Below are 72,089 nucleotides of genomic sequence, written 5' to 3'. Positions count from 1 at the left end.
CAAGATTTCCCACACAAAATATTCACTAAAGGATTTGGATTTAGATTAAGGAATCCTTGAAAAATAGCTATTTTCTACTTGTTCATTTACTAATCTTCTAATCCTCCAACAAATATTTATTGGCTGCCTGCTAGATGCTATGGGTGCAGTGATGAACAAGACACAAGCCCTAGCCCTGAGATGACAAAAAGAATAAATAAGGACAGATTCAATGACTATTCTCACAGGTAAATACTATGTGTGACATGAACAGGGCACCTCATCCAATTTCCTGGGGTCTAAGAAAGTTTCCCAGAGGAAATGGCATCTATGTGGAAATCTGGAGGACCAGCAGAAGGAATTGAGGAAAATTGGGGGAGTGAGGAGTGGGGGAGATCCAGGTAGGGAAGATGCTTCAGGTAGAAGGAACAAAATTGTCAGAGGGACCAAGACAAATTCCAGAAATCACAAGCAGTCTCTTACTGCAGAAAAAGATGTTTCTTCCTTTACGGTATACTATTTACAACCTCTTTTTAATAGACAGAATAGTTAAGATAACTTCTGTGAACTCATGCCATATTTGAACATAATTTATTTTCTTAGCTCTCAAATTTAGTGACACACTGTTTTCTTTTACTTTGTCCACCTCATGCCATGTTCTCTTTCACCCAATGACCACTGCAGTCTGGCTTCTTCACAGTCTCAGCCACCTTCTGACTATGTCATTCTCAACATGGGAAGAATAATGAGGAGGGCCAGTGCTAGCACATTGTTGCTTCAAGTTCAAACCCCAGCTGCCTACATTTCACAGGCCCACAGACTTAATTCCACTGTTCCACTATTAAGGAAGAAAAGAAGATGAGTTTTGTGATACCATTTCTAGCCCACCATATACAGTAAGAGGAAGCAACTAAACATAACTTCTAGACAACCTCTCAGAGTTCAAGCCTGACTCCCTGCTAGGACATCTATCTAGAGAGAGGCAGCCGAGGTCTCAACTGTGTAGGTAAGATCAAGGAGTATATCATTATAGCTGAAAGCTACGGAAGTTAATATTCCTATTAGCCTCCTGCCACAAATAGCGGCCTGGGCATAAGGAACAGAACAGTTGCCCAAGTTAGAAAGCCATCATCCTGAGGACTGTGCAAGTCTAGCTTCCACGGGGAGTGCAGAATCCTTGAAATAAACAGAGCCAAACAACTTTAGGAAACACTTCCAACTGTGTCTATACTAGCCTTAATTTTAGCTGGAACAAAACAAAGAAAGAAAAGAAACACATTACAGGATTCTCTGTTTTCAAGGCCCAACTTCTCCAAGAAGCTTTTCCAAATGCATGCAGATAAAATGGTTGTCATCAATATTAAATCACAGAGATTTCCTGGACTTAAAAAGAAAAAAACCTTATCTCAATCAGTCTCTTCTCTTCTCAAAATTCTCCTAAAGGAAAATTCAAGATCTCTACTAGTCTTTTGACCTTGTAAATGGGTAATAAGTATTTTTATATAGGTGAACATTTTGAGGTTTGGGATTTACAAAAGAGGGCTTACAATGGAATTTGGAAGGAGTTGATTTGTGTACCCAGTGGAGAGGAGAGTTTTGCATTCCTAGAAATTGTGCAGCATCATAATTAAAATGGCAAATTTTAAAGATAAAGAGAGAATCTTAAAGGCAGCAAGAGAATAGCAGATAATTATCTACAAAGGAGATCCCATAGGACTGTAGGCTGATTTCTCAAAAGAAACTTTGCAGGCTACATGTGACTGGCAACAAGTATTCAAACTGATAAAAAGCAAGGACCTACCACCTAGATTCCACTACCCAGCAAAGCTATCATTTAGAATGGAAGGTCAGATAAAGTGCTCCCCAGACAAGTTAATGCTAAGGGAGTTTATCATCACCAAGTTGTTATTATATGAAATGTTAAAAGGAACTATATTAGAAAAAGAAGATGAAAACTATGAACATTAAAATGACAAGAAATTCACAACTATCAACAACGGAATCTAAGAAACAAACTAAACAAACAAGCAGAACAGAAACAGAATCATAGATATGGAGATCATTTGTAGGGTTATCAGTTGGGAGGGGGAAGGGGAAGAATAAGGGAAAGGGTGCAGGGATTAAGAAGTACAAATTGATAGGGACAGAATAGACAGGGGATTGTTAAGAACAGTATAGGAAATGGAGGAGCCAAAGAAATTGTATGCATGACCCGTGGACATGAACTCAGGTTGGGGGACTGATGGAGGGAATGGGAGTACTGAGTGGAGGGGGGGCGAAGGGGGAAAATTTGGGACAACTGTAATAGCATAATAAAAATATATACTTAAAAAAGAAGCTTTGGGAATGGAAGTGCTAATATTCCGTTTTGCATAGCTTGTTTTTCTGCAGTATAAACTACCCCTCAAACTTCCAGGAAATTTGCTGCACATAAAAAAGCTAGTGGTTAATGACTGTTCCTGTAGAAACCAAGAAAAGAGAGTCCCATGGAATGGGAACACATTCCATATGTTCATATGGAATGAAACAAGAGTGGGACAATCAGGAGAGTTAAAAAGAAACCCATAAGAAGCAGAAGCTAGGAGCCAGAGAGGAGGCCATGAGACATGAGCCCTCCAGAAATTTCCATAAACCTGTGTAATGAATCTAAGTTTCCTGAGTTCTAGAATGAGATATAGAGAAGGTAATGTTAACTGGATTTTAGGAACAAATGAGCTGTCCCTCAGGTGATGTATTGACTCTGCTGAGGTCTGTGTCATGTGATTTAAAGGATACAATAAGACCACCCTAAACAAAACGTTTAATAGCTCCCCATGGCCTATGCTAGCACCTGAAATCAATACCATTGCTATTCCTTTAGGATGAAGCATTAAAATCTTCTGCTAAAATTTAACCATGCTCTCTCACCTGTTAGGATGGCTACCAGCAACAACCAACGAGCCAACCAACAAACAAAAACTGAAAAAACAAGTGTTGGGGGAGATATGAAGAAGCTGAAACCCTTTCACACTGTTGATGAGTTTGTAAAGTGGTGCAACTAATGTTGAAAACACTATGGTGGTTCCTCAAAAAATTAAAAATAGAACTTTTATGTGATCCAGCATCCTATTTCTGAGAATATATTCAAAACAACAAAAAAGCGGGATCTCAAAGAAATATTCACACAGCCATGTTCATAGTGTAATGGGATAGCTCAAAGCAAAGATTCCTGGAAAGCAAGGTACCCCAATTTGGGCAAGAGAACCCCAAATTCAGCACTGGAGACTGCTCCGCCTCTTGCCAGGAAAGGCAGGGGGTGGGGAAAGGTGCTGAGGTTGCAGTTTAAAAGCACCCTGTCTTCTTAAGGAACAGAAGGCACAGTGCTTAAGGCCCACTGCATAATGAAGGCAGCTATCAATTGTAAAGAAGCTAGCATGGGTAACCTGGACCACTAGGCAGCCCTACCTTCCCGGCAGGGCAGGACTACAGGAGGAGACTAGCAGCCTTGCAGGAGGAGGGGGAAGGCAAATATGGCCAGCAATAGCTCTCATGGGTTGGGAAGCTGGACACCCCTACTGGATTCCATAGTACATGGGGTTCCAGGAGAGAGGACTTACTAATAGAGGAAGCAGGAAGAAGCCCACCCTCTTACTTTGGTGCTAGGCTCTTGATCCTTGGCTTTTTGCTCCTGGTGCTTAGACCTGGGACTTTCACAGGTGCACTTGGATGCTCTGGGTCTCTGGTCCCTGTTCTCTGCAAGGATGGGAGCACTCATGGGACTAGGCAGATGCTGGGCCCACCAGGGGCTTAGGCTCCATATGGTTGGAAGCTCACTCCTGCAGGTAGGGTCCCAGGCTGGGACACAGGCCTGACTTGGCTCCAGCTCCTGGGATGCTGTGATCCAGTGCAGCACAGCACAAGTGTCCTGGGTGCTACGTGGAGACTGAGAGCAGAGCACCCTAGAACCTGAAGTGGAGAGCTGCTGCGAGAAGATGGCGACTCTGAAAGCCACGAGTGCACATTCCAGAGAGGATGGAGATCTAATTGCTGGCTTACGCTCCAAAAAAAGACAGTTAAGGAAATGGGGAACTTCTGGCCATGGTTTTGGTTTGTAGTCTTTTGGGGAGTGAGAAAATATCTGGGTCTCATGAGAGAGAAGGGCCGAGAGCAAGAGTTCTCTCAGCCCCCACAAACTGGGATCCTCTTAATAAAAGCTTGTTTTCCTCAACACAAATCTTTGAATCCGTATACATAAGGCAATAAGCAGTTGTACCCCACGCTGCATAGCTACAATAGCAGCAGTATTCATAATAACCAAAAGGTTGAAACAACTCAAAAATCCATCGATGGATGAATGGATGCAAAATTTGCCGTATATGTACAGTAAAATATGACAAAGCCCTACAAAAGGAGGAGATCCCATCATATGCAATAACATGGGTGAACCCTGAGCCTGTCACGTAAAGACAAAACTGAATGACTCCATTTACATGAATTGCCTCGAGTGGTCAAATTCAAAGATGCAGAAAATAGAACAGTGGTTTCCAGAGGTTGGGAGGAGAGAAAAATGGGGGGGGAGGGTGTTGCTTAATGCACACAGAGTTTCAGTTCTATGAGATGAGAAAGTGCTGGAGATCTGTTTCACAGCAACGCAAGTATACTTAGCACTACTGAATTGTACACTTAAAAATGTTTAAGATGGCAAATGTTATGATATATGTTTTTTACTACAATTTAAAACAAGGCTCCATATAACAGGTAATTTTAAACCATCCTCCTTTATACTCTACTGTGAGTTCATTTATCAATTAACTTCATTCCCTGGAGGACAAACATGTTTTGATACTGAAGAAAGAGTGACATCCAGGACCAGGGGATGTTAGGAACGTCAGGCTCAGGAATCCTGGACGTCTCCGGGCATCCGAGGAGGGTGCAGGCCCAGCAGCTACCTGGCTAATGTGGGAGTGGAAGGGGGCTTCTGGGGAGACTGAGAGAGGATGCAAGAAAAGGGAAGGGCAACAAAAATGCATGAGCAAATGCACTAAAAATGCATATACTTCTTCCTATTATCCCTAACACCCTATCCTTGGGTGACCTCAGTAACTTGCAGGCAGGAAGAACTCTTTTCAAAGGCTTTCCTGAGAGACACTAAAAATAACACAACTTGAAGGGCCCTTCTGGCAAGCACACCAAAGCTGAGTTTCCAGAAACACAGAGGCAGACCTCAAACTTACTCTGTTAGCTGCAGACACACCTCCCTGAACTTCTGTGGGCCCAGCTGGTGGTTATTTTTAGGCACATTTCTCTTTCCATGACTGACTTGGAACTGTGAAGTATGGAACAAGAACTGGGTATAGGAGCCAAGGCAAAGTCTCTATTTTCAGGAAATCATTCCAGTGGGAAAGAAACTTTGGCCGACGAGTGTTCCAGGTTTCTGTGTCTCTGTTGGGACAGAGACGGAAGGAAGTTTCTGTTGGCCTTAGGAAGGAAATCAGTCATGAATTTGAAGCTGAGGAAACCCTGACAATCTACCAGTTCCAAATGGCTTCAGCTGGGGCACCAGGAACTCTGGCCAATGAAGTGCTGCCCCAGTGCTGCCTCTGGTGGGGTGATTCCTCAGTGATGGAAACCACCCCAGTGATGGAAGCCCTGGCCTGGGCCGGCCCAGGCCACTCACCCACCCATGGGCAGGAATCCAATCTTTGAACTGCTCATCCTACTTTCCGCTCCAGACCTTGCCCACACTGCCTCAAGGGCAGCCTGGCATACCATGGAGCGCTGGCATCATCAGAAAACAACTGGCAGGGAAGCTCTGTGGGTAGAGAAAGGAAATACAGGGCTTTTCTGAGACAATTCACTCAGTGAATACAATGGCACACATATAGAGCATGAATCTCAGTCCTCTTGATCAAGTATGTAAAAAATTATGTTTTAGCCATTTTTATGGGTTTTAATGAATTTGATACCTACTCCAGTGTCATTGTTATTGGACCATGAAGGAGCTAAACCTTAGGTTGTTAAGGGGTTCCTTCCTGTGAAGGTGCAAAGCACTGGGCTTTTCCCTAACTCCATGGGGGAGAATCCATCAGATTGTCAGACAAGAGTCTATACTGGCTATGACCGAGACACTTGTTGTCCCTCCCAGGCTCTGCTGTTTCTTTGCCAAGGCAGGAAATCTCAGTTGAGTAGGAAACCACAAGAGGTAGAATCCAAACCTCCTAGAGGTGTCCTCACTGTTTGTCAACACATCCCTCCTGAGGTCTTCTCATCTCCTGGGTAGGGTGCAAGTTCTGAGGACAAGATCTCTCTCTTCCCTTCCCTCCCTCCCAGTCACCAGAAATCTCTCTTCCAGACTTATAGCCTCTCTCCCATGCCTTACCCTTTCTAGGACACCCTACAACCATTTTGGATTTTAAAACAGAGCCTTGAATTTCATTTTTTCCTGCTTTCCACCTTGATAAATTCCTGGGACTTAAAAAAAACCCACAGAGCTTAGCCAACATTAGGGGTTAGGATCTCCATTTGAAATAAGACTCAGGGAGGTTAAGGGATATGCACACTGTGTTGGAAGCAAAACCTGGACAAGAAGCCAGGTCTGCACAATGTAGGCAAGTGTTCTTTCCATGACACCACGGAATGGCAAGTCAGAGAGCTTGCAGTAAATGCTGGCTTTGGAACCAGCAGGCAAGAAACTGAAGGCTCACTTGTGTTTTATTATCAACAATGGGGAGCTGAATAAAACCAGTTAGTGGTGGGCAGAGGGCCAGCATTCACTTGATTAGATCTCCATTCTTGTGGTTCCCAGCCAGTGCCATCCAGGGAGAGCCTGAATCTGGAGGAGAGGCCGTGCTGCCAATGTCGACAGCACCTGTGTTTGCCTATTTCTACCGCCCATTTAAAGCAAACAAGCAGTGACTGGAGGAAGGCAGGAAAGAGGACTCTGAAACTGGCATTTAGTGAGGCCAAGTTTTGCTGGGCATGCGTAGTTCTCATTTCCATTGGGGATAAGACACTTGCCCCTCATCAGAAGCTCTCTTAACTGGATGTCCAATTTTGGAGACAAAAGTTAAGTAACACATTGACTTCTCAGTGTTTATTTCCTTGAAGTTAACTTTATAGACTAGGGGACAGGGCTAGTCCAAAGTTGTATCAGGAAGGAGACCCTGTTTGCTTTGCTGCTCTCTTACACAAATAACTCAGTCTAGCACATGAGTTCTACGAATATTTTTCCCAAAAAGCAACACCCCAGTAGAGCACAAATTCTATGAACTTGATAATTTTTGACAGCTCTGTTCACTATTGTGGTAGAAAATTACCCCATTTAACAAAGCAAAACAAAACAAAAAGCCAGTAATAATATGGTTTAAAATGTGCCACTAGAGAAATATTTAGTAATGTTTGTCCGGTTTGCAATGTAATACATTATTTTGGTCATGTTCAAAGTCTCGGCAATAATAAGAATGAGGAAAAATACTTTCTCCAAAGGGACCATATTTTCGCGGTGAGTTTAACCCTAATTTATGTGCATTTAGAAAACTAATAATATATCATACTTCAAAGGAGTAGAGCACCGGGGGCAGAGAGATGCCATCAGTAGGAGGTCAGGTCATTGACAGACAAGAAGCCTGTCAAAGCGCATCCTTTTGGTGAAATGAACATGGTCCGATGCAGAATTTTTCAAACATCCCCTCATGAATATTGTGAAATTGGTTTAGTGACTTTTAACAAACGAGTTTTTTCTAATGGTATAAAATGGAATAAAAATGGAATGGAATGGAAAGGAGAGGAATAGAATAAAGTGGAGTGGAGTGGAGACTGTACACACATGTTTGCATACACATGTATATGAGTATGTATAATATAAAAGGTAATTATTACTGTGAATCATGGTTTAAAATGTTTAAAAGCTATAAGTCTAAGGCACTGGTACTTGAACTCTTTTTAAAATCAGAATTTTGATTTGGAAGCCTTGTATAGGGTGGGGCAAAATTAGGTTTATAGTTGTTTATGTGGAAAATAATACAATGATTAAATAATAATAATAATATGAGAATAAACTCTGTGTTTTGCATACTCATAACCATAAAACAGATCCAAACCCATGTGCTCTGAAAGTGTTGTGATGGAAGTGGGATTCAGCCCAGCCTGCTCACTACAGTCCTTTCTTCTGAGAAACAGAACTGAAAAACCACGGGTACTGAAACTAGACTTTATCAAGACTTATATCCCCCGGTATAAGCATCAAGATTGATGCTTAGTGTTCAGGTGCAAAGGAACCAGTAATAGCATCTTCTCTCCCACCTAAATTCTGAATTAATTTCAGAGACAGCAGAGTCAAGCAAAAGAGGATCAAATATCAACATGAATTCTAATAGAAGCAAGATTGGGAACTGTAGCTTAGGTACATGTCATCAGTGAGTTTCCTAGTTTGAACTGAAGAATTAGAAAGACATGTGCAGCCTCACTGTACTGGCCTCTGGAACGTGCCGACCTTACTACACCTCCCACACAGAGGCACTGGCTTGGAGTAGACAGGCACACCCCAAAAGCCAGACAAGCTCAGGTCAGAGGAACCAGGAATGCTACATTAATTAGTGTCCCTCTACAAGGAAATATGAACAGCCCTGGCTGGTGTAGCTCAGTGGATTGAGCTCGGGCCTGTGAACCACAGGATCGCGGTTCGATTCCCAGTCAGGGCACATGCCTGGGTTGCAGGCCAGTTCCCAGCAGGGGACTCACGAGAGGCAACCATACATTGATATTTCTCTCCTTCTCTCCTTCCCTTCCCCTCTAAAGATAAATAAATTAAATATTTTTTTAAAAAGGAAATATGAACAAGTTTTAAAAAAAGGTTATCTTCATAACACTTAGCAAAATAAAATATGCTATTCCTTCATGGCACTAACTGAATTAGAATTAATGTCTGCCTCCCTGGATAAACTTCTTAAAGACAAAGACTGTCTATTCTATACACTGCTAAGCTCTCAGCAGCTAGTACACGTTAGGTGCCCATGAATGAACTACATAAACTACATGAACGAAACTAATGAAAAATAAATAAAACTAATGTGTAAATGCAGTCAATGTAATAACCGGAACACCAACACCCAATCTTCAATATCATGGTATGGGAAAAGTGAATAATATCTAAGCAATGGCGAGCAAAACTGGCAGGCCCACTTTTGAGGGTATTCAAAATATTACCTTTGCCCACCCTTGATGAGCAAAGAAAAAACTCAACCTACTCAGACGAACAGAGTGGTGAAAAGGTAGAAAATCCACTCCCTCTTAAAAGAAAAACAAGTGCAAATCTTCCTTCTTCTGGAAAGTCCCCAAAGAAGTCAATCAGGTTCTTAGAAGAGAGGCATTTTTCTCTTGGTCTCACACAAACTCTTCATGGTGAGTAAACTATAAGTCACTTCTTTCCTCTTTTTCTGTAGGAAAACAGCTTTAATTTATCAAGCCTGGCTTTTTATGTGGCTCATGCCTTTCAAATTTACACAATGATGAAGCTGTTGTCATAACCAATCCGCAAGGAGTAGCTCTTTCAGGAACAGGAATTAGGGCCATGCTTCTCCACCCCACAGAAGTTCAGGCTTCTAGGAGGCAACACGTCTCCAGCTACCGAGGAGTCTCACTAACAGCAGCTGTATGTGAGCTCCAGTCGGAACAGACAGAGACACTCAGAAGAGCCCCCAACAAAAATCTCCTTTATTCGTCTCACTAAGGAACCTGAAATTGCCTTTGCGGGAAGGCTCTGAAAACTCCTGATATGACGTGAATAGATTTTGCTGGGATGAACATGTTTGACCTTTATTTACATCATACCCCTTCTGGACTGTTAACCCACCAATAAGGATTATTGCTGCTTTGAACAGAAATTAATCTTATGTTCTCTACAAAAAAAGAGCAATGTTTTAATAAAAACAACAGGCACACTTATTTCGAATATAAACACCAGACTGCATATTAAGGTTTAAGAGCGAATTTACCTCTGGAAGTGGCGTATACATTGAAGAAAAAAGAGTTTGGATACTCAGACTTACAAATTAATTATAACATTCTTTTTCTTGAACTAGGTAGGTACACGGATTTTTATCATTATTGTTTACCCTTATACTTACTGCATTATTATCTATATTTTAATCTATTTTCAAATAAAGGAGTAGCTTGAGATCAGATGAGACAAATATAATTTACTAATCTGCATCCCGTTTTTTACTCTAATTGCTCATTCATTCCTCAGACATCTCTGGTGCCTACTGTGTTCGAGGCATGGCATTAAGTCTTGATAGTACGAGGCTGAATGAGAAATGGTTGCTGTTATCTAAGAATTGACCTCTGCTAAGAAATATATGGCTGCCCCTGAACCAATCTCATAAAATTCAGAAGACAAACTTGATTCAGTACAGCTGGATTTCCCTTGAGTCCTCTCTGCTATGTAACTGACCTGAGGAATTTTTCACAGACACAGAGTGAGGTTAAAATCATAAGCTGACAGCTCTAAATGTCAGGTCAGCCAATTTTCTAGGTTACATCTGGGGCTACAGGGCCCCCTTCTGTGCCCTGTTTTCTCTTTTTATATGTGATGAGCCAAATCCAGAATCCTAAGAAACAGCACCATAACATCAGAAAATGCCAACTAGCTCATTAAAAATTTTTTTAAAAAACACAAGACAAAACCAACTTGCTCTTTTGAAGTAGTCTTTTTAGAAATATCTTTTAAAATATACACCCATTGCACACAGCCTTGAGAAAATGAGATAGAGGCATTTTAAAATATGGGGTTGTTTAGCATGTGCATGCCAGCTCATCTCTATTAATCTGGAAAGTCTTTTCTTTTCTTTAAACTGATTTGATTCGATATGCTGAAGGCCCTCAATTCTTTTCTTGCACCTTCATTTTAGAGCCACTATGAAATTCAGCCTCAGTACACCCAGAGGTTCCAAATCATCTTCCTGCCTTGCTTATGAATAATGTGTCTTGCTTGTGCCACACCTGTGCCATACGAGTCACTTTACTTGCCATTGTTCTACAACTTTCAGACAAAGAGATGTTGGATTACATTGTGTAACATTACAAAAAGATAGGAGAGACATCTAATGTCCTGAGGGGTTTTTTTAAAAAAATTAAAATGAATTAAGTGTTGTGGCTCTATTGGCAAAAGGACTCTTACATTCAAAGAAGAAATGTCTAATAAAAATATAGCTTAAGAGACCCAGAAAAATAAAGCACAAAAGCATGGGATGTCGGGTCAGGAATATTTCTTTTAAATCCCCATTCTTCTATTTGTTAGTCGTATGACCCTGGCAGGTTCTTCATCTTTAAAATAGGGACAAAAAGTCGTACCTTTGAAAGTTACATATCATAAAAGCCCATGGATCCCTAGCAGATTAATAACATAACTCTTAGATATTTTTGTCATATGATACTGATGTAGAGGCAATGTTGAAATATTACTGGTGAATATAAATATGAAGAAAAGTGATTATTAGCTGCCAAAATTCTTATTGCTGAATTTTAAAATGCTTGAAATCAGTTTTAGCACTCCATATCTGCTATGTAAGCATCAAATTACGTCACTTAGAGAGTGCCATCTGGCAGTGATTCTTCAACTTCGGTTTATACATATGCATCAATTACCTGGGAGTTCATGAAAAATATGAGGTCCAGCATAACCCCTCTAAAGAAGCCATTTTGCCAGGACTGAGGTAGTTCAGTAATCTGTACCCTTAATAAATTTCCAGGTGGTTCTGATGACATGGTCATCAAATATATTTTGCTCAACTTCAACTTTATTCAAAATGTATTTGTGTATTTATAATGTATTTATAAGAGATTTTTAAAAAAGAAATGGCTCCAGTTAGCTATCACCTCCCAAGCTGAAAACAATCACACCCAAGACATCAATGGGAAAGGTGGAGTAAAGGACCCTGAAAAATCTGCTCCAATGAGAACATTGGAAAAATGTATCAAAACTAACTTTTTAGAATTCTGGAAATTAGCCTAAGGCTCATGACAATTTGAAGAGTATTTGTTCAACAGAAAATGGCTAAATATTAATTTAAAACAGCAAGCCTTGTATACTTTTAACTTGCCCTATTTTCATCCCGCCTTCTACAGCTTTGCAATAGTCTTGAAAGCCAACAACCCCACCACAATGGTAGCCATGAAAACCAGTTACAACTAGAACACCTGGATAGAAATCTAATCAGAAAATGGCAATCACAGCTTCTTCACCTGTGAAATATGGCCAATATGTTTCCTGCCTTAGAGAATTGTTGCAAAGGGTAGATAATAGCACAGTGCCTAAAAATGGCAAGTAAATTAAAAAAGATATATGAAAAGTTGCTGTATATTTAGTAATTTTTCATGGCAAACATGTAGAATTTTGCAAAGTAGCTTATATATTGTCATATATCCCTTTGAAGTTAAAACCTAAGATATTTTCTTATTTAAATTATTTTTTTATTTTTCAATTACAGTTAACATACAATACCACATTAGTTTCAGGTGTACACCCTAGCAATTAGACATTATATAACTTACTAAGTGATCATCCCAATAAACCCAGTATCTGTCTGATGCCATATACAGTTATTAGAATGTTATTAACTGTATCTCCAATGCTGTGCTTTACCCTCATGACTATTCTATAACTACCAATTTGTACTTCCTAATCCCTTCCCTTTTCACCCATCCCCATCTGGCAGCTGTCAAAATGTTATGTGTATGGGTCTGTTTCTACTCTGCTTGTTCATTTATTTTGTTTTTTAGATTCAATTGTTGATAGATATATGTTTACTGATAACAAGATTCCTCTGTGCTCCTGGAGATACTTATTGCAAAGGAGTGAATGAAGAAGAATTTTTGCTGCTATGATCTTGACTGCTGAGTGAGGGGAGAAGGGAACGTGTTCAGATTTCACACAGGACTGTCTCTAATAAAAAGAACAGGTACTCAAAAGAGAGTCTAATGGCTTGTAGCATTTGTAGTTACATTTGAAAATAAACATAGCAACCTAGGAGATAGGCAGGGCTGCGTTACTTATCTCCACTGCACCAGAGAGCACCACGGTCCCAGGAGGTCGAATTACTTGGCTAATACATAGATTCCACATCCCATTTTTAATCTAGTGTTCTTTTCTTACACATTTTGTTTATTCTTGATCCTTTATGTAATGATAGACAGGACAGACCTGATTTCCCTTTTACCTGAATAACCTGATGTTAACACTGCTCAGAATATCAAAGTTCTCCTTGACACGGTCCTAATAAGCCCTGAGAAAAATATTCTTCAAGGATCCAAGGTCAATACTTAAGTAGTGTACCCTGGGAGATATTAAGTCCATTAAATACGTTTTTTTCAACAGATGAGAAATCTGATTCTGTTCATGAATGAGAGGCAAAACTGGTTTGACCATGGTTATTTTTGTGGTTTTGAAAACATTTTTTCTTGACCCAGTTTTATTAGTTTTTTCTTCAGCTGTCCAGAGGAATGATAAGGATTTGAAAATGAATCAGATTGGTGTGTTTAAAAGCAGGGTAGTTAGCCCAAATTTGTAAGTAGGGCTTCCATTAGCTTATGCCCTAGACATCACCCAAACACTGATGTGTGTGTGTGTGTATATAAATACACATATATATGCAACCTGCATATACAGTTACATTACTGAAATGGTTACTAGTAGGTTTTGAGAGAGATGCTATATCAGAAAAGTGTCAGTTGCCACCACATTCTCCCTGATGGAGGTTCCTGACACTGTATTCCTCTCTCTTGTTTTTGCCCCCCACTGGGTGTATTTTGTCTATGTACAGAAACTTCATAATATATTAATTTTTTCAATTTATAAAAATAGGAACTGGGATTGGAAAATCAAATATTTCCTGTTACTATAAAAAAAAAGGTCCAAGGTCAAAATGTTAGGAAATGTCAAATATTGATTTTTATTTTTCAAAAGCTGAGTTCGGGCAAGCAATAAATTTTAAATTCTCCTTTTTAACACTGAATAAGATAATTTTCACATCATGTTATCTGAAATGTAAATCTTTACTTAAAAAGTGCAGGGCCCACTGTCCCAGTGGACACGATCTACTTGGAATATGTCAGCCTTTCTTAGATCTAATGGGACAATATTCAGATGCTACATCGTAGCTATCACAGAAACAAGAAATAATAATTTTATTTCCACTGGATGGTGATTAAATATTCCAATTATCCTAATAAACTACTCCATCAAAAAATCTGGAGTTACAAACAAGACCTGGCATTAAAATCTGCAATTGCCATTAAAGTACAATTAATACAGTATCAACACATATTTATGGATAAAGATGTTCAGATTTTCCTCAATTAATTCATTTGCAGATGTGCACCAAGGTCTGTATTCCTTTCTATATATTCAACAAATAATTATCAAGAATCTACTCTATGTCTTCTCGGCCTGGCTGGTGTAGTTCAGTGGGTTGAGCGCGGGCCTGCGAACCACAGTCAGGGCACGTGCCTGGGTTGCAGGCCAGTTCCCAGCAGGGAACTCACATGTCTGGGTTGCAGGCCAGTCCCCAGTAGGGGACTCACATTGATGTGCACTCACATAGAGGCAACCATACATTGATATTTCTCTCCTTCCCTTCCCCTCTAAAGATAAATAAATGAATAAAATATTTTTAAGAAAAGAATCTACTCTATGTCTTCTCAGTAATAAAAAGGACAAACTACTAATGCACAAAACAACATGGATGGATTTCAAAAGCATCGTGCTGAGTGGAAGAAGCCAGGCACTAAAGACTGCCCACTGTATGAGGCCATCTGCATGATGTTCTAGAAAAGCCACGCTGTAGGAACAGGGCTCAAATCGGTGGTTGCTGGAGGCTGGGGATAAAAGCGAAGTAGGGAACTGACTACAAAGGGGCATAAGGAAACTTTGGGGAGTGACGTGAGTGTTCTTTGTGTGGATCGTGGTAAAGATTACATAACTCCATACATTTGCCAAAACATACGAATGTATACACTTTAAAATGTAAATTGTGTGCAAATTATTTTTCAACTTAAAAAGAAGCAGCCATCAAATCCCTGGTTTTAGCCTCCCCCTGACACACCCATACACGCACCACATCGCAAAGGACCTACCATAGGTCAGAGGTGTGCTTAGCACTGGAAATGGGCCGTGAACACAATAAATAGAGCTCCTGATCTCAGGAGTTTGTATCTAGGGAAGGAGACAGACTTTAAAATAATAATCACAGAGCAATATATAGTTACAAATTCAAGTAAGGGCAATGAAGGGGCCAGTGAGAATAGATAACATACAGACACCTAATTTAGACCTTTGTGAATTATATGCATTTTGATTTGAAATCTTTTTTAAATGGGGAGGCTTGTCTATAGGATCACAGGCTCATCTAGAGCTCAGAGGCAACATGGGTCTTTCATTTTCCACCTGAGTCCCAGAAACTGGGAAAGGCTACAGAGAGAGACTGCAAAGCAGAGAAAAGAAAGAATCTGAGAAGTCAAGAGGGAGTCCCTTCCTGCTGAGATTCCAGGACATCTCCACCCACTCTGGAGCTCCTGGGCAAAGGAACAAACATGTGTGTGAGACTGTTACTCATGGAAAGTGCAGATTTAATTAAGATCATTTGTATGTTATTAATAAAATGTGTAATATTTATGAGCTTGATTCTTGTCTGCTGCTTGCCTCTCATACTATTTAATTAGCTGTGTAGGAGGTGCTGAATTGCCAAACCCCCTTTATTTTACAGTGATATTCTGGTACAGCTTGAGATGCATTTGAAACATAACAAAGGGAAAATCAGACTGCTTCTTTGGCCTTACTATAAAGGGAACTCTGTGGGCTCAAACCTTCACTGAAATTGCTCACTGATTTGGATTACATTCTAACCGCGATGGTTAGGATGAGAAAGAACTCGCCCCATGAGAATATTTTTAGCACTACTGAAAAATAAAATTAAATTAGTTATTAATATAGAAATGAACAAGCCCACACTTTAAAAGTCACCATATACAGTTACATATACACACTCACACCTATATGTGTCACACACACATATTTGTCAGAAGGAAAAATTAAACTTCCAATATTTATAAAATGTATTAACAATAAAATCTTTACCTCCAAGCACCTTACACACAAATTCGCCATAAAAGTAAACCACAAGAGTATAATCATAGTAATAACTAACTCTCATTTGGCCATGTGTGTTAAGTATTCTTCTATAAGCTTTATACATATTAACTTACTTTACTCTTTCAACGCCTTGTAAGATCAAATATTATTATCACCAGCCTCATTTAACAGATGGGGAAACAGAGGCTATGCAGCTGGTCAGATCAAAAAGTTAATCAAAAGTAGAGGTGGGGTTGAAACCTGCACCATTTGTCTCCAAATGTATCCACTCTGTTCTGTTAGCCTTATGACATTTCATCAAATATGTGTAGCTATGTGTATGAGCTGATTCCCGAAGATATGAAGTGCCTTTCCTTAATATGAAAACCTTTATAAATATGTAGGGTCCAGATTTCTACCATGGATTACTGTTGGTTATTTCTAGTGATAGGTAACTTTCTTCTTTATAAGAAAAAAAATGCAATTTTAATAAGCAAACAACCAAAACCTTCAAAGATATCAAACTGAATGTTTGAGCATGTTTATAATTTCAAACAGTGGACAATCAAAGTTCCCTCAACTTTCACATGGTGTTAACACTAAAAGAAGGATGGATAAGGCTAGGCACTGCGGTGGGTAATGAAAACATTAGATTTTACCATTTTATTTCATTGATCCAAAAATTTAAATAACAGACCCTGAGTTCAGCTACTCATACAATTCAGTGTGGATGTGCAGAATTTAGTCCTCTCTCCATGGTGTGCCTTTCCAGGCCACAGTTAGGCCTCATAGTGGAGTGAGTGGTTCTGGCTCCTCGGCTTACCTGAGCTCACCTTCCTGCTCTCAGTAAGACCTCTCAGTAGGCAGGACACCTTTGCCCCCACCCCTGTCCACTGGCTTTCCGACTCTGGTGGCAGTTCCCACTGCCCTGTTAAGACCACCGGTATCCCTCTGCCACTCCACAAAAGGCCGGGCAGTGCTCCTGGCCAGGGCAGTGCCAGTGTGGCGCCCTGGCTCCAGGTCGGTCTCTGGCATCTCAGCCTGCTAATTTTCCCATTGGCTTACACAACAGAAAATCATAGTATGGAATTTAAAGATTAAATTTCTCATGTCAGATGGGATTAAACAATGCTCTTGAATGGGAATTTTATTTCAAGTGCAGCTATGGAATTTGGGACAAATTCAGTAGCAAGTTGAAATGTAAGTCATCAAAATAGAAATAGCAGTGCAATAAGCCTGAGGCCTGTGGCAATGACTGGGGTAAACAATAGGTTTCAGTCCTTAAGAAAAAAATATTTGCTGAATTCTAAACAGGTACTGTGGCCAAGCATGCAGTATGGAGATCATTTTTTTAACTTTTTAAAAATTTTATTTATTGATTGGGGGTGGGTGCAGAGAGTGAGAGAGGTATCAATTCATTGTTCTACTTATTTATGCATTTGTTGGCTGATTCTTGTATGTTCTCTGACTGGGGATCTAACCTGCAACCTTGGCATATCAGAACCATGCTCTAAATGAGCTACCCAGCCAAGGTGAGTGTGGTAATCATAAAACAAAGTATGTGGGGGAAAAAAGAGTATGTCTTTAAATGTACAAATGAAGAAATACAGCAAAATGGCATCATAGAAACTAAATAAATATGTGCTAACAATAAAATGTTGATTAGAGAACAGGAGGCTAACCAGGATTCCAGAAAAGGTTGGGACTTGAAAGAAGTTTTAAAGATGATTAATGGAAGGCAAGAGAAGTAGTGAGGGAAAGCCCAAAGATTATGTAAAGTATTCAGAAGTTTGACCCAGTGAGACTGAAGTCTTGCTAGCTAGTGGTTAGGCATGTCAGATGGTTACTTCCAAGATGCTAACATAAAAAATTTTTTTCTTTAAAGAAGCTGGAAGTACAGGCATCACTCATGATGGGTGGAGGGAGGTACTCTTCTGTTTGGGGGAAAATTCTTACTTAGGGCATTTTTATTAGATAAAATAAAGTGAAAATTCAAATCTGGAATGAAGACTGTGAGATGATGAAGAGTAAATGGCTGTGTGTGACTTGCCCAGGGCTGACACCAGGGTGGACTGAAGGGCTCTCTGGGAGTAGAAAGGATCTTCCTGATTCTCTAGAGTCAATGGAGACCTGACAGCCTAGGCTGCAGCCAGGAGGGGCCTGGTCAAAGGCCATGGTGTGCGTGAAACTGGTCCCTGTAGTACAGTGGTGGGATGCACTTAAAGCTTTGAAAGATTGAGCTGACAAGAAGGGACCTCTTCTTGAAGGCTTGACCTCTGGTGGTAGCTTACATCCAGGTTGTGTTTCTCATTCAGCAGAATAATTCTATTCTGTTATCTCTAAACTGTTGATAAAGTTTGGTGAATTCTATAGCCTGGCTTCAGAAGTGCTGAGAAAACGAACTGTGTCCACACTGAGACTTAAGGAAAGTGAGAAGGTTCCCAACAGCCTGAAGAGACAGTGGTGAAACCACCCAAGTCCACCCACAGGGAAGCCTAGAACATGAGCCAGACAGAGGGGCCATGTGAGAGCCCATTTAAGGCTAAACTTCTTGCTGATTTGGGGATTCAAAGAGGGCTTATAAGTTGTTTCTAGTTATTAAATAGAAGGTAAACCCTGAAGCCTCAAGAACTTGGTGTACCTCAGGGTTGATTGTATGTCAGACCATGATAGTCCAGATTTGGGGTTTCATAAAATAGAAACCTAGAGGCTCACCACTCATCGGAAACCCACAAGGATGAGCACTAGCTCTTTGTAATTAGCTGTTCTAACTAGCTGTGATCCCCAGAGCAAGTCAGATAACTTCTGCGAGCCTTGGTTTCACCTACAAAGATTAAGGATTAGATTGGATCATTTGTAAAATAACTATTAGATAAAAAGTTCTGCAATTCTGGCCTCCTACTCCCTCACCTTGATGCCCTGTAACCTGGGAAACCTGAAGGGCATAAAAGAAAGACATTTAAAAGAAATCAAAAGTTAAAGGGGAAAAAAGTCTTTGTAGTAAATATCAAGCACCCAGGTGGTCAGTACCCTTATGATACAGTACCATGCCTTGCTTTGTTATGCTTATTACAGATATAGTACCTACCTACCTTTTGAGGAACTTACATTTTTAGTGACTCATCCCTCTCATCCACAGTATTCTCTTCTTTATCTTAATAGTACTTATCTCTTGCTTTATTTGATTATTATGCATCTTCCCAATTAAAATATGAATGCCATGACTTTGTTGTTTTTACTGACGTATTTCTAGTACCTAAAACAGTATGTGGCACATGGTGCCAATAAATAAATGAAAGAAAAAGGAAATAAATAATACTTCCTGTGTTTTTACCCTTTTAGAAGATCAAACATTACAGTGGTTAAACTTTACATGTTACCTTTGATGCCGATCCAAAATCAAGGTATTAAGAGTGCCTAATAATTCTTTCACTTACCAACCATGCAAACACTAATTATATCCAGTAGATTTGCTTCCAATGAAAGTGTCTGATCTGAGATAAAGTGTCTGATCTGAGATAAAGTGTCTTTATCTGAGATAAAATGTGGTACTCCAGTAACAAAAATAGTTACTTTATGAATTAAGAAAGCTTACTACTTCTGGGGAGACTTTTAAAAATTTACATTTCTCTTCTAAAGATCCAAGACCTTGATAATGCAGAAGAGACCAGGTGAAAGTCATGCTGGGTCGAGTAGGAATGAGGAACCAAGCTTAAACCCTGCGGGAGCCACCTGGTCTCATAAGATTACATCACTATCATCACCTTCATCAATAATTAACAGCAATGAAACTCTTAGTGTAATCAAAGCACAATAGTGTGGATTAAAAAAACAAAGAATAATTTTTTGCCCAAATAAAAAATGAATCTTGTGCCCACAGGGAGAAAGGACAGTACTGTGCTAAGTTTATCCTGGGGCTGCGGATGTTTTCAAAGTCCAGCTAAAACTCAAGCTAGAGGCTCCTAATGGAACTTGAATTCTGTTGAGGTCTATAAAACTATTCCTCCTGATGAATAATAATACTGGTAAACTTTACCCACCAGGGCACCAATATTAGCAGTTAATACTAAAATCAGTTCCTTCCACACTTATTTTCGAAAAGAATGATTGGCTAGAGTTGTGTTAAAATAAACCCAAAGAGAAAGAAAAAAGTTGTAGTAATGTCAGTCAATTTTCAACTAGATATGACACACATGAGGTAAAACCTATAGGTGGGGACTTTTATTATTTACAGAGATAACCTCAAAAATGCTCAGCGTCAGCTCTGGAAGCTGCACTGAGCAGGGGCTGGACACAGCTTAGCAGCTAGAGAGAGCCATGCTGCTGATGTAGATGTTTTCATGAATTGGGTCCTTGGGTTACAGTGCTAGTTTTACCAAAGTCCTTTTGCCTTCTTTGCAGCTAAAATAGCTATTCATATCAAAAAGATTTCTTCTCCTAGTACCCAAATTTGTAAAGAGTAATTGTTTAGATAAAAGCAGTAAAACGCACTATAAGAAGAAGGAATTAACATGTATCCATACACAAAATGTTTTCTCACTCAAAACCAACTTCCCACTCTTCTCCCTCTTGTAGGGACAATTTTCCATGTTCTACATGGAAAGATGTTTATCTTTCACTTTCCATATTTAGGGCTTTAAGTTCTTAAGGACAGGACCAATATGTCTTTATCCAGACAGACAAAATACTCTCCCCTTAACTATATACCAACCACCAATTTGCCATTCACAGCCTTAGTTCTGTCTTATTTTTAGCTACTGACCTTGATACTTCTTTTCCCAGTTCCACTTTACTCTTTGAACTCTAGCATCTGGTATAATTTTGACTCCTTACAAAAAGAATTCCAGTTCTAATCTTAGTCTCATGGCTCTTATGACTCCACCTCTGTGGCTTCAACCTTGGCCCCATAATGTGGTCCAATTACCACTCAACCAACAACAAAGGATCTGGGTTTTTTCCTGCATCATGTATCCTCCTTTCATCTAATAGACACTTTAAAAATGAAGTCCAAAAATTTGGGAGTTTATTAGGAAACAGAAAATATAACAACTGAATTCGTTTCACTGGAGCCAATGACAATTGGTAAGAATGGCTCCTCCTGAAAAATCATATAGCTATGTTGGCACTGCATGATGGCTTGTAGTGTGTAATGGGTGTGATTGTAGTGCTTCCTGAAGCTATGACACTTTAAAGGAAATACTAATAGATCAAAATACTACCAGACAGGGGTCTGGCGCTGAGGGGGTCTGCCTAGGGCCAGCTATAGTGTGTGGGTTTTTGACTTGGTGTAGGAAAGATTTCACAACAGGAGCCCAGGTGACTCTGAGGATGCATTTATTAAAGGTGGGGACAATGAAACAAGGACGGATTTAACATAAAGGAATCAACAGGAGAGCCCAGGCTGAGCTGCCTTGGTTCACTGGGAGGTCAAAGAAAAGGGGGCTCTGGGGACAGGTTCAGGGAATTAGCCTAGGACAAGCTGCCAGCTGCCCTTTGGTTTAGAGTTTAGGAGTGCGCCTGCGAAGAAAGAAGTTGGAAAAGAAGAAAGGAATGGTGTGGGCTGTTCCCTAGATAAAAAGCATGTGCACTGGGTCCTTTGTCTTGAGGATTTTCTCTCTCTCTCTTGCAAGCAGGAACCTTAGGGGATGTCTCAGGGGAGGGTTTCTGCAGAATATTCACCAGTTCTCCAGGTGTCCTTGCAGGGTCATGGTCTCCTCTGATTGGCCAGTGACAGGACAGAAGGGTTTTTAGTCATTGCAGTTGAGCCTGGTATTGCCCACCTGGTTTTGCTGCTTTTCTGGACTTGGAGCTGAAATATAACTGAGGCCTAGATGTTTTCTGCAGGGAGGAAAAATTATTATGGGGGTGAGGTCCTTGTTTTCCCAGTTTTGCTCACTGCCAGGTACTCGAGGTCTTCTTCCCTGGTGACCAACTGCACCTGGCTGTAAACTGCTTTGCCATTCTGTGCAGCTGTCTGTCTTAGTTTCCATATTCCACTTGCCAAGGAATTTTCTTAGTTTCTCAGTATTCTGTCTCCAAAAATAGCACAGATATGGTGACTTCTGTTCAAGATGGAGGCATAGGAAAGCACGCTTTGCCTCCTTGCACAACTATAGCAAAATTACAACTAGACTACAAAACAAATATCATCTAGATGTATCAGAAAATAGAGCTGTATGGAAGTCCAAAAGCAAGGATTTAAAGAAGTCATATTCATCCAAACATGTAGGAGGGGTGGAGATGTGGAGAGGCACAAAGATGTATATGGAGAGGTGTGGAAAGGCAAGGAGATGCAAAATAGGCAGTTCCATATTCATGTGTGGTGGATAAAAATTGGGAGGGATACCTTGTAAGTGAGGGATCCCAGCCCCAGCCCAGCCCAGCCCAGGGGTCTAACACCAGGGAGATAAGTCCACATAACTCTGGGCTATAAAAAACCTGGGGATTGGAGCAGTGAAAGAAACTGCAGTATTCTCAGGAGACTCCCCTTAAAGGGCCTGCAAAGGTCTCAGGACTTATATAGACCCACTCACTCTGGGATTCAGCACCAAGACAACAGCTGGAAGGACACAAGGGGCATAAAGGGCAATGGTGAAGTGACTGGCAACAAGGCAAGTGCTGAGGGACAGCATCCTTTCAGGCAAATCTCCAGCAACCAGGCAGAGGCACTGATTCCTCTCTAAGCCCTCCTCCACACAGAACACAGAACAGTGAAACAGGTTGTCCCCCACTGGCAATCACCTAAGGCTCCCCACCCCCAGACAAGTTACAGGTGCACTTTTCCAAAATAGGCCACACTATTATGACAGGGTGTCAAAGTAGTTTTACCTCATACATAGAAACAAACACAGGAAGGCCGCCAAATTGAGGAAACAAGGAAATATGGCCCAAATAAAAGAACAGAACAAAACTCCAGAAAAAGAACTACATGAAATGGAAATAAAAAATCTATTGTATGCAGAGTTCCAAATATTGGTAATCAATATGCTCAAAAACTCATGCAACAATATAAAAAAGACCCAGGCAAAAAGGAAGGTTGCATCAAGTTAAATAAAAGAAAATCCACATGGAAACAACAATAAAGGGGATGAAGCTGAGAATAAAATCAGTGATTTGGAGCAGAAGGAAGAAAAAAGCATTCAATCAGAACAGCAAGAGGAAAAAAGAATTCAGAAAAATGAGGATAAACTAAGCAGCCTCTGGGACATCTCCAAATATACCAACATCTGAATCACAGTGGTGCTAGAAGGAGAAAAAGAAAAGCAAGAAATTGAAAACTTATATGAAAAAATGATGAATGAAAACTTTCCTAACTTGGTGAAGGAAATAGATATATAAGTCCAGGAAGCACAGAGTCCCAAACAAGCTGGATCCAAAGAGGAGCACACCAAGACACATCATAATTAAAATGCCAAAGGTTACAGATAAAGAGAGAATCTTAAAAGCAGCAAGAGAAAATCAGAGAGTCACTTAAAAAGGAGTAAAACTCCCATAAGACTATCAGCTAATTTCTCAAAAGAAAGTTTGTAGGCTAAAAGGAACTGGCAAGAAGTAATCAAAGTGATGAAAGGCAAGGACCTACAAGCAAGATTGCTCTATCCAGCAAAGCTTCCATTTAGAATGGAAGGGCAGATAAAGTGCTTCCCAGACAAGGTAAATGTAAAGGAGTTCATCATCATCAAGCCCTTATTATATGAAATGTTAAAGGGAATTATATAGAAAAAAAAGATTGAAACTATGAACATTGAAATGGCAAGAAATTTACAACTATCCACAACCGAATCTAAAAAAAAACAAACTAAGCAAACAAGTAGAACAGAAATGGGGTTCACATGGAGGGTTATCAGTTGGAAGGGGGAAGAAGGAGAATGGGGGGAAGTATAGGGATTAAGAAGTACAAATTGGTTGGTACAAAATACACAGGGGGGTGTTAAGAACAGTATAGGAAATGGAGAACCCAAAGAACTTATGTGTATGACCAATGGACATGAACTAAGTGGGGAGGATTGCCAGACAGAAGTGGGGTACTGGGCAGAGGGTGGGATACTGAGCAAAGGGGGAAAATTGGGGCAACTTTAATAACATAGTCAATAAAATGTATTTTTAATACCATAAAAATTCTGCTCATAAAGAGGTAGTTAGAGTTTATATTTGCTCTTATACATTTCAACCAAAGGTTTTCCTTGGTAGCAATGTTTCTGATTATAAGATTTTTTAAAAAGAAAAGTAATAAATGTATTTTGATATAATCCGCATAGCAAAAATGTGTTTATCCATCCATAAAAACTGTTACCTTACTACTGCATTGGGAATGAGTTAATATCCCATTTTTATTCAAATATTGGTTGAGTACTCACTGTATATTAAGCTTGAGATATGCACTGAATTTTCATTACCCAGACACATTGTTTCCTTTAAAGGCTTTATCACCTAATGGAAAAAATAATAATAAACATCCAAAAACAATACAATGTTCCATGGTCAGATCTTAAGACAGCACAAAGTTGGACAGCCCATACGTAGACCCACATCATGCTGGCTTTTCATTCACATGTCTGCATGAGAGAAAATCAGGACAAATAGATGGGGCAGTCAGAGCAGAGATAAAAATGCTTTAAGGCTGGAAAGAAAGCTTCCTCTGACCCTCCAATGGCCCTTTCTCTTGCTTTGGCCCACCTGCCACCAGATAAAGAAAGCTCTTTGTTTCTAACGGCTCATGTGATCAGAGTGGGCCTACTGATAATCCAGGACAATCTCCTTAAGGTCAACTGTGTCATACGGTATAATCAGAGGTATTTCATCTCATTCCTAAATTCTTGGGATTAGGACACTGCATTTTTGTGAGGCCATTTTAGAGTCCTGTCTTACCACAGGCCTCGAACCAAATTCATCCTTGCATTCTAACATTTATACATACTATGGGTTTGGTATAAATTTCTCTATAATGAGGATTTGATTTTCCTTAAGGTTCATGTAGCTTGAGAAATCAGGACTATCTAGATAGTCGAAGTGTCAGAACTAGAAAGGTGTTCAAAAGATTCACTTTGAAGCACATAAGGAACAATTACCCCCATTTTATACTTAAGGTGCCTGAATCCAGAGGGTTTAGTTAAACTTGCTCCACGTGGCTCCAGGAGACAGAAAGCTGCTGCCCTTCACAGCATCAGTGCATGTAAACAGGCCTGGTTCTCTCAGATTTTTCCAAAGATCTTGAAATCTTTGCAGGCATTTCCAGACACTTAGCTGCTGGACTGTTTCCCTTAAACACAGACCAGCATCTCTTGCAGCAAGCTCAAAGATTCAGACTTCCTTAGTCAGAGAGCTTCTCTAGTGATACCCAGTAAGGGTCCAGTTAGAAATCAAATATGTGTTTGTATTTAGGTATGATACAGTGCTTAAAAGGTAGTCCCTGCAAGACAGACAGTTTGAGTGTCAATCAACCTCACTTTGGGCATGTTTCTTAAACTCCTCTGTAAAGTGGATGCGATATTAATTTCTATCTGATACGGCTACTCTGAGAAGTAGTTGACACAACACATGAAAATTCTTCAATTACCATAGTGACAGACAATTATTTTTTTACAAGACTTCTACACAGTTCTCAGGAGAAGTTACCATCTTATTACAGACATTTCTGCTGCTCTCTGGTTGAGGAGGGGCCCACTCTCTTTTTCCCAATTTCCTTGTCATCAGGTTGATTGAGTAAAAACAGGAATCTGCAAATTAAATCTCACACATGGTGTTATAGTAACACCATCTCACATTTCTCCTGATTGTAAGCACACAGACACTTTAATATTGATAAGCAAGGAGTCTGGGGACACCCTAGGGTGAACCAGGATTGAGGAATTTCCAGGGCTATGGGACTTTCAGTGCTAAAATTGAGACAGTCCCAGGAAAAATGGAACAGTTGCTCACCCTAGAACAAATGGCCTTTGTGACCTTAAGCAAGTCACTAAGCCTTCTATGCCTCACATTTCACATCTAAATACAGCGATTATTACAACCCTCCTTCACAAACTTTTCCTTTTTTAAGAGTAAGGGAATTAATGTTTAGAGTGCTTTGGATCATGCCTGGAGTATAGTAAACAGTCAGTAAATGTTGGTTTATTTTATAGTGACTAATAATTATAAGGAAACATGGGGTAGTGAAACTAACACAGGAGGACATGGCAAAAAGCCCAGAGTCTGATGAAGTCCTTAACAGCATAAAAGTGGGGCACCTGGAAATGACTTATTCCCCCATATCATTATTTTATGATCCTTCTCTTAGAGGTCATGAAAACAAAGAAAAATGAGAATATTCTATTATCTGAAGAAAGAATGATAAGAGAAATACAAATTAAAACTACCTACAGCATTATTTTATTAACTATAAGACCAATAAAAAGCAAAGAAAAGCAACAAACAAACAAACACACCCCAGAAATTTGACAACACTCAATTACTCAAGCTGCAAGGAATAGACACTCTCGTGTTGTGCTAGAGGGAATGCAAAATGGTCAGCCTCCGTGAAAAAAAATGTCTTGCAATATCTACCAAAATTATGGATGAACTTGAACCACAAGGCTGGTCCTGGCAATCTGTCCTACAGTTACTCTAACACATATATCACAGGACTACCCACTGGAGAACTGTTAGTTACAACAAAACACTGGGACCAATCCAAACGTCCAAAAACAGGGTACTGGTCAAAAAAACAGTGGTACATCCATACAGTGAATACAACATAGAAGTAAAAATAAATAAATAAATAAATAAGCTCTCTATGTGTTCATATGGAAAGGTCTCCAAATGTACTGCTTAGTAACAAAAACCAAGATACAATATCATATATAAAACATGCCATATTTTATAAGGAAAAAAGGGGGAATCAAAATATACATATATACTTGTGTATTCATAAAAATATGAGAAGAATAAGCAAGAGAATAATTAAAATGAAAACTTAACAGAAAAAAAATAGGGAAGATAGAAATATGGGTAGGAACAACATGTCTCAATTTGGATCTCATCTCATTTTTATTTTGACCTCTCAAAATATATTATCTATCAGAAAGATAAATTTAGCCCTGACTGGTGGGGCTCAGCTGGTTGGGCGTCATTCCGCAAAGGTTGCTGGTCCAATTCCCAGTCAGGGCACACACCTGGGTTGCAGGGTTGGTCCCTGGCTGGGGTGCGTATGAGAGGCAATCTACCAATGTTTCTCTCTCTCATTGATGTTTCTCTCCCTCTCTTTCTCCCTCTCTCCCCCCTCTTTAAAAATAAATAAAATATTTTTCAAAGAGAAATGTTAAATTAAAAAAAATAAAATGTAAAAAGTCAAGAGCTCTTTTCATCAGTCACTTAAAGGTTAGTACCATGAAATAAATCTTCTACGAAATAAACCTTGTTTGCGAAGATAGAAAATTATGTTAAGAACCATAATGGTATGCTTCATCCACCAAACGGATAAACTGAATGTTTCTGACCTGTGACTGGGAGGACCACTCTTTTCCACGTAAGCAGAAAGGAGCCAATGGTGTTGTTCTGGGTATAGTGATTTATTTCCCCTCTCTTTGGTACAGATAGTCCCCTCTCCACCCAACGGTGTGGTCAGCAACTAAAAGGGGAAAGGGTGCAGCGTGTTTTCTCTTGCAGCCACAGGAAGTTTGATCAACCCATCAGTTTACACTTGCATGTTAGGAGATCTGCTCTTCTTTTTATGTTAATTGGAACTGGCTGCTTTGGGCTCCGACACAGGCATTTAGCACTAACAGTCAATTGCTCTTCCCTCAGCCATCTGGCAAAAAGAGTTGAAACCAGCAATTTTCTGAGTCAGAATTAGACATCTGAAAAAGAATATGCTCATAGACAAATCTCTTAGAAGTGCAGAAGAAAGGGGCAGGTAGCCGGATGATGTAAAACCCAGTCTGGAGCGATGTGTTCAAAGAGGGGAACCCAAAATAGCACTTTGGTTTCTCGACCCCAACGCCATGCTTCCTTCTGGGCAGTAGGCAGTGTTCAGGATTAGTGAGTCTCTCCCTTACTTTCATCCTGAATGAAGACGACATAAGTGAAACTTAGGTATTCATAGGCACAAGTCACGTCACTTCACCATGGCCATGTTTTCCCTAAAACCATCCACACATTGGTGACACCCATTGTGACCCCATTTTAACCTCATATATCCTCTGTCCAGAAAATGCATATAGAATGCACCAGTGCTCATCAGGTTAACCAGGAATTGGCAGCTGTGTTTCTGTACCTGCCCTTGCATCTCTCCCAAAGGGGAACTCTGTGCCAGCTCCAAGCCTCTTCCATCTGCTGAACCCTGTTAACCTCCCTCAACTCTGGTTCTCATATCCACATAGCCAGGAGGGGAGGTTAGTGTGACAGAGAGTTAGGACACTGGAACACTGTGAGACAGGGTTCAGGCAGTGTGGTCCTCCCGCCTGTACACACCCTGCCCTAAGTGTGTTGTATTCCTTTGTCCCTTGTTTGTCACTTTGTATTTTAAATTGACTCAATGAACTACAAGATTCCAGCATAATTAATTCAATCTGTGAGCCTTTCTGGTCACTGACCTCTGTAATAACTTGTCTAGTATGACATTTGGGAGCTACCGCTGCATCAGAGTAATTTTCCACAAGACAATATTCTATGGGCTTGTCTCTTTTTCTATGAAATGCGTGTTTATCTCTATTTCCCCTTACAATTGCAAGTTATTCTTTTTCCCCAGTGTTCAGATTTTTTATAGTAATTCTGTAATCTGGAAAGTAACTATGCTTCTTTTTTTTAATAATATTTTATTTATTTATCTTTAGAGGGGAAGGGAAGGAGAGAGGGAGAGAAATATCAATGTATGGTTGCCTCTGCCAAGGACACACAATGTATCATGTGTCCCCTGCCAGGAACTGGCCTGCAACCCAGGCATGTGCCCTGACTGGGAATCGAACCGCGATCCTCTGGTTCGCAGGCCCGTGCTCAATGCACTGAGCTACACCAGCCAGGGCGTAACTATGCTTCTTAAAGTGTCAGAGGATCCACTGCTCCCTTCGAAGCCCAGGCACAAAGTTTCATCAGGCACCATCCAGACTAGTCCCCAGTGGGTTAACATAGTGGATAGCACCGTAGCCAATTCTGCAAGTGTTGGCGTTTTTCCTCCTTCAGAGACTTGCTCTCTCTGTCTCCTCATTCCCCATTCTAGTCAGATGTTTATGATTTACCTGCAGACCGACCAGTTTAAAATATAGAACTGCCTTAATGCTGGGCTGGTAGTGCAATTCAGGAGAAAATAGTAAGGGAAGGGAGGCTGTGGGAGATGGCTTTAGGAAGACTGACTAGCCATTTGGAAAGGTGTTCACAGCATCTGGTGTTAGAAAGAGACTGAAAGAGAGTGTGTCATTTTGGACCCCTTGTAAACCTGTCATGTAGACCATTTATCCGTCGACACGTAGCAAACCAACCCAATGTAATTACTTAAATGTAAACCATCGCACACAGCTGTGCCTCCCTGACACTTCAGGCCAAGGTTAGCTTGACTGAATTTGCTGTGTTCATGGTCTCGCAGTTGTTGTATAGGTTATTACATAGAATCCCATTTCTGTGGCATTTCCTATGTTCTGTCTCAAAAAGTAAGTATAATATCAAAGGATGCAAAACAGCAACCCACACCATGTCAACATTAAATTATTTTAAAATTTTATATTTAAAAATCAGATTTCTAGCCTCTGTTGAAAAACGCGAGCCCTGGATCTCCCCTGGCAACAACAGGCTGCCCTCTGTAGACAGGCCACATGCTCTCGAGTTGCTCACAGACACCACCCACTCTTGGATTGTTCACTCACTTCTGTTTCCTGTGTGGCTCTTCTGGACTTTCAGTTTTCCTGGTTACTGCCACATGTTTTACCCAAGTTGCTGTCTACCTGTCATCCATCCTCTTTGTCTAATTTACAGGCTTCCTGTGGCCCAGTTCCCTTGCTCTCTGATTGTGATCCAACCTTGGCCCAACTTCCAGTCACTCTGGCCTTCAACCAGTAAGGTAACCTGACATCAAGAATTAGAAGCCTGGGAGATATTCTTTTGTTGTTCTAATGTTCAGTTTCAACATTTCAATACATGAGTCAGAACCCCAGACGCTTCCTTTAAAATTAGTGAAGTACTTCAGAAGTCTAATGCTAAATCTCTTATGCTCCTGACCTCTCCATTCAGTTGGTACCAAATGCCTCCTGAGGTTAAACAAAGCCTGAGAGATAATGAGATGAAATGGCTGACCTTCAGATGTGAGGTCTCTCCTTCCAAGCCTGTCGCTGGTTCAGATTATTTTTATCATTTTTCAAAGCAGTAACATTTATTTCCTCTGCTTCAGTGAGCTGTGCAGATGCAACATCTAGAAGGAATATTTAGTGGTCACCATGGTTACCATTAGTCATATGAAGTTATAGTTAGTGTGTTGATTCCTCTCTTCACAGCTGTAAAAAGAAATCACTCTCCAAAAAGCAGGCTTGCTGGGGCTCTGAAGTCTTTAATTCTGTAATGCAACCAGGTCCTCTGCTCATTTATCTTGATCTAAAAGTTTAATTCACACTTTAAAGATTTTAGGCAAGGAGGGCATCGTAGGACTTAAATACTAGAAGGGAATTTAGAAGTTAGCCTCAGCCTCTCATCTTACAAATAAGGTAACTGAGGCCCAGTAAGGAGACTTGGATCTACACAGTGTCAATTATCCATTAAAAGATGTGTAATTAGTAAGTACCAGGGACAAGGCCTCTTTTGTCTCCAGTATGTTTCTTGTCCCAAATAATTAGAGAGGTAAGTAATATAAAGATCCAGGATGGACAGAGACCACCTGGGTTCCAGGGAAATCTGGTCCTACACAGAGGGGCTGGATCCTTGAAATGAAGCTTGAGCCAAACACCACAGTTTTTCTCTAAGGCCATATTAGCCTTGGAATAATAACCAAGCTCTCTGATTGTTTGAGTCCAGAAGGCACAATCACTACTTGAAAATGAGGCTATTTACTGCTTCTGACCAGTTATCTGAAAAGTGGGTGCCCCACAGTGCTATACCTTCTTTGGGGTATCCTGACCCCCAACTATTTTGCAAGTTTCCCACCTTCCTGGGTCAGCATTTAATAGATCCCTGCTTTCATTAAGCCCAAGCATATGGCTCTTACTCTATTTCTTTTGATTGACTGACTATAAAAATAATACTGTATGCAGAACATTTTAGGCAAAGGTCAAGGAGTGCCCTATGTATCTTTAAACTTCCTCATTCAAGGAAAGGTTTTTTTTTAATTGTCTCATGAATTCTTTGTATAACTAGTTTTTGCCTAAATACTCAAGATTAGATGTCCTCCACAAACGCTTCCTTGTAGATTTTGTTTCTAAGTACCATTGCTCACTGAAAGGAGAAAGGTCCTTGGAGGAAGGAGGCCTGGGGTAAAAAAATACAAGAACTTGGAATCTGTTTTTATACTAAAAGTAAGTGCTCAAAAAAATGATGAAAAAGGCCCTGGCTGGTGTAGCTCAGTGGATTGAGCTCGGGCCTGCAAACCAGACGATCGAGGTTTGATTCCCAGTCAGGGCACATGCCTGGGTTGCAGGCCAGTTCCTGGCAGGGGCCAGTTCCCAACAGGGGATGCACAAGAAGCAACCATACATTGATGTTTCCCTTCCTCTCTCCTTCCCTTCCCCTCTAAAGATAAATAAATAAATTTTTTAAAAAATTGATGAAAAAGGTTATGGACTGATAGTCTGTGTTCCCTCAAAATTAATATATTGAAGCACTAAAACCCAAAAGGACTGTCTCTAGAAATAGGGCCTCTAAGGAAGTGATAAGGGTTAAATGAGGTCCTGAAGATGGGCCCCTAATTCACTAAGGTTGGTGCTCCTGTAAGAAGAAGAGACACCAGCGATTTCTCTGTGCCATGTGACGATACAGAGAGAAGGTGGCCATCTGCAAGCCAGGAAGAAAGCTTTCACCAGGAACCAAATTGGCCTGCACCTTGATCTTGGATCTCCATCGTTTAGGCCACCCAGTCTGTGTTATTTTGTTCTCTGGGCCTGAACAGACTAATATAGGAGACATGTCAAAAGAACCCAAGAACAAGCTTTTAGGGCAAATCTGAGATAATTTGACCTTCAAAATGAATTAACAAACCACACTGGATTATAATTCATTTAACAAAATAAGAACCCATTAATTCAAATAAACAAGGTGGAAGGGAAGACTTTTTTCTTACAATAGAATGCCAGATAATAAAAACAGAAGAATCAACAAAATAAAAAGGCAGCCTACAAAATGAGATAAAATATTTGCATATTATATATGTGATAAGGGGTTAATATCTAATATATACATAAGAAACTCATATACTCATTAGCAAAAAAATTCCAATTTTAATAATAGGCAAAGAGACAAATATTTTTCCAAAGAAAACACACAAATGGCAAATGAGTACATGAAGATCCTCAGAATCCCTTATCATCAGGTAAATGCAAATTAAAACCACAATATGCTATTATCTCACATCTGTTAGAATGGCCATTATTAAAAAGAAAAATCATAACAAGAGTTGGTGAGGATGTGGAGAAAAGGGAACTTTTGTGCACTGTTGATAAAAATGTAAGTTGGTGCAGCCACTATGAAAACCAGTATGAAAGTTTCTCAAAAAACAGAAAGTAGAACTATAATATGATTCAGGAATTCTACCTCTAAGTTCATACCCAAAGGAAGTAAAACAGTATCTCACTTCAGCCTTATTCACAATAGCGAGAATATGGAACAACCTAAGTGCATATCAATAAATGAATGAATAAAGAAAATGTGGCAGGAACAGGTGTATGTATACATGTTCTTAGCATATACACAAAAAAGGTAACTGTGAGGTGGTTAATGGGTTAGTCAACCTGATGGTGGTAATTGTTTCACAATGCATTCATACATTAAATCATCATGTTGTACAGTTTAAATGCATACCATTTTATTTGTCAATTACACCTCAATAAAATTGGGGGAAAATAAAAGTAGAGGAAATAATAAAAGTTAGAAAGTCACCTTTTTTGAAACTATCATAGCAGCAGCTGATTCTGGTAAGATTCGTCATGCTAAAACTATTAGGTGAAACTTTAGAGAAGACAGAATATTAAATGGTCTCAAAATATCTCCCTAAGGATTACAAAAGGAAGTGGAAGTTCCACAGTGGATGTACCTGGCAGTCACCACCGTATACAAATAATGAAACTCAGCGATACCGACCAAGAGATAAATTGAAAACAGGTGCCTCCTGAGATGATACACTGGTAAGAACACACACCCCTTCAATGATAGCCTTGCCAAAAGCTTATAATCTCATTCAACCATGAGAGAAGCCAAGGCAAGCCCAAATTGAGGCTTATACCAAACATATGGCCTGTATAGTTCAAAAATGCCATTGTCATGAGAGACGAAGCTGAGGGACGGTTTCAGACTAAGAGATACTGAAGAGACATGACAACTAAACATAATTTGTGATCCTGGATTGGATCCTAGTCCAGAGAAACAGTAAACTATATAAGAACATTATTAGGACAATTGTTAAAATTTGAATATAGCCCTGGCTGGTGTAGCTCAGTGGATTGAGTGTAGGCCTGCGAACCACACGATCGCAGTTCGATTCCCAGTCAGGGCACATGCCTGGGTTGCAGGCCAGTTTCCAGCAGGGGACTCACAAGAGGCAACCGTACATTGATATTTCTCTCCCTCTCTCCTTCCCTTCCCCTCTAAATATAAATAAATAAAATCTTTTTAAAAAATCCCTAAGTGACAGAATTTAGGGAGCATTGGTGAACATTTTCACACGGGTGGTGCACTCCAGCTCTGCAGGAGTGGACGCTCTTGTGTTCAGCATCTTCCAGATCTTGCCCTAAATACCTCTTTATTTGGCTATTCATTTGTCTCTTTTATAATAAACTGGTGACAGTAAGTAAAGTGCTTCCTTGAGTTCTGTGAGACACTGTAGTAAATTATCAACCTGAGGTAGGAGGTCATAGCAATCTTCAACTTCTAGCCAGTTGGTAGAAGTACAGGAATTCTGGGACACTGAGCATCTCAAGTGGGAGCAGTCTGTGGCACTGAGTCCTCAACCTGTGGGGTCTGTGTTAACTCTTGAGTTAATATCAGAGTCGAATTAAGTTATAGGACACACAAATGGTGTCCAGAAAATGAAGAATTGGTTGCTGTGGGGGAAACCCCACATTTTTATATGAGAAGCAACAGTAAAGTCAGCTGGAGATTCTGCAATGGGTTAATACACTAGGCATTACTATATAACACTTTAAACACTTAACATTTGGCAAACAACACATAGAACTGAATTTGAGGCACTCCATCCATCATCCTGGTATTGACACAGAAGGTGATAAACTGAGTCACACACACTTTAATAGGTAGTAAAAGCCCACTCCGATGTTTCTAGCAGTGCCCTCCTTTTCTGACCTGTTCACCACAGGAAACGCATTCAACACACAATAACAACAGTTTTTCTCCTCGGTGCCTCATTTCCTTCTGCTTTCTAAATTCTTTCCATTTTCTAAAGACATGGTAGTTCCACACTCTTCAAATAGTACATTAAAGATCCACATAAACCCTTCCCTTCCCTGAGCATCCTTAACACAATTACAGCACTTAGCACTTAAATATATGCAATAGATGCCTCATGACCCTTAAAAGTTTCATGTCATCTTCTGGAGGTTAAGAGTTCTTTGTCAAGGGCCTATGTGTGCCATTGAAACACCACCCCAAACCCAGGCACCTTGTACAAATTTAATGACATAGTGTAATGTTAATAGATGCTTACTGATGAACCCACTGGCACTAAAATGCTCTCTTCTCTAATCGTATTTATGTTAATAACTTTCTTCTTTGATCTTGTACAAATAATATTTGAAGAAGATGTAAGTTTCCTATGCCCTAGTAAACATGACTGGCCTGGTAAGTAACCTATTACAGGGGGGATGTGTCTGCCTCTTGCTGACCCAGAGCTACCTCGTCACTACTCAGTCACTGGACAGGCAGAGCCTCGGAAGGAGCACAGGACTGACCTTTTGCTGACACTATAGAGAGCAACAGAGGTGCTTCTGAGTATAGAGTCTGGAGTCAGTCAGAATGAATTCTAAGCCCAGCTTTCCTCTGACTAGCCATGGGACTTTGAGCAACGTAACTTCTATGAACTTTAGCTTCTGCATCTCCAAAATTGGGACATTAATCCGCCTTCCTCATAGGGTTGTGAAGAGGGTTAAATGAGATGTGTAAAGCATTTAGCACAGGTGCCTAGAAAGAGCTAGAGAAGCCTCAGTGATTACTCTTCCACTGAGGGTAGCTAGCACGCTTTGTGTACAGTCCGCTTGTAAGGGGGTGAAGAAAAGGGAGGTATTTCTCCTTTGTTCTCCTCCTGCAGCTGAGAGGAATTTCGGGGCTTGTTTTCTGTTTCCCTCTGGCATATCTGAAAGTTACAACCATACACAGACCAAGTATAAAAACTCAAATCACAGGTCGAACCGCTCTTGCCAGTTCCTTGGGCACATTCCTGCCTGCTGCGCCTTCTTCCTCCTCTCCCCCAAACTCACTGCCAGAAAAATCCTTTACTTGTCTCTCTCCTCTCTTTTTTAATCATCAAAAAATTTGGAAGAAATGCTCTACTTTCGTTCTCGTCAACTACTCTCCAACAGCTTTTAAGTTAGTCTGTGTAAGTTCAATCAGATGAGTGAACATTTCCGAACTAGAAACTGATCCTGGTGTTGGTGTTTCAGTTTGGGTGCATTCGGACCTGGGAATTAGTGAGCACCAGGTACTACTGCCCTCCTGACAAGGGAAAACAGCTTGAACTCACCACGGACTCAATTAACTGTAGCATCTGTTCAAAATGGAAAAAAAATACATCATAAAACTGAAGGCAATATGCCTATCTCTTAGGGAAAAAAGAGATGCTTGATCTTTTCACACAATACAAGAGAGGCTTGTATTGTGATACAACTTAGAGTTCATGGTCTGGAAGTGACTTGTGTGGCCACTTGCACAAGTCACTTGACTTCAGGACTAATTAGCTCAATTTCCTTGTCATTTGAGAGGAGAGAAACAGAAAAGTCTGGTAGACCTTTGGAGAATAAAGGTGGTAGTTCAAACCCTGAGTAAAAATGTGGCCCTGTAGTCCTCAGCCCATGGCGTTGAATTTATCACAAAATCATCTTTGGAATAACAAGGAAGGGTACCTAGGGAGAGAGACATACCAAAAGAATTCAGAAGAGAGAACAAGGCTGCATAATTCTGATCACTCACAAATGAGAAGCTCATGTGTTTATCATGGGTTTAGCTCTATGCAAAGTCCTGAGTTCCGACGCTAGATATCTCCAGACAATTACTTGGCCAGCCATCCACACCAAATCCCTGCACTCTAATGACTCATTTGAACAGCTCCTAAACAAGCACCAACTCGGGTATCTTCCATCCTGACTCTCTTGGACTGAGAAAACAAGATGCTTTAGAGTTGCTAACTACTGGGCAAAACTTGGGATGAGATCATGTTTGGAAACAGGAGATGAACCAATAGCAAAAATTAATGGGACTTTGGAGAAGCAAGTTTAAACAATGCGCTCATGAATCTGGAGTAGCTGTGAACCAATCAAAAATAGGAAAAGATGTGGTTGCCTTTCACCCTTATGTTTCTGGCCACCCTGGAGCAGAGCTACACCTTACTGCCTTACTGGCTACCATGGTTTACAAGCTGAAGTCCCAGTTTCAACACTTCATCCGATTGGAAAGAAAAAAAGAGGAGGAGGAGGGGAAGGAGAGAGAAGACAGGGGGAGGAGGAGGAGAAGGAGAAGAAGAAAGTAAGGGAAAGATCAGCACCAAGGGAGGACTTCGAATTGCAGTGGTTTTTGGGCAGCCTACAACCCTGCCCTTTTACTAGTCAGCATTTTAATAGAGTTTCTATCTGGCATGATCGTATTTAGAAGATAGGGAATTTCAGCAGAGCAGTTTCAGTTTTGTCCATAATTCTGGCAAGAGAGAGTAGAATGGGAAAAGACATGAGCCGAGCCACCAGCGGTGATCAACAACCTAATCTTTACGATCCAAGGGATTCAGCCTGAGAGGTGGGGTCAAGGTAAAAGCTAAGGAAGCTGCTCCATGTTGTTACTTCCCAAACATGCCTGGAGATTAACATTAGTAGTTGAAAAGTAACATAAGTTTTTTTTACTGGCTTTTTTGTGTTCAACAAAACAGATATTTTCTGTTGCCAATAACCTCTCACTATGGGACTCATCAACACTTGCCATTTTTTTTTAGATTTTATTTATTTATTTATCTTTAGAGGGGAAGGAGAGAGGGAGAGAAACATCAATGTATGGTTGCCTTTCGTGCATCCCCGGCTGGGAGTTGGCCTGCAGGGAACCGGCCTGCAACCCCAGGCATGTGCCCTGACTGGGAATCGAACCGCGATCCTCTGGTTCACAGGCCTGTGCTCAATCCACTGAGCTACACCAGCCAGGGCAACACTTGCCATTTTGAAGGAAGGAAATAAGTTCATCTGTAAAATGTTAATTTTTTGATATGAGCAAANTGGGGTCAAGGTAAAAGCTAAGGAAGCTGCTCCATGTTGTTACTTCCCAAACATGCCTGGAGATTAACATTAGTAGTTGAAAAGTAACATAAGTTTTTTTTACTGGCTTTTTTCTGTTCAACAAAACAGATATTTTCTGTTGCCAATAACCTCTCACTATGGGACTCATCAACACTTGCCATTTTTTTTTTAGCTTTTATTTATTTATCTTTAGAGGGGAAGGAGAGAGGGAGAGAAACATCAATGTTTGGTTGCCTTTCGTGCATCCCCTGCTGGGAGTTGGCCTGCAGGGAACCGGCCTGCAACCCAGGCATGTGCCCTGACTGGGAATCGAACCGCGATCCTCTGGTTCGCAGGCCTATGCTCAATCCACTGAGCTACACCAGCCAGGGCAACACTTGCCATTTTGAAGGAAGGAAATAAGTTCATCTGTAAAATGTTAATTTTTTGATATGAGCAAAATAGGGCAGTTTTATAATGGTTTACAGAGTTTACTGTCTTGTACATACATTGGGAAAAATCATGCAAGATCTGTGTATTTGATACTTGGTGTCTTGTAGTACTTTTGTCAAATCTCGAGGCCAGAAGTATGAAAGTAATATTTTTACTTCACCTATTGACAGTGTAAGACCAAATCCAAAGGCATGGGAAGGGCACAGAAGCAGTTCATTCCTTCACATTTGAGTCACATGTGGGATTAAGAGGTGACATCATTTGGGGAATCAAGTAAGGTGCAGCCCCATAAGCCCTACATGGGCTGAGTATCAATCACCGAATAGATGTGGTCTGGATTTTGTTGAAGCCAGCTGTTAGAAAAGAAGTAAAATTTCATGCTAATCCTCACTCTATGTCTAGAACTGAGGAAAACGAGAATCTAGCAGACCCAGCTAGATTGTCTGAAGTTATTTAAAGAGAGTCCCTCCGGACATGAACCCCTGAATCATAAGAGAGAAATTTCAGGTGCTCAGATGATTCAGGTAGGAAAAAATCTGGGTTCTTCACATTCTTGCACAGAAAAGAGCAATGTATTATTGCAGGCAATGGAGCAAGTATGATCATGAAATTCCACATCACTCTAACACTTCACATTTTCAAGTACCTACTTCTACCTGGGACTGGGAGAGATGCAGAGAAACTTACGTGCACCTGAGGGTACATTCAGGATTACTAGGGTTGGCTACAGCTAATCACCAATGGGACTGAGATAAAGACTGACTCCACTGGGTTAAGGTTATGGCTCCAGCCAAAAATGCTGAGGTGAGAGATGAACAGGAATAGCAGTGGGCTCAGGGATGCTCAGAGAAGAATGAGACAGAAACCTGTATATATCAATTTCTCAAGCACGATGGCCTAGCATCACAGTGTGGGATATGGCAGAGGAGTAGGGGGCAGGCTGAAGGTGAGGCAGACATAAAGATAAGAGTAAGGCTCTCTCCGGGCTTTCTGAATCTATAGCAGTAAGAGACTGTGAGGGCTTATTGTCATAATCCAGATTGGTTCCAAAACTGATATGGGTTTAGCTGGTTAATAAAGGGCAATGAGTTCAGCTAGAAATACAAAGTGGAGCAAAGGCCTCTTTCATTTTAAATTTGATGATGTAGACGTCAAAGGCAAATTTGTAAAATCTATCATACATTTAGCACACCCCACATGCCTGACATCCCACAAGACAGATATTGAGAAACTTAACAGAGAAGGCAGTGAAACTCAAGGAGGTTAAGTAATTCCTCTTCTTTCACCACCACCCCCAAAATTGCTATATCCTTCTCCAAAGTTGGCCCCATCTCATGACACTGGTTCACCTCAAATTTTAATCTTTCCAGTGTTTACCCGTATATTGTCTGGCCATGCAAGGTCAAAAAAGTCATCACACCTCGAGGCCTTGGTTTATTCATTTATACCATAAAGGGATAGAACTCCATGATCTCTGAGATCCCTTCTGAAGCTCAGGAAACAGTTCAAAGCTGTGTTTCTGTAGGTAATATTAGAAACCCAGCACTAATTCAGGCTTGGGACAGGAAAGAGTGTTAAGTAATGAAAGTCTGTGGATTATGAAAAATTACCCCTGGAGCATTACGGAGCTTGTCATGTTTGATAATTAAATGAATAGAGGGAGTTTGCATGTCCAGCAAAAACCATACCCTGGTCTGCAATAAAATGTCCACCCAAGAGGGGAAGTGAAGTCACATGATTAATGAATTGCCAGAAATGGCATCGCCCTCCTGTTTTTACAAAGTGCCCCCACGTTGTAATTAAGGAACTCAGTAGGGAGCCTCTGTGCACGGCTAAGGAAATGAATTCTGATGTGTTTGCATCAGAAAAGTGTAATTGTATGATATTTCTGATTTTTAGGGTTCCTAGTCTTTGCTCTTGATATTTCAAATCGGCCATGGCTTTCCTCAGTTTAGCTTTGATGATCTAATTTAAGCTGAATTGCTGAGCTCTCTAAGAGTGACCAACCATCTGTTCTGTGTATGATTCTCCTTACCTAGGAAATTAGTTTTGATATGTCTTTGTGCCCCTGAAAACTGAATGAGATGAAAGAGCCTATGGTTCTGCATGAGGAGCTTGAGAATGACCCAAGAAATTATCTGGTGGTAAGGATTACAATAAGTCACAGAAACAGCAAGATATTTGAAATTTCCTTCTCTAAATTCTAAATAATTTTCCTAGGATGATCTAACTGTATTAGGAGAAGCATTGGGTATAGAATGAAACATACCTGAAGCCAACTCTTAAGTTCTGGAATTTACTACGTTATGACCTTTGAACTTGGGAATCACCCTGACCTTCAATTGTCTTACCTGTCAAATGTCATTAATAGTCATTTCGCAGAATTGCTGTGAAGATGCAGTGAGTTTCCTAATGTTTAAACCTATGCATGATTCTGGCATAATGGTTCTGAATAAAATAACAATTCCATTTATTAAATACCTGCTGTATGCCAGGGTAGGGACTAAGAACTCCACACACATCAACTGTAAAGGTCACATCAACGCTGCAAAGTGAGTCCTGTGTCACTAACTGTGCCTCTCTGCAGAGGAGACTGAGGTAATACACAGGCAAAGTAATTGACTCAAGTGCTGATGTCAGGTAAATGATGCTGGGATGGCTACTGTATTCCATTATTTTCACATGGTGCACAATTTTAAATCTCAGTCCTTCTGAAAAATCTTTTAATCTTAAGTTCTTCTGAACTTAATTCAGAGAAAACTATTTTATCAGTAAAGAAATACAGTGTTTCTAATGGTATACCTGAGGAGAGGAAGGTAAACTGCCCCTCAGACACCTCATATTGTGACCTCCCAACAAAGGGTTACTTTAGCACATAATAGAGAGATAGTTAAAGAGACAGAAAGATGAACGATCACAGGACACAGGGATTCCACAGGGAATCATCACAGGGATTTAGCTGGAGCCCCGTGGTTGCTCACATTTCCCTGGATCCATCTTTTCTACACAGACCTTATCATAGGGAAGCTGAGGAACAACAACCATGAGACAATCTCTGATGACAGCTTAGTCATTGGGAAGAAAAAATACTTTAGTCATTGATATTCGAAATGGAATGTAGTTACACTCCCCTGAGCTGAAAGAAGTCTTGAAGTCGGCAAGTTCACAGATGGCTTCCCATATCATTTGAAACATTAGTTTCAACACTGAAGAAAATTCACATTAAAATTTCTTTTGGAAACTCGAACAATGCCTCCCTTACATCCCTGATACCTTCAATATCTGCCCCAAAGTAAGGCCCTCTAGTCACAACACCAAACTCATACTTGACTCAGGGGAGACGCGAATGCCCACACCCCTTGTTCATCCTCACATCTTTCTGCTGTCTCCTCTAGAAGCCCACTTCCTGACCACCAAAGCCCATTGCATTTTTATTCTGCAAAAGGGGATCTTTNTCTGATGACAGCTTAGTCATTGGGAAGAAAAAATACTTTAGTCATTGATATTCGAAATGGAATGTAGTTACACTCCCCTGAGCTGAAAGAAGTCTTGAAGTCGGCAAGTTCACAGATGGCTTCCCATATCATTTGAAACATTAGTTTCAACACTGAAGAAAATTCACATTAAAATTTCTTTTGGAAACTTGAACAATGCCTCCCTTACATCCCTGATACCTTCAATATCTGCCCCAAAGTAAGGCCCTCTAGTCACAATACCAAACTCATACTTGACTCAGGGGAGACGCGAATGCCCACACCCCTTGTTCATCCTCACATCTTTCTGCTGTCTCTTCTAGAACCCCACTTCCTGATCACCAAAGCCCATTGCATTTTTATTCTGCAAAAGGGGATCTTTCACCCCTCCCTCCTCTGCTGAACTTAAATCTAGGCTCCCTCTCAGGTACTCTTCTCTTCCAAAGCCCACATTAACAGTGACTTTGGGTCTCCACCAATGCTTGCCATGGAGATTGGAGGTGAGACAGCATTCTCTGCTGGTTTGTGCCTTCTAGTATACGACTGTAAATGCCTTTTTCTTAACGCCATTAACCAACCCCTGGCATTCATCCCCAAACATTAAATGGCAGTTGACTCACACTCTCCACCCCTAACCTTGCCCTTACCCTGGCTGCTGTCGGAGTCTATGTGCATGTCCCACAAAGTGACTTTTTCCCACAATTCTTAGGCCTCCTCGCTCCAATAACTTTCAACTCTACTCCAATTCTGTCACCCACATACATACCCACACCCTGAAACTTGTCATTCCACAGAATTACTTCACTGATTAAAACTTAATCTCTAATATCCCACAGCCTGACGACATAATATAAACTTCCTGTTCTGTCAATTTTTTTAAACTTGTTTTTCAGCCTCATTAAAAAATATTAGTCCCTTGACCCATTTTCCCATGTATCCATTTTCCTAATTAATCCACTTCCCTTCCTTTTTCAGCTGAAACCAAGTCTTCAATTATTCTCTTATCAGTAAGTTCAATTTTCTGGTTTCATTCTTCTTCCTCCAAGAAATTCTGAACTTGAAGCATTTCTACATCTGTCTGCTCCCTCTGAACCTAACACTCAAGGATCCGGGTAAAGCAGCAGAAAGCTGTGCAACATGCTTCTACAAATCCATGATCTTCATTGTTAGCTACTACTTTAATGATTGGTCTTTATGTTCGTAGTTCTCTCTCATTATCATTCCTCAGAAAGATTGCTCAGCCCTTTACCACACTCACAGTGGATGTCCTTACCTGTGTCTCCACCAGGAACACAGAGGGAGCAGGTTGGACTTCCAACTTTTAGTTTCTCTCCTCTGTCCATTCACACAACCATATCTTCATTAGCATCTTTCTTTACCTCATTCTGACAGACAGTATCAACAACTCCTAAACTAAATCCTCCAGCTCTCATCCTCTTACCCCTTTTCTACTTCTTTTGCATAATCCATGGGTCAAATAAGAAGCTAAAAAAATTATAAAGTATTTTGAACCAAATGAAAATGAAAACACAAAATAACAAAATTTGTGAAGTTCTCTATGAAAGCATTACTTAGAAGGGAATACATACCATTAATCTTTTATTATAGAAAAGAAAATTACAAATCGCCAGGACTTCCTGCCAACATGGAGGTGTAGGTGGAAATACTGTATCTCCTTGCACAACCAAATTTAAGGACAACAAAGATTTAGAAACAAAAACACAACCTGGACAGAAAATTGAACTGTACCAAAGTCTGACAACAACAAACCATTCATCTAGACTGGTAAGATGGACAGAGTCAGCAGCCAGAGGAGATGGGTCCCAGCAGGAAAGGGCAGTGGTTGGCGGACCCAGGAGTGGAAAGGAAATGAGCAAATACAGTGAGGCACACAAGGCAGTTAGCTGACCACAGACACACATTCGCACGCAGATAAACCAGGCAAAAAATGGGCAGTGAGACAGACTGTGCAACCCAGGGTCCCAGCAATGGAAACTAAAGCCTAAAAGTACCAACTGAAAAAATTTTCAGGGGTTGAGGTGATGGGAGAGGCTCCCAGCCTCACAAGAGAGTTCGTTGGAGATACCCACGGGGTCCTAGAATGTATACAAGCCCACCCACCTGGGAACCAGCACCAGAAGGGCCCAATTTGCTTGTGGGAAGCGGCAGAGGAAACCAAAATCCAAGAGAGAGCATAAAACAAGCACCATTGCTCCCTCTCTGACCTTGCCCTCACATACACTGTCACAAGCCAGCAACATGGGTTGACCCACCCTGGTGAACACCTAAGGTTCAGCCCCTCATATGTAACAGGCACAACCAGACCAAAAAATTATGGCTCAAGAAGAAGAACAGCTCAAAGCCCCAGAGCCAATACTTCTAAGCAACCAAGAGACAGCCAACCTATCAGATGCACAGTTGAAAATACTGATGATCAGGATGCTCACAGAACTGGTTGATTTTAGTCACAAATTAGATGAACAAATGAAGGCTAAACTAAGTGAAACTAGACAAAATGCACAGGGAAACAATAGTGATGGGAAGGAAACTGGGACTCAAATCAATGGATTGGATCAGAAGGAAGAAAGAAACAACCAAACAGAAAAGAATGAAGAAACAAGAGTTCAAAAAAATGAGGAGAGGCTTAGGAACCTCCAGGACATCTTTAAACGTTCCAACATCCGAATTGTAGGGGTACCAGAAGGAGAAGAGGAAGAGCAACAAGTGGAAAACTTATTTGAACAAATAATAAAGGAGAACATCCCCAATCTGGCAAAGGAAATGGAAATCCAGGAAGCTCAGAGAGTCCCAAAGAAGGTGGACTCAAGGAGGAACACACCAAGGCACACCATAATTACATTAGCCAAGATTAAAATGAAGGAGAGAATCCTAGAAGCAGCAAGAGATAAGGGGACAGTTACCTACAAAGGAGTTCCCATCAGACTGTCAGCTGATTTCTCAAAAGGCACCTTACAGGCAAGAAGGGGCTGGAAAGAAGTGTTCCAAGTCATGAAATCCAAAGACCTATGTTCAAGATTGCTCTATCCAGCAAAGCTCTCATTTAGAATGGAAGGGCAGACAAAGTGCTTCTCAGGTAAGGTCAAGTTCAAGGAGTTCATCATCACCAAGCCCTTATTATATAAAATGTTAAAGGGACTTATCTAAGAAAAAGAAGATAAAAAGTATGAACAGTGAAAGGACAGCAAACTCACAGTTATTAACAACCACACCTAAAACAAAAGCAAACTAAGCAGACAGCTAGATCAGGAGCAGAGCTACAGAAATGGAGATCACATGGAGGGTTAGCAACAGGGGAGTGGGAGGAGGAGAAGGGGAGAGAAGGTACAGAGAATAAGTAGCACAGATGGTAGGTAGAAAATAGACAGGGGGAAGGCAAGAGTAGTGTGGGAAATGTAGAAGCTAAAGAACTTATGACACATGGACATGAACTAAAGGGGGAGAATGTGGGAGGAGGGGGTGTGCAGAGTGGAGGGGAATGAAAGGGGAAAATGGGACAACTGTAATGGCATAATCAATAAAATATATTTAAAAAAGAAAAAAGAAAAGATCACAAATCAATGACATTAATAGCCAGGTTAAGAAACTAGATAAAGAAGTGCAAATTAAACTCAAAGTTAGTAAAAGAAAGTGAATAATGAAGATCAGAGAGAAAATCAGTAAAATAGAAAATGGAAAACACTAGACAAAATAAGTGAAATAAAAAGTTGGCTCTTGAGAAGAAAGATGAAACTGGTAAACTTCTGCATTATGGAGACATAAATTATCAGTCTCAGGATGAGAGGTGACATCATTATGAATTCTATAGATTTTTAGAAAGACTTAAGATAATGTTATCAAGGTCTTTATACCAATAATTTTATAATGTAAATGAAATGAGAAAATTTTTAAAGACATAACCTATCAAAGCTCACTCAAAAAGTAGATAAGATGTATAGCCATGTATCTACTAAAAATTGAATTTTTAGTAGGAAGGTACCAAAGGTACCAAAGGTACCTTTGGGAAGGTACCAAAGGTACCAAATACCTTTGTGGGAAGGTATTTTTTAACACCTTCCCACAAAGAAAACTTCAAGCCTAGATGACTTTACTGGTGAATTCTTTCAAAGATTTATTGTGGAAAAATAATACCAATTCTATACAAACTCTTCCAGAAATTGAAATAAAAAGAAACTTTCCACTTCATTCTATGAGACAAGCATTATCATAATATCAAAATTACCAAAAAATTAAAACTGTAGTATAATATTTCTCATGAACATAGATAGTATTATTCTCAACAAAATTTTATCAAAGAAATTTAACAATATGTAAAAGAGGTAATGCCTCATGGCCAAGTGCAGTTAACCCAAGGAGTGCAACATTGATTTAACATTAAAAAAGTATTTATGTAATTTATCATATTAACAAACTAAAAAACAAAAAGCATATGATCATCTCAAAAGATAGAGAAAAGCGCTTGAAAAAAACCAACATATATTCCTGATAAAAACTCTCAGCAAACTAAAAATTGAAATTAATCTCCTCAACCTGACAACACACCTACATCTTTAAAACATCTACAGCTATCATGCTGACTGGTGAATGACTGAATATTTCCTCCCTAAGATTAAGAAAGAGATGAGTATGTCTGCTCTTACCATTTTTATTTTATTATATTGGTGGTTCTAGCCAGGGCAATAGACAAAAGAAGAAATAAAAGACATCCAGACTAGAAAGAAAGGAGTAAAACTATCTTTATTCACAAGCAACATGATCATCTAGCTACTGGAACCTGCCAAAATATTGGAACAAATAAGTGATTTTTTTTAACCAAAGAGACAAAAATCAACTTTAACATAGAAAAATCAATTGTATGTAGGCTGTCCAGTGAGCAAGCAGAAATGAAAGTTTAAAAAATATTGTTTATAATAGTATCAAAATTTAGAAATGTGGAACTCTAACAAAAATTGAACATTGAAAACTGCTCAATACACAAAAACTACATAGGCATTACAGAACTAAATACATAAAGAGATATATCACATTCATGGGTCAAAAGCTTGAATATTTCTAAAGTGTCTACTATAAAAAGATTTCTCTTTCCCCAAGTCATATATGGAAACTCAATCGTCAATGTGATGGTTTTTGGAGGTGGGACCTGTGGAAGGTGATTAGATCATGATGATAAAGTCCTCATGAACAGGATTAGTGTCCTTATAAAAGAGGCCCCAGAGAATTGCCCCGGCCCTTCTGCCACAGAGAAAAAAGCAGCCTCTGAACCAGAAAACAGGCTGTCACTAACCACCAAATCTGCCAGCATCTTGAACAGGGACTCTCTAACCTAGTCTCCAGAACTGTGAGAAATAAATTTCTATTTTCTATAAGCCACCCATTCTATGGTATTTTTCTTATATTACCAGCCTGAAAAGACAGCAACAATGCCAAATCTCTACCATATGCAAAAATGAACTTTGATCCATACCTCATACCATATATAAGAACTAATTTAAAATAGACTGTAGACTAGAATATAAAACCTAAAATGATAAAGTTTTTAGAAGAAAACAGTGGAGAAAAACATCATGGTTTTCAAATAGGTGAAGATTTTTGGTATAAAAAAAGCATTACCCACAAAACAACAAGTTGATAAATAGAACTTCATTAAAATTTAAAATATCTCCTCAAAGGACACTCTTAGTAGAATAAGAAGACAAGCCACAGACTGAGAGAAAATATTTGCAAATACATGTTTGATAAAGGATTTATATCCAGAATGTATTTTTAAAAACCCTCAAAAGTCAACAGTAAGAAAACCATCCAATAGAAAGTGGGCAAAATATTTAAAGAGAAATTTCATCATAAAATATACAGAGAGCAAATAAGCCATGAAAAGATGCTCAACATTATTAATCACTAAGGAAAGGCAAATTGAAAACACAGTGAAATATTACCACACACCTACTAAAATGACTGCTAAAACACAAAAGATTGATCAGAGCATGTGTCAGCAAGGATGTGAAGCAATTCTCATACACTACTGATAAAAATATGTAATGAAACAAAAATTAAAAAACAGACTGGCTATTTCTTAAAAACTGTAATTTATATTCACCATATGATCCAGCCATTGTACTTCAAGTGTTTACCCCAGGAGACAGATGAAAGCTATGTCTATACAAAGAATTGTAGATGAATATTCTTAGCAGCTTTATCTTTAACAGCCAAAAACTGGAAATAAGCCCTGGCTGGTGTAGCTCAGTGGATTGAGCACGGGCCTGTGAACCACACGATCACAGTTCGATTCCCAGTCAGGGCACATGCCTGGGTTGCAAGCCAGTTCCCGGCAGGGGACTCACGAGAGGCAACCATACATTGATATTTCTCTCCTTCCCTCCCCCTCTAAAGATAAATAAATAAAATATTTCTAAAAACTGGAAACAATCCAAATGTTCATCAAGTTAATGAATAAATAAATGATAGCATATGCATATATATTCATATATATGGGGTCTGTCCAGAAGGTACCCAGCCATGCAATATAAAAAATAGAGACATTCATTGAAGAAGACACAAGATACAAGAAACACTGTACATAGGACAATGATGCCTCAGTCTCCTTCAAAGTAGGCACCTTGGGACCTCGCAAAATTTTCCTAATTACCATCATTGTATTTTCCTGAATCTCACTAATGGTCTGAGATTTATTCTCTTTCAAAGTGATTTTAGTTTGGGAAAAGCCAGAAGTCATAGAGTTCCAAATCTAGGCTGTATGAGGGCTGAGTAACCTGGATGATTTGAAGCTTTGCCAAAAAATTTTGCATGAGCTATTATGCATGAGATGGCACATTGTCGTGATGAAGCTGCCAATCACCAGTTGCCCATAATTGGGGCCTTCTGAATCATCAAAATAGTTTCCATGAAAGAATGTTCAAGCTTAACACAAAATTTGTTGCAGATTTGTTACTCTACTCACTCAGTCCTTTTGAATGTGATGGCCACACAGTACAAATGCTCACTCAACAGTGTCTAGTGCCCCCACTGACTAGTACAGTGAAGTCATCATTGTTCACGCATGCACCGTCTAGTCCACTCTCCTTGGCTGCCAGATCGCATTGATGTCAAGCCATTCATTTTCATTGTATTAACAATGGCTGGACTTTTTCTGCACAAACTCCATCATACATGTCTCAAGGATAAATAAACTATTAATACACACAAAGATAATGTTCAGAGTAACTATGCTGAGTAAAAGAACGTGCATTGTATGATTTTACTTATATAAAGTTCTAAAAAATACAAACTAATCTGCATAACAGAAAGTAGATCAGTGGTTGCCCAAGAAACAGGCAGAATGAAGGACCAGCAACAAGGATTACAAAGCATCATGAGCAAACTTTTAAGGGTGTGTGCATATTTATTATCTTGATTATAGTATAGTTACACATATATAAACATATACTAAGACTTATTCTATTGTACACCTTAAATGTGTGGTTTTCTGTAGGTCAATGATACTTCAGTCAAGCTACCTTTTTGAAAAGAACTTTTGAGAGAAATTGAACATGCTTTAATCTGTTTTTATAAGTGAATCCGCTTGTGAGCTTCATTATTTAAAAACTGTTACAGACAAATTTCTTGTGACAAGTTTCATGAATGATAATGATGCATCACTGCATCAGAACATCATGACTGAGAATGGGTCCTCTAACATGTTTATTGAATTATTATTACAGAAAATTAACAAGCAACTACCTGGTCACCCTGGTGGTTAGTGGAAGCAGCTAGGAATGGGAACTGGGTGTTCAGGCTTCAGAATGGGCACATACTTGGGGCATATTTCAAGAGGGCCAGAATTGCAAAGGAACCCAAACTCAAGAGGAAACAAGAAGCAGAAACAGCTCTGGCATTGGACAAAAGACTTCACAGGACAATATCTAGTTCCCAAAGTCCTTGCTGTTCCAACATCCTCCCAGGATGTGATCACAGGATGTAATCTCTTGCAGTCCAACTGCATCTGTTTCCAAGTGCTTTCAAGACTGGAATGTTTGGCTGGCCTCATGGAGGAAAAATACAATGCACAGGGCCAGTTTGGACACTGTACAATATAAACACAAGGATTTCACTCTCACTGATGTCCCTCTCATTTGTTCATCCCCGCATCTAATGAGATGTGTTGTGTCTATCCAGTTTGTATCAGTCCCAATGGCAGCTGACACCCAAGCCTCCTCTGTTGTAGCTGGCCTCCCCCAGCATCCCAACATGTTCACACAGGGCTGATATTGGCTTAGGTGTCCATCACTGATCACAGTCAGGGCCAGAATATCAGGGTTTGTTTCCATTGCTATGTATGGCTTGAGCCAAAAAAAGTTTAGGCGGCTTGCGTTATTTGGGGTCCATTTTCTCAGAAAACACTGAGGATGTGGTGAGACATAGACAGTGACGATAAATACAGATAATTACAAAAGCTGAAGAAAAATAGAGTTGGCTCTGAATATAAATAATCATGCTTTAAAAGCACATTTTTTGTTTTAGCTACCATATGTTTAATTTGCTGCTGTCATTTTTACTCTCTATGCCAACTAGACCGTTGTCACCCATTTTCTGTAGACAGATACAATTTCATCATTTCTGTCGTTGTGACAGTTTTGGATGATTTGTTTTTGAGCACCAAACTTAAAAGAAAGCTGAGAAATAGAGTTAACTTCCCTAAATCTTTACCCTTTTAATAGTTGTTCTCAAAAATAAAACCAGAAAAGTCTAACAGTATGATCCTGTATTATGACGTGACAAACATGGGGTGTGTGTTGATTCTTATGATTATATTCCTGCCTTTACAGAATTCCACAGACATTATAAGACGAGAAAAATGTTTGTTTATTTTAAAAGACAATCTTTCTTTAGAACGTTTAATGAACTTGAAATTGAGCCATAAGAATTTGCTGTTCCTTAGCATACTTAAACTTCTTTATCCCAAATAATTTCAGTAAGAGCTCTCATTCATTGCATGCTTATTATTATTAAGTAGTCTGCTAAGCATCTTAGTAATTCTTCTAACAACTGTATGAGAACATTTTGTTATTTCCATTTTTGTAAAGGAGGAAACTTAAGCTTAGAGAAATCTAATTATTTGTCAAATTTCACATAGTTAGTAAATGGTGATACTGAACTTGAACCAAAACCTGTTTAATTCCAGAGCAGAAATTTGAGTTTTAACTTAACACATATTTTGCCTCCACAAATGCACCTGTCTTATAAGTGAATAAATATTTATGCCCATAATTTCATGTTCCTCCCGCTAAATGGATAGGTTTAAAATGAAGTAATCTTTCTGAAGCTATGAAGCAGTGAACTTAAGATAATTTTTTAATGTTCAAGCAAATGAGCTAAATTTTTAAACAAATCTCAAATCACAAAGTCCAAGTGTTTTAATCCAACAGAAAAAATATCTCTTTCCCAATTCGTAAAATATTTACACTGATTTGTATTTCCATTGCCCTTAGTCATTTGTATAATTTAGTTTCAGCATATTTGGAGCACACGGTTAAATATCTTTGAATAAACAAAGACAATGGTTATTCTTTGGAAATTTAAAGAATTTCTTAAACATCATTGACAGTAGTACTACTAATAATAAAAATAAAGTTTCATTAAGCCTTATACCTGAAAGTACTGTACATTTTTATAAACTTCACTGTTGGCCAGAACAGAGAAGTAATATGTAAACAATACATCACACAGCAAATGGTAAGACAGGCGTTTTTCCACTCTCCAAGGAGCTGATGTATCGTACAGTAACTGCTGGAATACCTAACTTCTTCGCAAATCAGCCTCAATTGCCTCTGCTGTGACTCCAGTTTTGTTAATAATTTGAAAGTCATGCTCATAAGAATGACAATAGAGGGTATTAAAAATAAAATATATAAGATTACTGTCACCCATAGAATATATAGGGATTGCATATGTTGGTGCTTTTTACAGGGAAAGCTTACATTTCTTAACCACATTCATGTATGCACATCACGTGCATACATGTTTTTCATGTTTTATGTCAAAGGTGTCATCCAGATGATTTATTTCTAGTTAAGCCTAGGCAATAAAAAAGAAGAGTGATATATTTAAATTAGAGGCCTGAGAGAAGGCTAAACAGATCCCTCTATCAATGTACAATTCGGTCACGGAGTTTTGTATTTTTTATTTTTTCTCAAGTGCTCTATTTTTTAGCCCCACTAGTGCTGAACACCATTGCTCTCAGCCCAGCCTTTTCTCTCTCAAGAGGAAAAATGTGATATAGTTGGCACACCAATTCATTCTGTGGATATTCTAAATTCCAACTGAGCCCTGCTCTCCAGACTGGGCTTTAAAGATGTGAACTGTTATCAAGTAGGAAGTCAGATAAAACATTGGGCTAAGTTCACTTTAGGCCACTAACTTATCTGAATCCCTATTCTCAGAAAAGGCATAACAAAGCAACCCTAGTCCTCATTTTTCTCTGGAGTCTTACTGGAGTTTGTCATTTCATCCTCACAACATGACATCAATAAAATTCCCCAGAATTTCTCCTACAGAATATGTATATAGCTCCAAAACCTGGACATAGGCTTTACTGAGGCAATTTGAGAGACTAAAAAGAAATGGGATGATAAATACCATCATCCCATATTCATGGGATGAATATGATTGACAGGAAGCTTTATTTCCATAAAGGTCTTAAGGCAGCTACAGGACTTGAAGAAGTGACCTGCCCTGAGGAGGCCTCCCACCAGTGGATAAGCCTGCTTCTGAGCATGAAGCCGTCTGACCCTCTTGAGCTAGGACTCTCCATGACTCCCACGTCTTTTCACATTGCAATCAGACACGTCATCATCCACGGCGAAGGAGCACAGTTCAGCAGGCGTCAGCCAGACCCTAAAGGTTAGCAGGAAAAGAGTCACAATGAGATTAACTCTCAGACAAATCAGAAGCACTCTGGGTAATGCAGCAGTTTCTGGTGAGGAAATCAGAAAACCATTTTAATATTGCCTACTTCAGTAGTAGATGAAGTTGGGGGAGGAAGAAGTCAGAAAACATGTAACTTTTTAAGCCTTTACAAGTCAAATTTAAAAATTGTTCTTCCTAGTGTTACCCAGAATTTGAGCTGAAATATATGAGGGATACCCCCCAAGAAACAGAATTTATTTATAAAAATTTTTGTATTTATTCTCACACATTTAAACTTCAGTCACCTTCAAAGTACTCTCCATTTGATGCAATGCATTTACTGAGACGTATTTTCCACTGCTCAAAACAGTTCATGAACTCGTTGATTTTGATGCTTTTTAGTGCTTCTGCCCCTTTTTTTGTTTCACCTCTTCCACATCCCCAAAACCTTTCCCTTTCTCTCATCCAGAAAAACAAAAAGTGTCATTCAGGATGAAATCAGGTGAATAGGGAGGGTGGGGCATAGGGTCATGACGTTTTTTTGTCAAAAACTGCCGAACACTCAGCGTGGTGCCAGCAGGTGCACTTGGAAATCACCCATTATGAAATGGGCAAATGCACTGAGTCTTCAAAAAAACACTCACTGATGCTAAACACATGCTTCTCACAAGCATGTCATCCAGTACATGGATACAGATGGGTTCCTAGAACACTCACCTAGCAGCGGAAGCCTGTACTACAAGGCTCTCCAGAAAATTCTGGGAGTTTGGGGGATTCCCTCTTTTATGTGCCCTTTTAAGCTCATCTCTAGAACCAAAATTTAAAGAATTGGTTTCATTCTGCTTTCCTGTGGGAACTTGGACACAAAATGAAATGGCTTTTTCTTAAATAAAATGGTAATAGTAATAAAAGTCACTGTATTGAGTGCTTAGTACTTGCTAGGCATGGATCTAAGCACTTTCTATACATTTTTTATTTTTAATATATTTTATTAATTATGCCATTAGAGTTGTCCCATTCCCCCCTTCACTCCCCTCCACCCTGCACACCCCTCCCTCACCATTCCCCTCCTTTCGTTCATGTCCATGTGTCACCAATTCTTTAGATTCTGTATTTCCCATAGTATCCCTGCTCTCTCCACTGTCTATTTTCTACCTACCATCTATGCTACTTATTCTCTGTACCTTCTGCCCCCTTCTCCTCCTCCCACTCCCCTGTTGCTAACCCTCCATGTGTTCTTCATTTCTATGGTTCCACTCCTGATCTAGCTGTCCTCTTGGTTTGCTTTTGTTTTAGGTGTGGTTGTTAATAACTGTGAGTTTGCTGTCCTTTCACTGTTCATATTTTTATCTTCTTTTTCTTAGATAAGTCCCTTTAACATTTCTTATAATAAGGGCTTGGTGATGATGAACTCCTTGAACTTGACCTTATCTGAGAAGCACTTTATCTGCCCTTCCATTCTAAATGAAAGCTTTGCTGGATAGAGCAATCTTGGCTGTAGGTCTTTGGATTTCATGACTTGGAACACTTCTTTCCAGTCCTTTCTTGCCTGTAAGATCTCTTTTGAGAAATCAGCTGACAGTCTGATGGGAACTCCTTTGTAGGTGACTGTCCACTTATCTCTTGCTACCTCTAGAATTCTCTCCTTCATTTTAATCTTGGCTAATGTGATTATGATATGCCTTGGTGTGTTCCTTCTTGGGTCCACCTTCTTTGGGACTCTCTGAGCTTCCTGGATTTCCTGGAAGTCTATTTCCTTCGCCAGACTGGGGAAGTTCTCCTTTATTATTTGTTCAAATAAATTTTCCACTCGTGGCTGTTTCTCTTCCCCGTCTGGTGGCCCTATAATTTGGATGTTGGAATGTTTCAAGATGTCCTGGAGGTTACTAAGCCTCTTCTCATTTTTTAAAATTCTTGTTTCTTCCTTCTCTTCTATTTGGTTGTTTCTTTCTTCCTTCTGGTCCACTCCATTGATTTGAGTCCCAGTTTCCTTTCCATCACTATTGGTTTCCTGTGCATTTCCTTTCATTTCAATCAGTTTAGCCTTCATATGTTCCTCTAATTTGTGGCTAAAATCAACCAATTCTGTGAGCATCCTGATTACCAGTATTTTGAACTGTGCATCTGAAAGGTTGGCTATTTCTTGGTCACTTAGAATTATAGGCTCTGGGGCTTTGAGCTGTTCTTGAGTCATAATGTTTGGTCTATTTGCACCTGCTATGTATGAAGGGCAGAGCCTTAGGTGTTCACCAGGGCAGGGCAACCCAGTCACTGGGTTGTGACACTGTATGTGGGGTGGGTTCAGAGAGGGGGAGGAAATGGCACTTTGCTCCGCTCCGCTCTCTCTCAGATTTCTGTCTCCTCTGCAGCTTCCCACAAGCAAATTGGGCCCCTCTGGTGCTGGTTCCCAGGTGTGTGGGCCCGTGTACTCTCCAGGACCCTGTGGGTCTCTCCAACAAACTCTCTGTGAGCCTGGGAACTTCTCCTGGCCCCTTGACCCTGAGAAAGTCTTTCCAGTTGGTGCTTTCAGGCTTTAATTCCGGTCGCTGGGGCACTAGCCTGAGTGGTCTGTCTCACTGTTCACTCCTTCACTTGGTTTATTGGTCTGGCTGAGTGGTTTGTTGTTGTCAGACTTTTGTACAGTTCAATTTTCACTGTTTTGGCTGTGTTTTTGTTTCTAAAACTTCACTGTCTTTAAATTTAGTTGTGGGAGGGGGCACAGTGTTTCCACCTACGCCTCCATCTTGGCCAAAAGACCGCTTTCCACAACCATATGAGGTAGTTACTGATATTATCACCATTTCACAGATGAGAGCGTGGGGGTTGAAGGAAGTAGCTAAGTCCTCCTCCCTATCAGTGCCCAATTCAAGCATCTTCTCTGATAAGCCTGCTACCTAGGAACTCGCCCTTTGCAAGATATATTGCTTGCTTTCTCCCTGGAGCTGTATTGCACTCAGTGCATTCCTCCCACATGGTACCTTATCAGACTATATTATCATCATTTTTCTGCACATCAATCTACCCAGCAACACTGAGCTCCTAGAGAGCAGAGACCATGTCTTGGGCTTTCTCTATTCACAGAACCTATTATGCTGCTTGATGTACATGTTAGTAAATGAATAGACACTTAAAGAAATGGATGGAGAAAAAAATTAGAAAATAAAACATAAGAAAAAAATCTAACAAGATTTTTTCTAACCTGGATAATATGAGGAACATTATCTGAGAGTTATTCCAAGATTTACTTTAGATTTGATATGCTCATACTGCTTTCTCCCAGTACCCTGTCTGTTGGAGTAGCCACTAAATAACATGCTTCTCAAATGGCATGGCGCAGGGCTATGTGTCCTGCTGGGAAGAAGGCTGGACTTAGAGTCCAACTTGAGTTTGAGAGCTGATTCTACTGGGCAAGTCAACCGACCATCTCAGCTGGCTTTTCTCATCTGTGAAATAGGGTCACTCCTACTCATGTGCATAACTCATATGTTTACATAGTGATTTAGAGAGATTATACTGTATATCTGAATGCTTTTAATGGGTGCAAAAGATAATACAAATGTTAATGACTACAATAGATAGAAATTTGCGAGACTTAATACCATAATTAACTTCCAGTCATGCGGCATGGGGAAACTAGATGGGGGAGCTCAGTCCTACCAAGCACCCACTCAGTACCAGGCATTGTGGAAGTACATCACATATTTAATGTCCCTTAAGCCTCCCACCAGCCCTAGGAAGTGTAGGCAAAATTATTTTAATTTTAAAAATGAGGAAAACAACTTTGGTCATTGTAGCTCAGTTGGTTGTATTAGGTAGGACAGAGAGTAAACCAAGGCAGGGAGAAGGATGGATACATGTCTCACCCACTAACTTAGCAGTCCTGAGCCTGGTCCAATAGGATTGCCAGGTGTTCTGAACATCACAAGAATATCATCACCATGATAGCACAGGAAGGTGGGGAGGGGGGTGCACAGTGTCCACTGAAACAGCCCATAAAACAACTCTGGTTAATTGCCTGCCTCTGACCACTATCTGTTGTATGAGGGGGTCCACAGTACTTAAAAAAAACACACACACACAAATACTTTAGGTAACTGCTTCAACTTTAATTAACTACCTTTTGTCAGGTATGTGTTTTGCAGCAAGATGACCAAATGTGGTCTGGAGCAAAGATGAGAATTCTAGGAAACAACACATACCTAAGTTTAGGTGGTCACATTCGTCCCCAGGGGAAGCTGGCACCATCTTCACCCACCAATCATTATGTAACTCTCTCACCTCATCCCACCAACTATGTAAGTCCTAAAAGGACCTGATGCCTTGCTACCCTTGTCTTGCCCTTACCTGTGCTTTATGCCTTTCTCCCCCACCTCAGCAAGGCCTGTTCTCTCCATGAGAAATTATCACTAATAAACTTTGCGTGCATACTAATAAATGTGCTGATTTTTAATTCTTAACTATGTCAGCAAGAAGAACTGAGTTTTTCCCACAACAGTTGGAGTATCATCCCATGAACTAAAGTGGGTGGTAGTTTTGATACCTGGTCAGGGCACATGCCTGGGCTGCAGATTCAGTTCCAGTCAGGGTGTGTGTGAGAGGCAACCAAGAGATGTTTCTCTCTCACATTGATGTTTTCCTCTCATCGAAGATACGTCTCCCTCTCGCCCTCCCTCTCTTGCGCTCTCTCTAAAATCAATAAGCATGTCCTCAAGTGAGGATAAAAAAGAGAGAGAGAGAGAAACAAACTTTAAGACATTGAATGAATTACCCAAAGCTTTTTATAACGGTCAATCTGGGAACCGGTATTTTATTGGTTTTAAAATATGTGATCTACAATGGGCTAAAGAGAGTTTATTCAATAAATGGTGTTGGGAAAATTGAACAGATAACATGTTGAAAAATGAAACTAGAACACCTTCTTACATCACACAGAAGAATAAATTGAAAATGAATCAGATTTAAATGTTAGACCCAAAACCATAAAAATTCTAGAAGTAAACAAAGACAGTAAAATCTTGGACATTGCTCATAGAAATTTTTTATCAGATGTATCTCCCCAGGCAAGGAAAACAAAAGAAAAAACAAACAAATGGAAGAGTTTGTTTCAAACTAAAGAATTTTTGCAATGAAAAGTTATCAACAAAATGAAAAGACAAAACACAGAATGGGAGGACGTGTTCACTGATACATTTGGTGAGGGGTTCATATCCAAAATGTATAAAGTACTTACAAAACTAAACACCAATATAAAGTACTTACAAAACTAAACACCAAAACACCAAAAAGCCCAATTAAAAAATGGGCAAAGGACTTGAACAGACAGTTCTCCAAAGAGGACATACATATGTACAATAAACATATGAAAAGATGCTCACGTCATTAATCATCAGAGAAAGGAACATAGAAATCACAATGAAATACCATCTCACACATGTCAAATAAATGAGGTTATCATCAATAAATTGATAAGCAACAAGTGCTGATGAGGATGTAGAGAAAGGGGAACCCTTTTGCACTATTGGTGGGAATGCAGACTGGTACAGTCACTGTGGAGAGCAGTATGGAGATACCTCAAAAAATTCAAAATAGATCTGCCTTTTGCCCTAGCTATCCCTCTTCTGGGAACATAGCTGAAGGAACCCAAAACACTAATTCCAGAGATCATAAGCACCCCTATGTTTGTTACAGCATTATTTACAATCACCAAGATTTGGAAGCAGCCCAAGTGTCCATCAGTAGATGAGTGGATAAAACGACTATGGAACATTTACACAATGGAATTCTACTTGGCCATAAAAAAGAAGAAAAATGTATACTTTGCAACAGTATGAATAAACCTGGAGAACATTATGCTAAGTGAAATAAGCCAGTCAGAGAAAGACAAATACCATATGATCTCACTCACCTGTGGAATCTAATGAACAAACTGAACTAACAAGAAAAACAGAGATGGACTCATAGATGGAGAACAGATGACAGCTGGGGTGGAGGATTTAGGGTTTGGAGGGAATGAGCAAAATGGAAAAAGGACTCATTGACATGGCCAAGAGTATGGTGATTGCTGGGGGAAGGGGACTAAATGGTAATGGAAAAACATATAATAAACATTTTTAAAAATCAGAAAAAAATATGTGATATTTTTACCAATATTCTACTGCTTTTAGAAAATATCAGTTGTCATTGTACAAAATTATCTGGAAGTTTGAACTTATGGTTGAAAGTTCTGACTATCAGGATTAAGAAAAGCTTTGATAATTTTTCATATTCTAATTTATTGGTATCCTTCATATTGAAGTTTATGAAATGGAGTCAGTCCTTTCACTTGAAATGTAAAAGAGGCTGTAAAAAACAGCACTCTGCTCCGCCCAAGCTCAGAACCAACAGAGAGATAGGCACAGGCATGAGACTAATGGAGACCATGACACATTTATTACTGACAGAGTGGGACCTAATAGTGTGTTTAACCCCTTATGTGCTGCCCAATTATGCAGCCTTATACACACAGTCATTGACATCTTGTGGTATTCACAGTCCTGCTCACAGCAGACAGCTTATCTTGTGGCAGAGAGCAGATGAGAATGCACCTTCTCATGGACAGAAAGAACAAAGAGAGACCTGCAAGAGCTTGGTCAAGCCTGCTCAGTCCTTATTCTTGAACCCACCAACTATGTAAGGCCTACTCTGATGAGCATGAGTGAAGAGACCAAAGGACCTGGAAGAGTCCCTCCCAAGTTCTGCCTTCCAGGGCATGAAATGGCTTTTCTGTCCCTCTATGGAAAGATAAATGGGCAACGGAACTGTTTTTGCTTTCTTGCATTTTCTATTTTTAAAATAGGGGTAGTAGTATCTGTTCTAGAAATCCAGGTCAATATGATGGATTCACTCTTTTATTTACAATTGGAAATAGCTAAAAGAAATCTTAGAGCATAATGATACACAGATGTGTGAAGACTCTATTCAGTGTGTCAGCCCAAAGTAGGGAACAGCTCCTGCTCTCCAACGTCAAAGGCAAAGTTTTGCAAACAGTAACTAAGGTTCATATCAATTGTCTCCCTGTCCACAACCAGGAAATATCCAAGTAAACTCTTTTGAACCAACCACCTTCCCTTTTGCTACTTCCCCTTAGCCAGCTGAGCCAGTGTTCAGAATGTGGCTGTATTTTACTGTGCTATGAAAATATTGGTTGGACAATATATATATTTATTTATTTATTACATACCCATTATTTGCCAGGCACTGAAAAACACAGCCTCTCTGGGAGCTTCCTTTCTTGTGAGGGACAGATGAACCATAGCATGTAAGCAGACAAGATATTTTGTGATACCAATAAGCACCATGAGGAAGGGACATAGGACATCATGCTAAAGAGGGCGCTTACTTGAGATCCACATGATGGCAAGTTACCAGCAATATGAAGACCTTGTGGAGGGCAGTCTAGACAGTAGGAGTGGGCACAGAGGCCCTGCGATGGGCATGAGCTTCATGTCTTTTCATGGGGTGGAGAGAAGAACAGGGTTGGCTCCAGAGACAAGAATGAGAGGGAGTACAGGGAGATAAGTTCAGAGAACAGTCCAAAGACTGGATCTTGTAAGACTTGCAGTCAATGTGAAGGGATTTTGATTTTACTCTTGGTGTAGTGGGAAGACATCAAAGGGTTTGCCCAGGAAATGGCTCGGTAGGATGAACATGTGAAAATTCCTGATGCTGTAAAAAGCATTGACAGCAGTGGGCAGGGTAGGGGCAGAATCAACTGAGAGACGAGGCTGGCTTAGACTAGAGCTTGGAGCTTAGAGCTGATGAAAAGTAATACAATTCAGATTATATTTAAGAGGTAGTTCTGACGGCAGATTCTGACAGATCCGGTGTGAGTGTGAGGAAAAGAGTAGAGTGAAGGATGAATCCAAATGCGGGGCCTGTGTAATCAGTTGGGTATTGACCACCATGGGAAAGGCTTGAGGGGTATGGACTAGGGAGATAAATGGAATCACCCAACTTTGGAACATATTAAATTTAAGGTGCCTCTCTGACATACAAGAAGAGATATTAGGAAGACAAATGAACAAGTGAGTCAGGCATAAGTAAGAGTTCTAGGCTGTAAGTATATATTCGAGAGTCGGGAGGTAAGAAAGAAAAGAGAGGCAGAGCTCTGGAAAACTCCAATATTTACAAGCTCATAGAGAAGAGCCTGCAAAAGAGAGAGATGGGAAGGTCAGGTGGAGCACCTATAAAAGGAATCTTAGACAAGATTGTGTTTCAAGGAGGGAACAGTCAACAGTGTCAGGTGCTTCACCATAAGAGGAGTGCAAATAACTGGCCACTGGCTTGTCAATGCGCAGTCCCTGATAGCATCCGTTGCACTAGACTTGGGTTTCTAAAATCTTTTTCCATCTTATGGTTTTACAGTTTTGATGACCTGCCCCAAGCGATCTCTTCCTTCACTTGCACCTAAATCTCCCCTCGGGGGTTCTTTTCACTATCCTCATTTCCATCACTAATTCAGAACAAACAGGGATTTTATCTGAAGAAAAATTAAATCATGCATTCCACTGAACTTACCCCCAAGTTTTCCAAACATTCAGTAACAAGTCTTCTAAGTGCCATAGAGATGCCTCGGTGGAAACAAGTGTTTATGTTGTTTTCTCAGATTTCACTCCATGAATTACCTCACTCAGCAGAAGGTCTTGCAGGTCAGGTTTAACAACCTCTTTTCAGTTTCCATTACCGTCTGCAATAGATCATTCCTGGTGTCACATCATTCTTTGAGATGATTCAGGTTTCCCAGTGAAAGGAGGGGAGGTAGCATGATTTTATTAAATGATTACTGTTAACATTCTATTTATGCAAAGTGCATTATGTGTATTCTATTTATGCAAAGTTTCATGTCTTAGAAAGAGAAAGAAGGTGAGTTTATGCATGTGCATATACTTGTATGTGCACACAAACTCATATACCTTTTTAGCCTTATATGGGTCAAGGTAAATCTGAGGCAGTGATTCTCAGTTGGGGAGGAGGGCAATTCTGTTCTCCAGGGAATATTTAAAAACCTATGGAGACTTTTTTTTAGACAGGTAAGTATTTTATTGAAAAGACATGGGGTAGCTCTCAGGAAAACCAGGAAGGCCATAAGGAGAGGCTTGCTCAGGAACATGGAATGCTGGCAGCACCAGTCACGCTGTGGTGAAGTGGTTTCTCGGAGACATTTTGACTGTCATACCAGTAGTACTTGGAAGGTGCTACTGGTATCTAGTAAAGAGGCCAAGGGCGCCCTAAACATTCTGTGACATTTAGGGCAGCCCCCTCCACAATGAAGAATCTTCTGATTCAACAGTGCCACAGTTGAGAAGCCCTAACACCATGATGGAAAGCACTAAATTGAACACAAAATCCCACAGACAGAGCAAGTGCTACAGCAACTTCATTGATCCAGCCAGGTCTGTGAATGTAACTGATCTATAATGTAATGACTAGACTGATAGGAACTGTAAATGTGAGATGCAGGCAACGATACACTTCACTGATTTACACAGCGGCCTGTGAGCTGGTGTCCACAGAAAACTAGTTTCTAAACTTCGAATGTCAACTTAATTCTATCATTCTATCTGGCTTCCCTCAAAGATCCCGAAATGGAGGTACCAGCTTGCCTCCTGGATTCAATTTTCTCTTTTCTCCTTTGGGTGGTATTCTGGTAACACTAATTCCCCGGGGACTGGCTTTGTGTGACACTGACCACAGCACTAAAGATCTTGCCATCGATTCAATACCATCATTTCTCTAAGAAGTCTTTTAAACTCCCCATGCCAGGCATAGGAGGGACTAAACTGAACAATGCCAGATAGGAGGACAAGGGACCTAAGTAAAATGACTGACAAATATACAGGAGGGCTGACAGCATCTTTTGGGAGCCACAGTACGGCCCTCTTTCTAGGACTCAAGAGTGTCAGTATTCACCAATACCCACAAGTTTTCTTTTTAAAAATGCCTCTTAAGACTCAAATCCTACTTGAAAATGGAGCTGGCCTAAATTTATTAAAGAGTCTATCCTCTAACCTCAAGGTCAACTAGATATCTAGTCTTCTTTTCACAGCATGACCAAGTTTCTTATCCTGTACTTGGTGGGGAAGAACTTATGCAAACAATATTTGTATTATATTCATGAAATAAACTTGAGCCCAGGGAAAAAATATAACTGCATGCCCATAACAAAGCACTGAAGAGCTGCTGAGTGAGAAAGCTTACCACAATCAGAGAAACAGCTTGGGTTTCAATTTAATTCTTTTTTGCTCAAATGCCAAAGTCATTTTTATTTGAGCAGAATGAGGTCATTCTTCACAGAAAGAGAGCACTGTCTCAAAATTCCTATGACCAGGAAACATAAGACCAATAAAAGGATAGGTTTCAGAAATGTGAACTAAAATAAAATGGGCTGAAGAGATACAAATCTGTACATGTGACTTGAGCACACAGAGACATATTAACAACAATTAGGGATTCTTTGCTTGTTTTCTAGGAAAGGACAGTCTCTCATATCCTGCCCTAACCCACCCCAAAATGCCCCAATGTTACACATCAATGGGACGCTTTCAAACCAACAACATGGGAATCCTGTAGCCTGGTTCTTCGGGACTTCTTGATGCATTGGGGGAAGCAAGTCCCTAAATGGTGGGGCCCCAAAATGGATTAGAGCCTATAACCCACATTACCACAAATATAGAAATACCAACAATAGCATGTAAGAAGAGGAAACAGAGATGTCACAACATTACTAATCTGTTGATTTGTTTACATCTTGACTTTTTTTTCTTGCCTACCTTATTACATTTCAAACTCACACAGACATACAGTGTATACAGATATACAGTAAAGCAAGAGGATGAAGAGCGTGGGCCAGGTCAGATTTCAGCATTGCCTTATCCCAGACATTTGACTTTAGGCAAGTACTTGACTCTGTCATTTAGTTTCCCCATCTTTAAAATGGTGGATAATAATGATGGTGGCCACCTAGGGCCACAGTGATGGTTAAAAAAAGGACATATTAGTATGAGCTTAGCAGAGAAACTAATCCTTTGTAAATTCATAAATAGTAACTACTACGGCTCACAATTTGCATTCAAAGATTGAACTGAATAAAAATCCAGAAGATTCTGAAGATGATTTAAATCAGATCCGGTCTAGGAAACAGGAGCTCAGAGAATTTATGTGGTGTATCCATAGTTACACAGCTCACTAGTAACAGGATGAGATTAAAATCCAAGTCCCTTGAAACCTGAGCTAGTGTTGGGGAGGGGAGCGAAGAATAGCGTACATGTGTTTGAAGACACACATTAATCAGTTCTCCTGCCAGAGAAATTATGGATACTTCCATGCAGTAGAAGCACATCTTTTAAAGTCTGTTGTCCAAAAGATGTCATTCAGCCAGACCAGGCTTTAATTGCAGGCAAACAGCTGGTCCAGCCTGCACTTGTCACACATTTACCCCAAGCCTCTGAACAAGCCATGATCTGGCAACGTCAGATTGGGACCATCTGTCACTCACTGCAGGGCACATATGGCCCCACTAGATTTTAAGTATAAGGTTGTCACAAAAGGTCATTGACTATGCATCACTTTCCTGTAATAAACTCTAAGCAGCACAGTGATCTTCCTATTTTATCTCAGTTTCTCCAACTCTCTCATGGACTTGGAGAAACCGAGGCCAAACAAATCAGAAGTCTTCTTGCCATGGCCTCTGGCAACTTATGGCAAATGAATGAAAGAAATATATTCATTCATTTACTTTTCCTTGGTGAGTTTAAGTTTTTTTCAAAACATGTTTTGCATTCTCTTCATAAAGAATCCCAGAAGGAGTGAAGGCTTGTAAAGTGCCTAATGCAACACAAAGGTTGGATTTGCATTAAATATATATGAGTAAAGAGGAATAACAAGGATGAGCTGGACCAACAGTTTGGGGTACATGGTACTTGAACAACAGAGAACACAGTCAAGAAAGAATCATGCCTTTCTTCTGCATAAGGACAATTGCCTAAGCACTACAAATAAGGTGGTCAAGTATTTCTTAAAGGTTTTATGTACTTATTTTTAGAGAGAAAAGAAGGGAGAAGGAGAGGGAGAGAAACACCAATATAAGAGAGAAACATCCATTGGCCGACCCCTACCTGCCCCCCAACCAGGAACCTGGTCCAAAACCTAAGTGCATGCCCTGACCAGAAATAGAACCAGATCCCTGCTGGTATAGCTCAGTGGACTGCATGCTGTCTGCAAACAAAAGGGTCTCCAGTTCGATTCCCCGTCAGGGCACACACCTGGGTTGCAGACCAGGTCTCCTGTGGGACATGAGAGGGAACCACACACTGATGTTTCTCTCCTTCTCTTTCTCCTTCCCTTCCTATTTCTCTAAAAATAAATACATAGAATATTTTTTACAAAGAAATAGAACCAGAGACCTTTCATTTTGTGGGATGACACCTGAGCCACCTAGGCCAGGGCAAGCATTTTTTTTAAAGCTCAGCTAAATGAATGACATTTTTCAAATAGGCCTGCAGATTCTCTGATAGTTATTTTGTGAAGAGGTAAGGTCTGTATATATTGTCACCTTCAATATAGACAGGCTTGTGGCTGCTTCAGCTAATAGAGTATGACAGAAGTGGTGCTATCTGACTTGAGGAGCTAGGTTATAAAAGCTCATGCAGCATCCACCTTATTCATAGGTGCACTTACTCTTCAAGCACTGTCCCAACATGGCAGAAGTCTAAATGTCCCAAAGCCTCCATGCTGTGACGAAGCCCACACCACATGGAAAGGCCCTAAGTAGGTGCTTTAGCTGACAGTCCTGTCTGAACACAGCCTCTGAGTCATCCTGCCTGGGCACCAGACCTGTGAGTGAAGAGCATCTAGATAATTCCAACTTCTGACCATTGCAGTCTCTCCCAGGCACTCAGTTTTTCCAGTGGAGGCCTGAGACGTAATGGGACAAAGACAAAGCCATTATTACTCTGCCTTGATTGAATCCCTGACACACAGAATCTATGGCTGTAATAAAATACTTGTTTTCTACTTCTAAGTTTGGTATGATTTGTTATACAGCAGCAGATAATCAGAACAGAATTAATGAGACAGTGAAAGCATCCCTGGCTATTTTTAATGACGATAATGAGAAGGACAAAGAGAACTGGTCCTCCTCTGCTCTATCCTTTGTTACTTCCTTTAATCCTCACTGAAGTCCCGTGCAGTATAGGGTTATTTTTTCTCTCTCCCACTTGAAGAAACTGAGGCTTTGGGGGATTTCAGGGATGACGCTGAAATCTGCAGACAGGACTTTTTACTCCATAGGTGCTTCTACCACATTTCACTTATGATCACGTGTCCAGATTCAGCCGCTTGTTATATCCCAGAAATCACACAACCCCTGTAAAATCAGCATTTATGTCCACCAATTACTTTTTGAGTGCCTCTATATGGCAGGCATTGTGCTAAGTAGCGGCAATAGTAAACAAAATAAACAGTCATTTAGTTCTCCTAATCTGATGTTGGCCTTTGTTCACCCTTGTCTTTCCACACCAAAGGCAGCTTTTAAAACCTATATCTCTCGGATACTCCCCTGGCTTAAACTCTTTCAGGGGTGTCTTCTCACCTGTGCCATGAGGATTCACAAACCTAGTCCAGTGACAGGTGTCAAGGTTGGCTATGTGAGAGTCAACTAAGATGCACTATAAAAATACAAATTCTCAGGCTTCCCCTCCAGAGATTCTGATTCAGTGGATCTATGTATATTTTCAAAGCTCTCCAAGGATGCCTATATGTTGCTATATTGGAAAAAAACAGCCAAGAGAATAATGTCCCGACTCCTCTATCTTCCCCTACATCACTTTCTGCCACTCCCTCATCCTTTGCTTTGTTCAGCAAACACATCCTTTGAGACCTCTCAGTCTCTCTACATTCAGCACCTTATACCAAAAATGCAGTTCCCACTGAACAGTCTGGTGAAAGTATTTCCTCTTCCGGGAGCCGTCTCTGCCTCTCCCCTTAGAAACACAGTGCCCTTTCTCGGAGTTCCTACTGCCCCTTCTATCCACCACCAATCCCTTAGCTCATGGCTAAATTATGTGCTGAAGCCAGAGATCTAGGCTTATTCATTTTAGAATCTCCAGTGTTAGCACAGTGCCCCATTTTTCAGAGATATTCAACAAATGTTTGCTGAATGAATAACCCAATGTGTTTCCTTTCAGCTCTAGCTGCCAAGAAACTCAGAGCCAAATCCAGTTACCAAGTACAGTAATTAGCTCATCCCAGGTGCCTGGTAACATCTGCTCCCTGCTTCTTTGAGATGGTCTCTGTTCTCTTTTCAGCCATAATAATCCTATTCTACATTCAGTTGCATTTGCATGCTGTTTTAAATCCTTTTTAAAAAGGTGGGTTGTAAATTCTGAATAAATCAGTAGATACATAAGATCTTCAAAAGATACCTGTGTTACACCTATACCATGGGAGTAAGATGAGAAAAATTACTGAGAAATATGCTGCACTTCTCAAATCAAATGACTGATATCTCTTCACATTTTTGTGGATAAAAATAAAGAACTATAAGGAAATACCTACTCAGGTAAATTTTTATTTACTCAGAAAATAATGATCAAGTATCTCCTTTATACAAGGCACCCTAGTTGTCAGGGACAACAAAGATGAGATTATTACCTGATGAACCAAAGAACTCACTGTATTGTAGCTTAGATGAGACCTGTATACAAATGAGATCTTGCAAAGTAAAAAATGTTAATGTGTATATTAAGTATGCAAAAATACAGAATATTTCTTCTACCTATTGTGGATCAGAGAGGCCATATCATCTGATTTGGACCTTAAAGATGAATTGGATTTAGACATGTAGAGAGAGTTAGATATAGGCAGGCACTCCAGGACAAAGAAAAATCATGAGACTGTAGCGCAAACCATGATTTGGCTGGATAATGATATCTAATATTTATCGTGCTTACGATCCTCCACTCATTGTGCTGTTACATGACTTATTGTTTTTCTTTTAACCTTTAAATATCTCTATGGATTAAGTAAATAAAGAAACAGAATCTTAGAAATTAAGCAACTTACACAAGGTCACACAGCCAGCAAGTGGCAGAGCTAAAATTCACATGGGGCAGACTCTGGGGCTCCATTCTTAAGCACTCCCAGGCACTAGCTCAAGGAGCAAAGATTTGCAGGGGATGGTAAGGGGTATGACCAGAAAGATAGACTGTGGCTGGATAGAAATTGGCTTTCAAGCCAGGATAAATAGCGTAACCTTGATTTTGTCAGCAATGCAGAGCAATGGGTGATTTTTTAAGAGGAGAAAATAATAATACATTTAACAGGCATTAAATAGTTATTGCATGAATTAATAAATAAATCAATAAATACATTTTAGGGTAGATTAATCAAGCAGCAGTATATATAATAGATTGAAGGGAGAGATAATGGAACAATAAAATAGATTTTTAAAAAAAGCTACCTGGCTTGAAAAGAACAGTGACCATTGGAGATAAGAGAAAGGACAAACATGGAGACAGAATGAGGACAGTCATGTCATTCAGAGAAAGAAGCTGTGAAATAAATGTTGTGGGTGTGTGGGAGAAGAGCTTCCAAGGAGGCAAGACCCTCAGTGGAGCTGTCCTGCGAGATGAGGGCTCAGGAGACAGTTCAGAGGGAAGGATGGAACTGGGAGTCACCCATGTAGAGGAAGTCATCTAACCCTTGACATGCAGAGAATTGCCAAGACAAGTATATAAAAATCAAAGAAGTTTAGACATAGCATCCAGAAACACGGTGTAGGAGGTGAGAAGAAGAGGGATCGGAGAATGGCAGCAGGTGTGAAGACATCAAGAGTTAGAGCGGTGTAAGGTGAAGGGAAGTGAGGGGGGAAGGACAGTCAGGGCTGTGAGAAAGAGAACTAACACAAGGCCTTCTGATCTACCAAGTGACAAGTAACTGTTAAGACAGGTGACAGTAGATGAAAAGGAAAGAGCCATCTAGTAAGGAGTAAGGAGTTGAAGATAGAGATTGACAACGTGTAATACTGGTCCGGGGTTGCAAACCCAGGCAGCTAACATACAAGAGAGAAAAGGGTTGATTACAAGATCACGAAGCCCTCTGGATCTACCTTTTACTTTCCATATTTTATGGAAGCATTTGTGCAGGGAAACATTTCCGTATCTAAGGAAAACAAGACCTTAAAGCAGTGATAACCAGCTACTGACATTCTGTCTAGGTTCTGAAAACAATAGGGAGTGTTGGGATCTGTAGTTAACTGGAGAACGCACACCCTGTCCAAAGGCAGAAACAGAAATTCAATTCTAAGAGACTGTTGTCATGTGCAAATGTGGACCCAGTGTTGCCAGTTTCCAATATGTTAAGAGAAAAAGAAGTGCTGATTTTTATGCAAATTTCCCAATTTTTAAATGCTGGGGGCTGGGCACAGTATGGGTCAACAAAACAGGTTTGCAAGCAGAAGCCAGCTCACCGACTGGCAGTCTTAAACCTCCTGGATCGACTATGCTTTCATTAATTCTGGCCATGAAAGAATGAGAAAAACCAAATGGTTATTTGACAGGAGAGTGAAATTAAGGAAGTCTGTTTGTCTGTTTGTTTTAGGATTATGAAGTACTGAGCATTTTATTGGCTGACAGGAAGATAGCCTAATGAGCAACAGAAAAAGATTAGAATTTGCATGAAAGGAGTACAAACTAAAACAACTTAATTTTGTTGGGTTTCAGTGTATATTTTTTGGTAAATAATAATCAGGGAGAGAAAGCTATTTATTAAGAAAATTCAAAATTAAGGATTACCAAGGAAGTGATAGCTGTATAATATGTGTTGTCATTACCTTATTGTGTTAGGAGGCAGTGTCCATGAGTGATTGACAACCCTGCAGGTAAGACTAGTCCTGCTCACTAGAGGGATAATTTCATTATTAAAACAAAAGTTCCTCCTGGCTGGTGTAGCTCAGTGGATTGAGCACGGGCCTGCGAACCAGACGATCACGATTCCATTCCCAGTCAGGGCACATGCCTGGGTTGCAAGCCAGTCCCCAGCAGGGGACTCACAATAGGCAACCATACATTGATATTTCTCTCCCTCTCCCCTTTTATTCCCCTCTAAAGATAAATGAATAAAATCTTTTTAAAAATTTTTTTAAAAGAGTTCCTTTGTTCGTGATAGGGCAGTGAGGACTGTCACCATGGATAAAGGACATGTCATGGAGCAGCTAGCACTCTTCCTTTCAAACAATGAAAACCCCCTTCTACCCCTTCTACTCGAAGGAACTTTGATCTGACATTCACAGTTCCTAAATTTCTCATCATTCGGAAGCTAGTTAATGTCTTCAGTAAACCATCAAAAACAAACAAAACAAACGCCATTATTTGTCCAATTGTCCTAGTAAAACTGCCAGCTTTTGTTGTCCAGCTCTGCTCAGTGAAGAAGAGGGGAAGTAAAGGAGAGTCCCAGGCAGTTTTTAGATTTCAGAAGCCATGGGACATGATTTCACAGGCTGATTCTAAAATGTCATCAGTACCTCCCCTTTCCGGATGAAACTAAGGCAATTCAATTAGGTGAATAGATGATCAAACTGGCCTTATGTATTTTCCAACCCAGTGTCACAGGAATACTAGGGATCTTCAGTATTGTTTTAAATGGTAAGAAAAGTTTCAGGAAGTTATGTTTCTTAAATGTCTTTCCAAACTCTCTTAAAAAATTTTCTCTAATATATCAATAATCTGATATATAATTTTCTTCCCCTTGGCTTTCAAGGACCTTCAGGGTTGGCCCCGTCCTATAAACCTGAATTAATTCCCCATTATTCCCAGAGTACGTTCTTGTTCTTACAGACCATCCACCCTGGAATGGGGATATCCCACAAAGATACCTGCTTATCAAGTATTTAGAGCGTACCTATCATGTGCAGGCTCTGAGCCAGGTGGTAGGCACCCACAGTGAAAGGCATGAACATGGCCCCTGCCCTCACAGTGAAACCACTCATACTCTCCTCTGCAGGAATGCCCATCTTCCTGCTCTCTGCCTGCAAATTCTCCCCATCTCTCCTCTTCCAGTAAACCCTCCTGCGTATTACCGATCAATTCATTAGCCTCTTCTCTGAACTTCATCAGTTTTTATGAGCCTGTGAAAGTAACACAGCATTAATGGCACACTGCCCTGTATCACCTGGTCTTGTTGTCTGAATGCTGCCTTATCTCCCCAGCTCAGCTATAAAGCTCTTGAGGGAAAGAACCACATCCTTCAGTTCCCCTCTGCCTTCCATGTGATCTAACACAGTAGTACATTTTAAGACTGTATTGCAGGTGACTTACTTTCCAAATGGAATTTAGCAGTAGTTCATTTACCCTTTGTATTAGTTTGATGTGGCCTCTGTAACAAACTATCACAAGCTTAGTGACTTAAAATAACAGGAATGCACTCCTTCTTAGTTGTGGAGGCCAGAAGTCTGAAGTCAATACCGCTGGGCCAAAATCAGGGTGTCAACTGGGCCAGCCTCCTTCTGGAGGCTCTAGGGGAGAATTTGTTTCTTGCTTCACTCAGCTTCTGGTAGCTGGCAGTGTTCCTTGGCTTCTGGCCACATCGTCCAGCTTTAGCCGCTATGGTCATATTACCTTCTCCTCTGCCTCTCTTATAAAGATACTTACAACTGCAGGTAAGGCCCACCCAAATAATCCAGGGTAATTTTCCATCTCAAGACTCAAACTTATTCACATGTGAAAAGATCCTTTTTCTATGGAAGATAACATTTATAGGCTTGGGAAATTGGGGCCTGATATCTTTGGGACCATTATTTAACCTACAACACCTTAGATGAAGGGCCTCTGATTTAATGAAGCTATAGCAAACAAACAAATAAAATCAACTAAATTATGAAGAACATTTTCTCTCATTCAGGGATTCCTTATCCAGGAAATTCTAATATTCAACAAATAGGCAAGGATCAGAAAATAATGCAAAATAAACATTATAATCTGCCAGTGGGAAAAAAAAGATATAAGGTTAAAAATGACCAAAAAGATTCACTATTTGGAAAGCAATAGTTTGAAAGGAGTCAAAAGTGTTGGTATTGTTTTTGATTCTGTGTCACAGGATCAAAAGAAGATTGTTTCAAAGCAAGATAGCTGGAAAGACAATAAATTCAGGTTAATGGATTGCCTGGGGTAGAGAGTTTTCCTACTGGCATTCAGCCACAAAATCAATCTTTTTACACTAAGAAATGCAGGTAAAAATGCAAGAATAAACATCCATTCTTTTTATTAAAGTGATAAAACAATTAAGACCAGGTAGACTGTTCACAGCAGATGGATCCCAGCATAATTAGGGAATAGCTTGACCACTGGGGTGGTTGACTGCCTGTTTAGGAAGCTAGGACAAAAGCCCTAACAGGGTGGAAGATTCATTCTTCAGAAGGTAGAATCCCAAAGGAGTCTGCCTGAAGATTGAATATAGTTTTAAAAGAGACAAACAACCATTTAGTGAGTATAGTTTAAAAAGCAGCAAAGTCCTAGTTTCTAGAGTTTGAGTTGTCCTAGATTGAGTTACATT

The sequence above is a fragment of the Sturnira hondurensis genome, unplaced genomic scaffold (assembly GCF_014824575.4).
Source record: "Sturnira hondurensis isolate 20B ecotype Veracruz unplaced genomic scaffold, ASM1482457v3 Scaffold0006496, whole genome shotgun sequence".
Classification (NCBI taxonomy): Eukaryota; Metazoa; Chordata; class Mammalia; order Chiroptera; family Phyllostomidae; genus Sturnira; species Sturnira hondurensis.
Note: the sequence above shows the minus strand (reverse complement) of the source record.